Here is a 72,089-nt window from a genome sequence, read left to right as displayed (position 1 = left end):
TTTCTGTTTGGATTTATGTATCTTCTATCATTGAAACTTTGTAGCCTTGAGTGGAGGCCTAGGCCGGCAAGGGCAGGCGGAAAGCTTGGCTTCCTCTATTGCTGGGGAAACCCAAGCCTCCCTCCTGCTCTCTGTGGCCGTAGCCATCTTGTTGGGTTTATTTGCATATTTGCTCCTGATTGGCTTGTGGGCGTGGCTTGTGGGTGTAGCAGAGTGATGGTTAATTTGCATATTACTCTTTTATTAGATAGGATAAAATTAAATTCCTTACACTTTACCTTACAATATTCATAAAATTAAATCATGACAATGACTGACAAACACTAATGTGAACAAAGGCCTTGCATCTCCTTGGAAAGTTTGGGTAAGTCAGGTTTGTATGTTGTTGTTTTTAATTTTAGGCACGATTCCAGGTTCTCATCAATAAGACGACTTCTCAATTTACTCTTGATAAGGTTCATGGTTGAAAATGATTTTCGCATAAATATGTAGACCCAAATAAGGAAAGAACAGCAAACGCTAGTTTTTTCAGTTGATTATATGAGTCAGGAATACTATTCCAGGTGTTAAAAATCAACATATCTTCCTTCTCCAGGTCTTTCAAAGCAGACCACTTGTGCTGTGAACTAAGTTCACATTTGTTTTTTTCCAATATTTTTATATCAGCACAAAGACGTTCAAATTTTGAGCTCCACAATTCTTTGGTTTTTAAATCCAGCAATTGCATTTCAAAGTTGCCAATGTCAATATTAAAGGGAGAAAAATTTAATTCTGTTACAGTAGCATTAAGAGGTTTTTTAACAAAGGCTAACGTCACTTTGCTGTTTCTGAATTCCTGAAACCTGTTGAGAAAAGCTTCCCTCATATTTAAAAGTGTTGTTTTGAAATAGCAAATGTCAATATCAGAATTATTTTCTTGGCGATGTTTCAACAGGCTTGGAAAGTGAATCAAAATTTCTCTTTCAAATTCTTGAGCAAAAAGAGATAATTTGTTTTCGAATGAAATAACTTCTTCTAACATCGCAAAAATTGTTTCCTTTCCCCTGTAGTTTACGATTAAGCTGATTTAGATGAGACGTAACGTCTACCATGCAATAAAATTTTTGGATCTACAGATCGTTTGTTAGTTCTGGATAGTGAACACCCTTCTCAAGGAGAAATGCTTTAATTTCTGTTAATAAGGAAGCAAAACGTTTCAAAACGTTTCCTATTGATAACCAACGTACCTTGTTATGCAGCAGAAGATCTGCGTACTCACTCTCCATTTCAACTAAAAATTCTTTAAATTGGCGATGATTAAGAGCTTTAGCTATAATGGAGTTGATAATGTTAATCACCAATTCCATAACTTTGCAAATTTCTTCTGGAAATGTCTGTGTACAAAGCGCTTCTTGATGAATGATGCAATGGTAAGTATCTCGTGATTAATTTTTTTTTTTTTTTTCAAAATAGCAACAAACCTGTTTCTTACACCGGTCATACTTTTCACCCCGTCTGTTGAAATTGAGACAATTTTATCGAGTGGAATATGATGTTTTTCAATGCACTCAATTACAGCATTTGCTATATCCTCTCCACGTGTTTGACCTTTGAGTGGCAATAATCCTAAAAGTTCTTCTTTAGGGCCTGCAGATGAAATAAATCGTACAAAAAGTGAAACTTGTGCTGTATCATTTATGTCACAAGACTCATCAACTGCTATTGATAAAGCTGAAACCAATTTAAGATCTTCGACTTGCTGGTCGGTTATATTCGAAGACATTTTGACTGTTCTATCTTTCACTGTTTTAGCAGACAATGGTAACTCTTTAATTTTTTTTAGAATATCTGCTTTGTTCTTAAAATCCCAAAATAGCACTTCGGATGCATTTATAAAACAACTTTTTATGTATTCACCGTTTGTATATAGTTTTCCTCTCTTAGCAATCTCTTGACTAACTACAAAACTTGCAATATTAACACTGTTGGAAGATTATATCCAGTAATTAAATACAGAATTTGATTTTTCTTAACTCTTCTGAAGTTCCTCAACTGCTTTCTTCCTTGCATCACCGATAGGATATTTAGTACTAAATGACACGTATTTATTTGTAAAGTGTCTCTCCAAATTTGATTTCTTGTTATGCGCCAATTTTTCCTGACTAATAAGACAGGTCGGAAGGCCATTTCAGTTTTGAATAAACGCGAAAGTCTCAGTCCATTCAACTTTAAATTCACGGTTTTCATCTTCCGTTTTTCTTTGCTTCATCTTTGTAGCCATGTCAAACAGGGCACCTAAAAAAAAGTTTCATTTTATAATAATAAAGACACCAACACAAAATAATTACAATTCTTAAATTGATGACAAAAATACCTGTAGGATTTGCAGCTGGTTTGAAAAATACAGGTAACTTTATGCTTCGAGTAGGTACTTTTGTCACCCGCGCACGATTTGCGGACGTGACTAGCACTAACCACTGCACAATGAGATGCTGACTGACTGGCTCACTCAACTCGTGCGTGAATCGCACGCGCCTTCCCCGCGCTGCATATCCCGCGGCCCGCCTGCGCAGCGTCTCCTGTCGCCCGACCGACAGACACCCCCACTTCTTCTAACGCCACTTCTTCAAAATAGACTCACCCAGGCCGAAAAACGACTTCTGCACATAGGCCACGAAGTTTCAATCGCACTCTACGTGCACGCCCACACGTGGTATTTTGTGGAAGAGCCACACTCAAGGGGCCAAAGAGCCGCATGTGGCTCGCGAGCTGCGGTTTGCTGACCACTGGGCTAGATAATGATTTATTTGGAATACTACATATATTTCTTTAAAAATCAAAACTTTCTCCTAAACTAAAATGTAAACATAGCATCAAGAAAAGGTCAATTATTCAAGAACCCTCCACTGCACCTTTGACTGTGTAAGAGGTAAGATACGTGTAAGGCACAGTGCTGGAGCCTGCCGGCATCAGTCGAACAGTACCTGCAAGTGGGGGAGAGGATGAGAAAAGACAGACAGAAAACAGAATGGGATCGGGAGGACTGTAGCACTTCCCGCTTACAGTCCCGAGTTTATTTCTCACCATACATTTATACAGGGTCAGTTACATTCCACACAATACATCATTCCTGGTATGTGGTAAACATAATTATACCCCTTTGCTTTAGGTTTCCTACTGATCTTTACACAAAGTTCCTTATCTTGGCTAAGATTCCAATGGCTATACCTGTACATACACCTTTGACGCCACCTAAGTTCCTTTCCATGAGATAGTCTAGCTATGCTTCTTGCTTAAGGACAATTACGCTTATAAATCAACTGTGCTAGAAGATTAACTAAGCTCTAGGGGGCAGAATGTGTGATTACTAAACTATTGTGCTAAAGGGTCTCTAAGCCTAAGGGGGGCAGGATGCATGACTAACCTTGGGAACAGGCAGGCCACTTTGTGAAACCTGCCCTCTCAGGACTTTGTCAACTGAGGTCGCTCCCAACAGCACAGGCCTTGACTTCAGAAGGTTTTTCCACCTGGAAAGAATGTAAGCCCAGACTGTGGGCTGAGTTGTGTAGACAGAAATAAAGAAGGAGCCTATCAGGGGAACCCTACCTCTGCATGTGATATATTGGGCAAGTTTCTCAACCTCTCTGTGCCTCAGTTTCCTCATCTATAAAATGGGGATTAACATTGTATACCTCTCTATGGAGCTACTGTGAGGGTTAAGTGAGTTAATATATGTAAAGTACTTAAATCAGTTTTTAGCACATAATAAGTGCTCTATATATTTTTAATATCATTATTATACTTATTATTTACTTTTTAAATAGACTTAGAGACATAATACTTAGTTTTTGTGAAACATACTAAGAATAGGTTGCCTGCAGGGTGGAGTAGCATATTTTTGAACAAAAATTGAAAAATCATGCTCCATGTATTCTTTTAATATTATTACAATTAAAATGGTTATAATATATTGTGTACCAAGCACTGTGATAAGTACTTCACATACTAGTACATGTTCTTATTTCGAGTTAATAATGACTTTTCAAGATGGAAGTGAATATGTGCATTTTTAATTGAGACTTAGAGAAATTAAATACTTGCCCAAAGTCAGTCACACAGTTAGTGATGGAACTGGTATTTGAACCATGCTGTTGCTCTTATAGAAATTGGGAACCACGAGGCTATGTCACCTTCATATATAAGGCAGTTGTGTTTCGCACACAGCCCTCATGTAGCTATCGCTTCTCAAATCCTTTTAAATACATTCAAGTGACAGAGAGATGATCATGAAAATGGAGAGGAGACACAGTCTTCCTTTGAGACTGAGATCTTGGTTAAGGGATGCACATGCTTGAGAAGATGATGTGTTTCTCCCTGGTTACGTAGGGCACAGTGTAGAAGCACTTTAAACTTGACCAAGGTTCCAAATGTGCTTCCGGCTGTCTCTTCCTGGTTCTCAAGGTTGCAACGTCCAGGAAGAGTGCAGTCTGCTAATGACATTTTTATTCTCTGTCTCGTCAGGTGGGGAAGTATTTACTAAGTCACTATTCTGGGAAACTCAGTTGAATGAGCTTTTTCCCCCATAATGCTAACAGTGGGGGTGGGGAGGAAAGTTTATCTATCCAAATAATCCAATGGGATAAAATACATTTTGTCCTGTAAGTTTTGCTCAAAACATTTCTGTTGTTGAAACTAGTGTTTTTCACACTTGTTAACCTCAGGATCTCTTTACTCTTTGTGTTTATGTTATGTTAATATACTGTGAACATTATAAATATTAGCCATATTAGGAATTAAGTTAGAAAATTTAAAAACTACATTTAGTAATTTATTTTAAATGGCATCAATAACCCTATTAAGAGTTAATAAAAATAACATTTTTGTAAAAAATAATCATGCTTTCTAAAACAAAAATTGAGTTACAAGGGTGGCATTGTTTTATATTTTTGCAATATAACCTGTTTTATTTTTGTAATCCTCACCAGAGGTTATGTTTTTGTTGATTTTAAAGAGAGGAAGGGAGGGAGGGAGGGAGAGAGAGAGAGAGAGAGAGAGAGAGAGAGAGAGAGAGAGAGAGAGAGAGAGGATGATCAGTTGCCTCCCACACTCACCCCAATTGAGCATCCAGCCCACAACCTGGGCATGTGCCCTGACCCGGGACCAAACCCACAACCTTTTGGCGTACAGGATGACTTCCAATCAACTGAGCCACCTGTTCAGGATGCAAACCTCTTTATCATCTACAATAGAAGTTTCCTGCATCCTCATAGTCGCTTCTGTATCCATCTGTGCTTCTATTACCCGCCACGCAGCCTTTGGAACGCCTCCTTGTACACAAGAGTGAAAGGGGCAAATTATATTTTAATATTGTTTTGAAAATGGTTTTGCCCTCCTGGGATGCTCTGCGACTCTGATAGCTGGACCATGCTTTGAGAATCTCTGGCTCACTGCGGGTCTTTACATGCTGCTCTCAGGGGTCCTTCTCTGAACCGGTTCTAGTCTATCCTGCCCTGGACTGAATTCCAAGACGGCCGCCATGAGTGCCGCCATGCTGCTAACTCAGGGGATCAGGTTATTTTACACGGAAAACCCTTAAGAAAGAAAGATTTTCTAGTGCACCTAACCTAATGGCACGAGTCCCTTAAAAACAGGGTGTTTTCTTTAGCTGGGAACAGAGGAGAAAGTCAGAGAGATTTGAAAGGCGAGATGGAGGGAGCCCTCCTGCAAGGAACTGAGGTAGCTTTGCGTTACTATGAGTAGACCCTAGACAACAGCCAGCAAGAAAAGAGCAGCTTTTCCTTAGAAGAGCATGAGACTGCATATAGCTGACACCTTGATCTTTTTTTATTAATTTATTAAATTTATTGGGAGACATTGACAACATGAATTATATAGGTTTCAGGTATGGGTTTCTATGTTATAAGATCTATATATACATTTCACTGTGTGCCCACCACCCGAAGTCAAAGCCACCACACTGCTGTTTGTGTTCACAAGTCAGTTTTATATCCCACATGAGTGAAATCATATGCTTCTTAGCTTTTTCTGATTGACTTATTTCACTTAGCATAATATTCTCAAGGTCCATCCATGTCATTGCAAATGGTATATTTTATCCTTTCTTATGACTGAGTAATATTCCATTGTGTATATGTACCCCATCTTCTTTATCCAGTCCTCTATCGCAGGACACTTTGGTTGTTTCCATGTTTTGGCCACCGTGAATAATGCTGCAATGAACATAAGGGTGAATATATCTTTGCAAATACACAATTTTGAGTTTTTTGGGTATATACCCAGGAGAGGGATTGCTGGTTGTATGGTAGCTCTAGTCTTAATTTTTTGAGGAATTGCCAGACTGCTTTCCATAGTGGTTGTGCCAGTCTACATTCCCACCAGCAGTGGATGAGGGTTCCCTTTTTCCCACAACCTCTCCAACACTTGTTTTATTAAAAATGGCCACTATAACAGGTGTGAGGTGGTATCTCATTGTAGTTTTGATTTGCATTTTCCTAACTACCAGTGAGGTTGAACATCTTTTCATATATCTATTGGCTGTTTGTATGTCTTCTTGGGAGAAGTGTATTTTCGGGTCCTCTGCCCACTTTTTGATTGGCTTGTTTGGTGTTGAGTTTTATTAGTTCTTTATATATTTTGGAAATTAAACTTTTGTCAGAACTGCTATTTGCAAATATCGTCTCCCATCTGGTTGGCTGCCTCTTGGTTTTGTTGTCAGTTTCCTTTGTGGTGCAGACGTTTTTCAGTTTGACATAGTCCCATTCTTTATTTTTGCCTTTACTCCCCTTGCCTTTGAGGTCCAGTTCATAAAATGTTCTCTATGACCAAGGTCCATAAGTTTGGTACCTGTATTTTTTACTATGTAACTTATTGTTTCGGGTCTTATATTTAGGTATTTGATCCATTTTGAATTAATTTTTGTACATGGGGACAAACTGTAACCCAGTGTCATTTGTTTGGATGTGGCTTTCCAGTTTTCTAGCACCATTTATTGAAGAGACTACCTTTACTCCATTATGTGTTTCTGGCTCCTTTCTAGCAGTATTATTTGTCCATATACATGTGGTTTTATAGCTGGCTCTCTATTCTGTTCCATTGATCTGTGTATCCATTTCTCTGCCAATACCATGTGTTTTGATTATCATAGCTCTGTAGTATAATGTGAAGTCAGGTGATGCCTCCACCTTCGTTCTATTTTCTCAGGATTGCTTTGGCTATTCTGGGTCTTTTGTGGTTCCATACAAGCCTGATAATTTCTCATTCTATTTCTTTAAAAAATGACATTGGAATTTTGATGGGGATTCCATTAAATCTGTATATTGCTTTGGGTAATATGGCCATTCTAACTATGTTGATTCTTCCTATTCATGAGCACAAGATATTTTTCCATTTTGTTGCTGACACCTTGATCTTGACATCAGCCTGAGCAGAGAACCCTGCCTTGCCAAGCCAGACTTCTGACATTGAGAACTATGAGTTAATAAATGGGTGTTGATTTAAGCTGCTAAATTTGTGGTAATGTGTTATGAAGTTATAGAACACTGATACATATCTCTAGTAATGTATTCCTTATGTGTTTTTCAGAAAGAGGTAAGATATGAACCAATGTACAAAGAGACAATATGTATGTACTTTCCCTAATATAATCCTCTAGAAAAGTCTATATTAGGGCATCTAAAATGAACCATCTTTTTTAAGAATTATGAGATCATTTAGCTTTGTTTAGAATGTTTATTGTTGTTTCTGTTTGCTTGATTTTGTTGTTGTTGTTTGTTTTAGTTTTGGTTTTGCTTTAGTTCAAATCCCAAATTTAAAGGGTAAAAAAAATAGCTGAGTGCCATACAATAAAATATTATAATTAAAGTTTTGGTGCAATTGTAAAAATATAGAATACTAACTTCTTTAAAAAATAAAATGAGAAATGTTAATACTTTCTTTAAATAAATTCAAATTTGGTTTTAAATATAGCTATTTTTTTCACTATAGTAAAGGCAAAAATGAATCCTGAAAGCAGAAATATAGAGAAAAGGAAAAGAAAACTAAAAAATCTAAGAATAAAGAAAAGGAAGGCAGACCTAGATAAGCACAGAGCGAAAATCATTCAAATATTAAGACATGGCAGTAAGGAGACTGGAAAAACAACAACACAAAAAACAAACTAACAAACAAAATCTTTAGTAGGTTTCAAAGTGTTAATCTAAGTAAAGAAAACTTCTTTGTTAAGATCCTATTTCTTTATGTGATTATAGCAACTTTGAAATGCTTATTAACAATTTAGCACTGTTGACAGCTTTCAGCTGCTCTAATCAGTAAAACCTTTGGAGGATCACCTCTCAGTAGGAGCCAGGACCTGGTGCACAGCTTCTGAGCCCAGTGCAAAAGGAAAATTGTCAGCTCCTTACTTAAAGAACTTCAAGACAGTTACAGCAGAGCATTACCAGGTGTACCAGTTAATAATGGCAGATTTTGTAATCAAAGAAAACACGATAATTTTAAGAGAAACATCCAATGTGTTTTTTCAAAGTAATGTCCATCGCTAGCTACACATTTTCCCCATCTTTCAGGTAATTTGTGGATACCATCCCAATAGAACTTTTCTTGTTTTGAGGCAAACCATTCAGAGACCCAATTTTCCACTTCTTTGTATGTTTTGAAGTGCTGCTCAGAAAGTGCATGTGCCATTGATCAGAACAAGTGGTAATCTGAAGGAGCAAGGTCTGGTGAATATGACGGTTGGGTTAATACTTCCCAGGCAAGATCTTTTAATGTATTTTTAACTGGTTTTGAAGTGTGTGATGGTGCATCATCCTGAAGCAAAATTACTGTGCCATGCCTTCTGGCCCATTCTGGTCATTTCACGATCAAAGCGTGGTTCCAATTGATTATTTGTTGTTGGTAGTGATCAGTATTAACGGTTTCACCTGGTTTTAGAAGCTCATAATACACCACACCTTCCTGATCCCACCAAACGCAGAGCATTGTCTTCTTTCTGAAGCAATTTGGCCTTGCAATCGATGTTGATGGTTGACCTGGATCAACCCATGATTTTGTGCATTTGGGATTCTCAAAATAAATCCACTTTTCATTGCCAGTCACAATTTGATGCAAAAAAGACTTTCTTTCGTGCCATTGAAGCAACATTTTACTGATGACTTTTTGGTTTTCCATTTGTCTTTCGTTCAGTTGATGTGGCACCCATTTTCCTTCCTTTAAAATCTTTCCCATTGCTTGTAAACAATCAGAAATTGTTGGCTGAGCAATGTTTAATCTTTCTGCAAGTTGTTTTTGAGTTTGACATGCATCTTCATCCAATAATTCTTGTAATTGTTGGTCTTCAAACTTTTTCGGTTGACCTGGATGTTCTTTATCTTTTACATCAAAATAATCACTTTTAAAGCGTTTAAACCAGTGTTCACAAGTATCTTGAGATGGAGCTTGTTCACCATAAGCTTCCCGAAGTATATGATAACTTTCAGCAGCACTTTTCTTCAAAATAAAGTAATGAATTAAAACTTCCCGCAAATGCTCTTTTTTTGGCATGAAATTCGACATTTTTGGCATGTAAAAATATCTATGATGTTAACACCTTCAGCAAATTTGACATACGAAGTTTTGAAGCTTGCTGTCAATACAACAAAATGGCATACATATCAAATCACATATATATCAACATATGTGTAACTCCATCTATTGAAAAAAATCCACATTATTAACTGGTACACCTAGTACACTGAGCATGGGCTCTTCTGAATGCAGGACCCTGTGCACCTCACAGTGCCCACACCTGTGAAGCTGGCCCAGGTAGGAGCACCCAGAGAGCAGAATTGTCTCCTGGGCTACACTGGCAGTGAGTAGGGCTATATTAGCCTTGAGTGAGGATGAACCAAATTGTTGAAAAGTCACACATCTTTTTCCTGTCCCACACTATGCTTTTGGAAAGTCATACTAGGTCTTTATTTGGGCAATAGCTTCCATCTAGCCATCTATTTGTTATTTAATATAGCATTTTATCAAGTATTCACTATGCTCAAGAGTCTATCCTGGGAGCTGGGGAGCTAGCTGGAAGATTCCATTCAAAGTGTTAATACTCCTCATAGCAAAGTTTTAGAACCAATTTCTTACTATTATTTTTCAGAAGAGAGTCTAGCATTGTTTCAGATTGTGTGTAAGAACAATAAAATCTTCCAATTCTTAGGAATTACCCTTATATTAAGAAGCCTCTGAGCCTACTCTCTGCCCGTATGACATATGATTGGCTTGCTACCTATTTCCTCTGGACATTCTGAAATGTCCAACTTTTAAATTCAGCCTTTTATAGGAGTATCAGCTCCTTCGTGTCCTTTGTGGACTAAGGTTCGATGACATCTAGCTTTATAGAAGACCCAAGAGTCTCACTATCCCCTACCTTGCAGGCCTTTAAGTATCTTGGATGATTTCACTTTTGGTAATGAAATGTACCTGAATGATCCATTTCCTCAAATACTCACCTGTCCAAGATTTCACTCTGTTTAGCACAGATCACTCTCACTGACCTCCAGAAAAATGTATGCCTCCCTGCCTCCATGCATTTGCCTCTTCTCTGTGCCCGCCACCCCCCCCCCCCCCACCAGTAAGGCTCTTCCCTCCCTTCCCTTATCTCATTCAATACACACAAAGGCTTCACATCCTTAAAGCCTGATGTCCAGGCCTTTTAACCCATTAACTCTACTTTTATTAATTTAATAAAAGGAAATGATCAAAGTTACATATACATGTGTATACTACATATTACAATATGATTTACATTATAAAAATTGAAATACTTTGCCTTATTTAATACTAAGAGCCATGCTTTAACACATTTAATCTTTCTAATGCATATTACAAATAATGAACACTGAATGTAATATTTTCTTTATTTTAGAAAATGTTATTTTTATCTTTATTGTTTTATTTTTTAACTAGAGGCCCAGTGCACAAAATTTGTGCTGGGGGTGTCCCCTAAGCCCAGCCTGAACCCTCCCCAATTCTGTGGATCGGGCCTAAACTGGCAGTCGGACATCCCTTTCACAATCCGGGACCACTGGCTCCTAACTGCTTACCTGCCTGCCTGCCTGATCACCCCTAACTGCCCCCCCCTGCTGGCCTGGTCACCCCCAACTGCCCCCCTGTCAGCATAGTCGCCCCCAACTGCCCCCCCCCACCAGCCTGGTCGTTCCTTACTGCACCTACTGCTAACATGATTACCCCCAACTGCCCCCCACCAGCCTGGTCACCCCTCACTGCCCCCCCTGCCAGTCTAGTCACCCCCAACTGCCCCCCCATGGGCCTGGTTAGTTTGGTCACCCCTCACTAAACCCCTGCCAGCCTGGTCACCCCACACAGCCTGCTGCTCAGTCATTTGGTCACCCCCTCACTACCCCCCCTGCCAGCCTGGTTGCCCCACACAGCCTGCTGCTCAGTCATTGGTCACCCCTCACTGCCCCCCAGTGCTGGCCTGGTAGCTCCCAACTGCCCCCCTGCGGGCCTGGTTGCCCCACACAGCCTGCTGCTCAGTCATTTGGTCACCCCTCACTAACCCCCCTGCCAGCCTGGTCGCCCCACGCAGCCTGTTCAGTCATCCGTTAGGTTGTTTTGGTTGCGATGGTCGCTTAGGCTTTTATATATATATAGATAGATAGATTGTTCTTTATTGTTACAAGTATCACAGATGTCTCCCTTTTCCCCCACTGACCCCCTCAATCCTACACCTGCCTCCACACCCACCCCCAGGCCTTTACCACACTATTGTCTGACCATGGGTTATGGGTATATGCATATAAATTCTTTGGCTAATTTCTCCCTACCCACCCACCCACCCCTGCCTTCCCTCTGAGATTCCACAGTCTGTTCCATGCTTCTCTGTCTCTAGATCTATTTTATTCATCACTTTATTTTGTTCATTAGGTTCCACATATGAGTGAGATTATGTGATATTTGTCTTTCTCTGACTGGCTTACCATATTTCGCTTAGCATAATACTCTCCAGGTCCCTCCATGCTGTATTTTTATTATAGGTATTCCCATTTCTCCCCTTTGCTCCCCTCCACGCAGCTCCTGCCCTGCTTCCCTCTGGCCATCACCACGCTGTTGTCTGTGTCTATGGGTTATGCATATATGTTTTGGGCTAATCTCTTCACCTTCTTTTAAAAAAATCATTTACAAATTAGAATAAAGGGAACTTAATTAATGCTCCTATGAAGTTAAGGAGCCCAGTTCATGAAACCAACCTGAATTCTACCACCAGCTGCAGAGTTTGGGGATTCTCAAGGTCACCCTTGGTTTGATAATTCACTAGAAGCACTTGCAGAACTCACTGAAAACTATTATATTTTCAGTTATAGTTTATTAAATGAAAGAACACAAGTAAAATCAGCCAAGGGAAGATGTGCATAGGGCAGAGCCCCAGAAAATTTCAAATGTGGAGCTTCCATTTGTCCTTACCCAATAGAATCATGGATAGCATGAGGTCCTCTGGCAATGATATGTGACAATACGCACAGAATACTGTCAACCTGAGAAGGCCACCTGGTTCTTGGGTGTTCAGAGTGTTATTGGGGTTCAATCACGTAGACATGGTTGACTCCTGTGTGACTGTCATATCCTACCTAGTTATCACCCCTCTGGAAGTAGAGTAGATTCTGCATGCCCCACCCGCCCCCGTCATAAATCTCATTGTTCAATTGTCCAGTGTGGCATGAGATCCTCATATTGGGCAGGACATCCCAAAAGCCAAGAGAAAATCTCCCAGGAGCCAAAGTCAGAAACCAAATCTTTCTTTGAGTAAGATTAATATTTTACTACAGAGCTCCCCTATTGAAACTACAACAGCATGATGAAAGATCATGCAGCTCATTACAATTGTTTTGAAACTTACTTACGCCCTGGGGAATTTTGCAGAGCATAGTTTTATGCCTATCTTTTACATTGTGTGAGTGTACCTGTGTGTGTGAGACGTCTTTTAGCTAACCAATAATACAATTACATTATTCTGCTTTAATGATTTTTTTTAGTTGTCCACATGTAGTTTCCATGAAATGCATTTTTTATTCCCCATTCAGGTTCTGCATTTTCTTACAGAATATCAGAGGCTCCTCCTACCTTCTTATTACCTTTATTCCCAAGCAGGCCTGTGGTAATAATGTTTAATATCGAAGAAGGAAAATTCACCTTGGAAAGTCAGTTGTTGAGAGAATAGAGTTTCTCCCTAAGAATTCTCTCATTTCTCTGCCTATTAAATTTATTCTTTCATTCTTTCGTTCATTGAACAAACCTGATAGAATTTGTGCTAGAAATGCTAGAAATGGGACCAGATAGATGAATGAGCCATGTGGTCTTATACTCAAAGTGCTGGGAATCTGGTGACAGAACAAAACATATAAAGGGTAAGCTACCATATATGATAAAGGTGTCCTCTAACCCCATGAAAACCCAAAGTGCTTCAGCATGTTCCCATCTAGAAACTTAGAAAAGCAATGGAGAGTTCTACTCTAGCTGGAGCCATAGAGGTGGGGCACTTACCACAGACCCTCTCTCCTTCCAGGTCACAGACAGATCCTGGGGTGTGGTATTAGGTTGGGGGCTCAGGCATCTGCCACCTCATGGACTCAGAATCCAATTATCTTTTCTTCTATTTACTTTGGAATTTGACCTCTTTCTCCCCTTTCAGCTCTCATACTCAAAAGGCACATTGCATTGCTATTCAAGACATTAGAATAGCAGGACAGACACCTATGGGAAATGCCTCAAATGATTCCAAGGTTTCCACACTTAATCTTTAGTGATTTCACAGTAATTTACCTGGAACCATTTCTGGCTTTGTCATTTATTATAGAGCAAAATAAACAAAATGAATAAAGATGAAATAAAACATGAGTTATTTTCCATCAAATAAAAGGATTGATTGAGTGAAAGAATCTTACCTAATAATAGAGAAACATGTAAATTAACCGTACCTCTGCCTCGCCCACCACCCATCAGAGTGAGTATGCAAATTAACCCAACAAAGATGGCGGTTAATTTGCATACATACTTGGGTCCTGGGAACCACCTCAGCACCCAGGTCCCTCCCAGCTGGCCATCAGAGGGGCTTTAGGCTTTAGGCTTGGGAAGGGGCCGAGCCTGCGATTTGGAGGGAAGGGGAAAAAAATCAATGGAAACATATCCTCAGGTGAGGATAAAAAGAAAAAGAAAGAAAGAAATGTCATATCCTATGAAAGACACATCTTGAAAATGCCTAAAGAAAGTTGTCATTTTTTCATGGTGAAGGGACTGGAGTCCGTGTTGCTGAAAATACCTTGGCAGCTGCGGTGACTGGCCATGGCTGCAGCAGTGGAGTGATGGGGCTGGCGCCTTCCCCTGATCAGTCTGGTCACTTCCCGCAAAGGGAGGCCAGACTGCAGCTTAGGTCTGCTCCCAGCGAGGAGCGGGCCTAAGCCATCAGTAGGACATCCCCTGAGGACTCCCAGTATGTGAGAGGGGGCAGGCTGGGCTGAGGGACCCCTCCCTAGTGCATGAGTTTCATGCACCAGGCCTCTAGTAAATTATAAATATTTTTAAATACAAGGTGCTCCTCCCCAAAATGTATACACACTTTAATAGCTGGTAACTCAATTTTGAAAATGAAATGTATTTTAATAAACACTGTCTTTATAATTATTCAAAGTGTGTGAATACATTTTTGGGACACCCTCTATATACAGGTGTACATACATACACACAAAGTGGAAAAGACCATGCATCAGGAAAAAAGACTATAGAAATACAGGAACAAAATCAGCACATCTCGCTTAAGAAAAAAAAAATGTCACTTCCCATCCCCTCGCACACTGAATCTGCCTCAAACCCCCCAATGTTATTTGGTCCTAGGACCCATAAAAATTGACTTTGCCCCCATTTTAATGACACTCACAGCCGCTATGTATAACATCTACGTCAGCTGTTTTCAATGCAGCTTTTGGTATTTTCTCAAGCACTCCATTAGTCAGCATTGTTATTACCAAGTCAAAAAACATGCTCACTTTCTGCTCCTTTCAAACCCAGGGCATGGGGAAATCTGTCCACCTGCCAGCCGGGCAGTACACACGCAAGCACACGCACACAGGTCCATAGACCACCAAGAAGTAAATGGATGTTGTGGCTTGTCCTGACGGGCTTGGCAAACGATGGGAAGAACTGAGATGGGGAAATACCAAAAAGCTAATTGATGTGCTTATTTGTCTGTTTAAAAGAAAAACAGGGAGATGCGAGTGGCTCTGGATCATGGTGTGTTGAGGTCGATATAAAGTCATATTAAATGAATGGGCCTTCCCATCCTCATCTCCTCCAACCACATTTTCTCTATCACATCCACAGCTACTTTTTTCTTACACCAGATTTACAAATGAATAATAGAGAAGGCAAAATTGTTTGGAGCAGAGCCATGCCCGTGTTTCAAATTGCACGAAGAGAAAATGTCTGTTAGCAACTGATGAATTAGAACTAGTTCACAAATTAATTGGTAATTGTTGAGAAAATGCAGGTTAATCTTCTGGTGAATTCTCCTCTACATTTCAACATCTGATGGTCAACTGAATCTTTTCTAGCTTTAACTCAATCATCTGGCTCCCCTGTGGACAATTTCAGCATAATATAAAAGTTCTCTGAAATATTGCAAAGCCGACCTTTCCTCTTACAAACCAAATGTGATATACACCACACACACTCCTGGATGCACTTACACACATACATACACACAAGCAATTTATAGTTATTGAAGCCAAGAATTACAGCATGGTGTTATTTTTTATTTCAAAATCGTTGAATTATTTCTTGGCCTTTCTTGGTTCATTTAGAAGAACATGCACACCTCAAGGGCATATATTGTGTTTTCAACTTCCTTCCTATCCACCACAGCACCACATTGTTTTGGACATAATAGGAACTCAGAATGTGTTGAATGAAAATATATAGATATAGATATAGATATAGATATAGATATAGATATAGATATAGATATAGATATAGACATATTCGTATATATAAATATTATTAAATACAAGGTGCCCCCCTTGTATTTATATATATGACTCAGAACATCTCAATGATTAAAAGCATATAAAGTAATATATGAAAAGGTGTATTTCAAATGTACACAATTCATATTCAAATTGAATGTCAATAAGCTAGCTCGACCATCCAAGATTAAAGTACAGTCCTCACTAGCAAGGAATGCATAATCTAGCAGGTGAAACAAGATTGATGGAGATGAAAAACAGCAAATGATAGAAAAAGTAGGCAGTAAATACCCTCCTGTAACATCTTGGTGGCACTTAAGCACCACAAGGTTCAGAGGAGTGGGGGGTTGATGGAAGAGGGAACAGGCAAGAATGTCTTCAATGCAGGACATAAGATGCCCATGGAACCTTGAATAACCAGGGAGATTTGCAAAGGTGGAAAAGTGTGGTGGGCTTTCAAGGTGAGTGAAACAACATGTTGAGTGGTTTCTCTTCTTTCTTTCTTCCTTCCTTCCTTTCTTTCTTTCTTTCTTTCTTTCTTTCTTTCTTTTTTTTGGAACTGGAGCATAAAAGTCGATGAATACCAAGTTATTTATTAACAGGACCTAAGTCCTCTAAAGAAATAAAAATTCCACCTTGTAAGTGCAAGATAGCAGATGTTAGGAGAGAGGAAGAAGAAACCGACCAGGCAAGCTGAAAAGTTGTAGACTTGTGATGGGTATGTAACCATACGCATGATGGGTGAGAGACACATAGGTTCCATATGGGCAGGAACCTCATCTGGCTTGTTCCTCCTGTTCACCACTGTGTCCCCAATACCTAGAATGTGCCTGGACTTTTGTTGAGTGGATGAATGAATCTTGGAAAGGCTCCAAGTGAGACCCAGGTTCACACACTTCCCAGCAGAACCATTTCAGAGACGTGCAGAACTGAGTTTAATGGTGTTTGCTATAAATACAAGTCCGTTTCCCCATTGGAGTAAAGGTGAAAGAACTCCAGGAATGCTCTCTTCCCCTCAGAAGTGTGTGAGGGTCAGGTTCTTTCTAAGCCCAGCTGTTCTCTGCCTAGAAACCTGAAGTGTGCTTGCTCATTCCAAAGTTTGCCTGACTACCAAGGTTAAAGGTCACCGTGTTCAGCCCTTTACAAACAAGCCAGATATTTATTTTTCTTGTCTCATCTGTGCAGGCTGAAGAGTGACTAGGTGTGGTAGAGTTTCTTATGCGTAATGGCTTCAAATCTAGTCAAATCCCCTGATTTAGTTTCAACTACATACAAAGAAAGAACATGCTCCAACTAAGAAAAAAGGAGTGAGTTAAGATGTCATTTCATATGATGAAAATAGAAAGCAGAATACGTTTTATTCTTTATCCTATAAATTGGGGGTAACTGTGATATGTCACTTTTGTCTGAAAATTGCCCTTTCCTCTCATGCTTTCCACCTCTCCCACCTTGACCTTTCCTTCAGACAAATAGAGTAAATTAAAGAGATCCAACTCAGTAGGCATCTCCTTTTTCCTTGCGTGGTCTCAAGCCCTTCAGGAAAATAAGAAGGTCAATGTCCCTCAGACAGTAACCTTTTCTGTCTGCACTTTGTTTGCCTTCTAGGAATATAAAACCCTTTGTAATTTCTCCACAACATGCTTTCAGTAGCAGTAGAAATATAACATATTTCTTTTTCTCTTCCTTTTTACTTTTTTTCCTGCCCCTCATGCCTTCATGCTTTCTAACGTCCAATAAAGTTGTTTGTTTGTTTGTTTGTTTGTTTTTTACTTATTTGTTTGTTCTCTTGCTTGTTTATTAGACAGGTCTTCCCTGCCCCCTGTTCCCCTGAAGATGGGCTGAGAATGAACATGGAGGATTTCTAAGGGGCTTTTCATGTGACGTGACTTTTGACTTCTGCACTGTGGGAGAAAGAACAGTTATCTTCCCATTCAAGAAATTCAGCCTGGAAGCTGGGCTTCCTGAGAGTGTTCTCACTGACACTCCTAGGAAGTCTCCTGGGAGGCCTTTTGACATTCCTGACATTCTCATTGTCCATAGATTGTGGAAGTTATGGCTGGGGAAGCAAAGATTACAGCTTCCGTCTCCTGAAATAGCTACACCACCTGCAAAGGACATAGGTAGACCCAGTAGTAGACCTCTTCCCAGAAACCAAGAGGTCACCAGTTCGATTCCTGGTCAAGGCACATGCCTGGGTTGTGGGCATGATCCTCAGTGGGGGATGTACAGGAGGCAGCCAATCAATGAATTATATCGATGTTTCTATCTCTCCCCCTCACGCTCCCTCTCTCTATAAAAATCAATAAAAACTTATTTAAAAAAGAAAAAAAGACATGTCAATCATGAACTCTATAACCTATATATTAGAGGCTAAGCGATGACATTTCCTGGTAGGACTAAATTAACAGGGGGATAGGAATAAATTAAAGTAAAATAATGTGATAGATATCAAGAGGCATCTTGGTAACTTCCACTCCCTCACCATCACTTCAGTCATTCTGGGGTCTTGAGTAGTTTTTGGAGCAGAAATAATACGGGCTTTGGAGTGAGAGATACTTGGGTTTACTCACTTTTGTCACTTTCTAGGTGAACTTGGCCTGTTTCCATCTCAGTAGACCTGAGAGGGGAATTATAAAGAAGATTGGGTGACATTCTCTGTGTAAAGGACCTGGTGTTGAGACAGTAGCTGGGACACAGAGATCTGTAACAGGCTTGTTCAGCCTAAAAGGCACTGATCCTCAGTAAGATGTGCTTTGAGTGGACTCCGAATCAAGGTGGAGCATTTAGTCAGTGTGACACAAGGAACAGGTACCTGTACCTACACCAATGCTCAACCAGGAGCCAAGGCTGTGTCTTAAAGTGATAAATGTAGACGGACGCTAACTCCCGGACTCCTTGCTACCATTCCTCCTCCTGAGAAAGCTTTAAGATAACTGAGCCTGTGTAGGAACCATATGTTATAATATACTTTTGTTTAGCAGGAAGAAGCATTTGCAAAGGCAAAGCTGGAATTCAATGGTGAAATTTCACCTCTTGGCAATAGAAGTTGCTGGTCCCTACCAAGGGGCAGATAATGCCAGATTCTGAACAGAGTTGCTCATTGCCCGTATTGTGTCTGCTGTGTATCTTTGCACATGAGGGTGGGTGATTGGCTGCACTGTGGGAGAACCCCAGAGTTAACACTGATATATGGGGCATTATAGCACTTCCGAGCTGGCAGGGACATGGGGAGGAGGGTGGTGTGTGCAGACCTAACACTTCCCTTCCAGTTACCTTCAGGGCCAGCATCATAGTCTTTCGCATATCGGGTATGATCACACTATCAGCAGCTTTGGGAGGGTTGTGAAGTTTTTGACAAAATAAAATCCATCCAGACCCACTTCTTGTGTGTGTATAAATAGAAGTAACCATGTGGAATAAGGCAGATTTTATTTTGAAAATTAGGTATAAATGCTCTAAAGTTTTGAGATCTGTTCCCTTTGTATTTCATACACGGTTCAGTCTCAGAGAAAATTTCCAAATTTCTTTTGTGAATTTTTGAAATAGACAGCAAATATAAGTTTACAAGGCAGAATACATACTTGTATAAAGTGGGTCCCATTTATGTGGCAGGATAAACACTTGAAAGATGTATTTCTAATGTTTAATGATGATTATTTGATGGTGGAGGAAAACTAGGGAGGCAAAAATATAATAAGGAAAAGAATTTTTATTTTTATTAATATTTTTTATTGATTTCAGAGAGGAAGAGAGAGGGAGATAGAAACATCAACGATGAGAGAGAATCAGTGACCAGCTGTGTCCTGCACACCCCTTACTGGGATTGAGCCCACAACACGGGCATGTGCCCTTGACCAGAATCAAACCCAGGACCCTTTAGTCCAAAGTCCGATGCTCTATCCACTGAGCCAAACCAGGTAGGACAGGGAAATAATTTTTATTTTCTTTCTTTCTTAAATACTTCTATATTTATAATAAAATAAATGTGAAAAGTAATAGCTAAGATTTATTGAGCAAATACTATGTTCTAGGAATTTTGCTCCATGCACTATTGCATTTAATTTTCATAACAACCCCAAGGGTAGGTTCCACCACTGTCTCAATTTTACCATTGAGGAAATCGAGGCCTTGGAGGGCCAGAGGACGTTAGGCTAAGTGTAAGGCTATAACGCAAATGTGGAGTCTAGATTCTATACTCCTGGCCACTGTTCCACACTTCCTCAATGAATAAAAAAATAAAACTTAAGATTCCTTTTGCGGAAACAAAGAATCAATCTCACCACCTCATAGTCACACCTCCTATACATCTTGTGCTTATACTTGCATGTAAACTTTGGTTCATTTAAACGCTCAATCAAACGAATATTGCTGTACTACACAGCCCCTCCCAACAGCTGCAGGGCCCGGATGAGGCAACGTGTACACACTGGTGGTGGGCGGGGCGGAAGGAAGAGAGGCCGGAAAAGGACATCTCAGGCTGGTGGCTGGTCTTCCTTCAAGTAAAAAACAAAGGGCAGAGGAAGAGAGGGGCCAGAAAGGGGTTGGTGTTCAGGAACCTGGGAGCACTGCACAGTTGGAAATGCCCTCTTTAGAAGCTACAGCAATGCGCTTGGAAATACTTTAAGTTCTATGGTATGTTAATAAGGAAAAAAATAATTAGAAATTTCTTTTGGTTAGTCAGACTTCAGTATTCTTCCTCAAACAAACTTCTTTGCCTGGGCTAATTTTCTTTTTACTTATCAAGGGTCATTAAATTTTCTATAGGATAATGAACAAGAAAGAGCAATATACAAAGGGGTTCCTGCCTCTTTCAAGCCCCCTACAGTCTTTCCCCTCACCTTTTAACGGGTATTTTCTAAGCCATCTGGATAGAATGCCTCAATGTGTTTGCTTGAGTAAATCCCTGGCATGCTGACCTTCATACTCCTAAACATTTGGGTGTATTTTCCCACAGAAAAAGAGGAAGAGAAAAGAAAAAAGTATCGAACGCTTCTAGTATTCAGGCTGCTTTACTTCCTTCTCCACCAAAGCCTCTCAGTGAAACCTGCAAGGTAACTGTCAGCTGTCCATTTTACCAAGTGAGGGAGATCAGGTAGCCCATCCAAGTGTCAGTAGCAGAACTGCGATTTGAACCTTTGCCTATGGTCCCTGAAAACTGGATCTTTCCTCTAAGCTCACTGCTTTGAAACAGTAACAATGTCCTAGAGACTTCATACTTCATTATTAACATTCTGAATATTATTATTGGCCACCATTTGTTAGATGCTTCCCAAATACCAGGCAGTATGCTAGGAATGTTCAGGCTTCTCTCACGTTCTCCCAACAATGACTTCGCTGACAGATGGAGTGACTAAGGTTTGGTCATGTAACCAAGTTGATGCACTTAGTAAGTGTTGGAGCCAGGCCTCAAACACTTTCCTTCCTAACAGTTATAGTACAGCGCCCAGAGCACTGCCATCCAGCTCTAAACACGTCTCTGTTCACACCATTCCATAGACTTGCTTCATTCCTGAGGCTCACGGAAGTGTTGGCAACAGAAAATGAAACTGCAGGAGGTCTTTACTCCCACCCCTCCTCGCCCTCCTGCGTAAGGGGAGGCTAGGAGCCTGTCTCAAAGTTCCCTCTCTGAGTTCTCTAAGTCAGTGGTTTCCAAATTTGAGCAGGCATTAGAGCAGCGATTTTCAAAATTTTTATCTCATGGTACACATAACCTAATTATTAAAATTCTGCCGGACACCAAAAAATATATTATGCACCCAGCTGGCATGGCTCAGTGGTTGAGCGTTGACCTATGAACCAGGAGGTCCTGGTTCGATTCCCCGGGCAGGGCACATGCCCGGATTGCAGGCTCAATCCCCAGTGGGGGGGGTGTGCAGGAGGCAGCCAGTCGATGATTCTCTCTCATTATTGATGTTTCTCTCTCTCTCCCTCCCTCTCCCTTCCTCTCTGAAATCAATAAAAATATATTTAAATATATATATATATTACTAGAAGCCCGATGCACAAAGATTCGTGCTAGAATGGGTTTTCCTTTCCCTGGCTGCCGGCACTGCCTTTTCACTCGGGCCCAGCCCCTTTCTACTCAGGCCCCGGAGCCTCTTCTTTCCTCTCTGGCCCCACCTTCCCACACTGCCCAGAGGCCCTAAGAGACTGGGGGTGGGGCAGAAGCCTGCACGTAAGCATCCCGCGCCCCCTCCGTCACTCTGCACCTGTGTATGCAAATTAACCTCCATCTTTGTTGGGTTAATTTGCATATCACTCCTGATTGGCTGGTGGCATAGCGGAGGTACGGTCAATTTACATGTTTGTCTATTATTAGGTAAGATGCTTTTTGCCAATATTACCAAAGAAAAGGTATAATTTTGATTCATTCACACCAGATGGCTATTGTGTTGGCTGTTGTCATTTTTTTTTTTTTAATTTGACAATCTAAGAAAAAAGAGGTCCATGCCCTTGACTAAATAGTTAGGTATCACATATTTCAAAAATTATTGTGGCACACCAGTTGAAAATTGCTGCGTTAGAATCATCTGGAGGGTTTGTTCAGTTCCCAGTCAGGGCACACACCTAGGTTGAGGGTTCCATCCCCAGTCGTGGCATATGTGTTTTGTTTCTTTCTCACATTGATGTTTCTCTCTCTCAATCCCTTCCTCTATCTAAAATCAATAAAAACATATCCTCAGGTAAGGATTAAAAAAACAAACAAAACAAAAAAACAGGTGACCCTGAACCTCATTCCTGTGTTTCTGATTTAGGAGGTCTGGGGTGGGTCCAAGAATTGGCATTTCTAACAAGTTCCAGGTCAGGCTGATACTGCTGAGGGTGGGGGGTAAGAGGGCACATTAGAGAGTCATTACTTTAATTTAAGAGAAAGCAGGACATGAGCACTTCATGTGGTGCAAACTTTATTGTATAAATATCGTCAACATAAATTCTAGGAGTGATTCCATAAATGCAACTTATTTATTTATTGTTTAATTCACAGAAAGGAGTGGGCTGTGTAATATTTTCCACGATCAGGTGAAATAGAGGACAGGTGGGGCTGGCTTCCCCGCCCAGCTGACTTCAGGGAAACAAAATCACATATCGCCAGCACCAGGCGAAGCTTGCAGGCCACAGCGCGTTGTCCTTGGCAGTGCCCGGCTCGTGTTGTCATGGAATCCATGGCTGCCTTGCCTGTGCCCTGTTGGGGGACATGGCTGAGATCTAACAACCAGGAAATCTTATCCACAAAAGCAGTGTGTCCCTTGGCAACACATCACACTGGGGTGCTCCTTGGCTCTGGTTTCAAGCATCAGGTCAGAATTCCAAAGGGGTGTTGCCTCCCATCTGGTTGGCATAAATGTCACTGTTGGCAATGCTTTATCTGTGATTCCTACCCAGCAAGATAAGGGCTTGCCAAACCTACTTGGGCTGGTACTCTTTAGTGATAAATTTCTCTTCTCCCAGGGTGTTACCTATGAAGAGACACAGAATCAGAGAAAGTCAGGACGGGAAGGATCTCAGAGCTTATCTAACGAATACAGATCTGTGGTTTTACTGATGGGAAACTGGAAAGCATCTGAGGAATGACTGAGGCAAGGTGGAGGCCGGGCCTCACAGGGACTCCACCCTGGAGAGAACCCGCCACACTAGCCCCACAGGAAGCCATTCAGGCACACTGGGTTAGGATCAAGCCAGGTGAAATGCAGACCAATTCCCGGAGAATTCGTGGTAACAGTGACCTATGGGACTCTTCATAGGAAGACGAAGGCTGAGCAACAAATTGCAATCAGCTCTGGTCCTTCCTGACCACCTTGGAGGACCTACTAAATCCCTGCTCTAAATGCAATCACTGGTCTATGTTGGTTTATTCTGTTTTGCTCTCTCCATCCTAGAGACCCTGGGTACAAAATGGAATCTCTAGAGTTTGGGTAACTCAGTCATTGAAATGTGGCTCGTCTCTGACAAAACTATACAATTTGCCAAACTATTTGCTCCCAAATGAAGAGATGAATAAAAAAGAAGGGAGGAAGGAAGGAAGGAAGGAAGGGAGGAAGGAAGGAAGGAAGGAAGGAAGGAAGGAAGGAAGGAAGGAAGGAAGGAAGGGAGGAAGGAAGATTCCCAGAGTGCTCCCAATCTGTTTTGCACCACATACTTGAATTAACTGGTTTCCTAGCAGGTGAAAATTCCACACCAGCCATGGCTAATTCCTGCTTTGCTTAGAAACAGCTTCACTATTTACCAGTATCCCTGGGAATAAACCCAGGAAACAGAGGTATTGTTTGCTGCTCTGAAACAGAGCTATTATGCTCTAACTCCCTAATTTATTTTACTATACAAATCACAGCAGGAACACTGTAAATTGTTCCTAATTAGAGAAGTTGGATTAAAATGTGTTTCAAACCCCCAAATTCCAGAGTGGATCGCAGGTGTGTCTACTCTCCCAACAATTTGTCCAGGATTTATTTCTCGGTCCGAGTTCGCCCCCTGAAGTTTGATAAAGGTAAGTACAGCACAGCCCTTCTGCCATCTTAACAAAAGGCAGTCTTTCCAATTAAGAATTGGCCCTAACTGGTTTGGCTCAGTAGATAGTGTCGGCCTGCGGACTGGAAGTTCCCAGGTTCAATTCCGATCAAGGGCATGTACCTTGGTTGCAGGCACATCCCCAGTGGGAGGTGTGCAGGATGCAGCCGATCAATGTTCCTAACTCCCTATCCCTCTCCCTTCCTCTCTGTAAAAAAATCAATAAAAATAAATTTGGGGAAAAAAAAGAATTGTTCAGAAGGAAATAGGTTTGGGGCTTTTAGAGAAATCTGCATCAGTCTGAAAAACTTTCTAGGTACCATCAAATGACTATTTGTCAGTCCCTTTATTTGTTCTGGAAGCATGAGAAAAACTTGAAATTAATCTTTCTAAAATAGTGAGTTACAGATCTGGGAGAGCTTATCTGATAAAAGTCCAGGCAAAGTCTAAACATGATTCCATTCTATTGTGAAACATCCCAACAGTGAGATTTCTTACTCTAAGTGCCTATTATACTCATATATCCAAGACCTTCACGTTTCAAATTGAGATAGGCAAGTCAGGTGCTTTATCTTCCCATTGTCACCCTGAAATCCTCAAAATGCTCTTCTTAGCTTCTGGGACAGCAGGTTCCCCTGGTTCCCTACCTACTTCACAAGCTGCTCCTTCTCATTCCCCTGTACTGGGTCCTCCTCCTCTCCCTCCCTCCCTCATGATGATGGGGTGCCTTGCTCAGTGCTTGGAGCCTCTTACTTCTCTCCCTGTATCCACTGTGTGATATCTAGTCCCATGGCTTTAAGCACCATCTCTTTTCTGGAAGCCCAACTTACAGCTCATTCGGGTTTGTTGATAGAAATCATTTCATTGCAGTTGTGAAATTAAGAACCTTGGATTTTTGCTGACCTTTGGTGAAAGGCTACCTGAGACCCTCATGGTCACCTACACTTCCCTGTCACATGGGATTCTCCAACATGGCCACTTATGTCATTAAGCCTGAAAGAAGAGTCTCTTACTCCAGCCTGCTTTTAACACAGTGAGTTAATCTATGCAGAGCACTCAGAATAGTGCCTGGCACATAGTGAGTACTCTATAAATGTTGGTTCTTCTTCTTTGACTTCTTACCATCATTGTCATCACCATCACACCATCACCACCACCACCACCACCACCACCATCATCATCATCACAATTATTGTTAAAAGAAATCAACTCTTGCCTTCAAAACTACAGTGCAAATCTCTAGGAAACTCCAGAAACAAGGAGGAATCGAAGGCCTTGGTTCTTCCGGAGCTGGGACTCAGGTGAGCCAATAGGGATGGAAATATGGAAGAAAATGTCACTTCACACAGTGTCTATTTGCCTGCTGTTCTGTATTTCACATACAAGTGACACTGGCTATATGTGTAAATAACTTCCAGAAAGTACCTCCAATGTACTATGAAAGAAATCCAGGATGTTTTAAAGCAGTGGTTCTCAACCTTTCTAATGCTGCGACCCTTTAATACAGTTCCTCATGTTGTGGTGACCCCCAACCATAAAGTTACTTTCGTTGCTACTTCATAACTGTAATTTTGCTACTGTTATGAATCATAATGTAAATATCTGTGTTTTCCAATCATCTTAGGCGACCCTGCCAGCGGTTCTTAACCTGTGGGTCACGACCGACAGGTTGAGAACCGCTGCTGTAGAGTCTAAGACAATCAGAAAACACAGATATTTACATTACGATTCATAACAGTAGCAAAAGTACAGTTATGAAGTAGCCACGAAAATAACTTTATGGTTGGGGGTCACCACAACATGAGGAACTGTATTAAAGGGTCGCGGCATTAGAAAGGTTGAGAACCACTGTTTTAAGGTATCTCCCTGGAAGCTGACAACCAAACTTTCCTACATTTTGCTGCTTACATAGAGAAAATTCTGGGAGTAATGAACCACATGTATAACCTCATAAAGCTTTCTTAGGATGGCACGTAATTTTCAAAGCTATTATGGGACTGTCCAAAAGGACTAGGAAGCAAAAGTCCTAAAAGTCCCCAACAACCTTTCATTGGCTTTATAGTCATTGAGCAGTTATGTCACCTGTCCAAGCTTCCATGTCCTCATCTCTGTACTAGGTCTGCCTGCACACCTCACATCGCTGGAATGGGGACTAGATGAAAGTGCCTTGCAAAATGAAAATACTGCATTAAGTATGAAATGGAAGTTTTCATTTTATTTCTGATTAACTTTCAAAGTTAAGTAACTGAATCTAAAAAGCAAAAATAAGCATAAGATCCAACTGGACAATATGGGAGGGAACTGACTTTTTTTCTTAGGAAATTTATACCAATGACTTTTTGATAAGAATGTGAACATGGCCCATCAATGTATCTAAGGCAATTTCATGATATTTTCCTACTCTGATTCAGAGGATTGGACGTGCCATATGAAAAGTGCTATTTTATGAAAAAGGACAGGCAGCTTGTGGCAGTGAGGGACTGGTACAACTGACACAATTTCTGATAAAACCTACTCTTCTATGTTTATGTAGCAATCCCTTTGACTCAAACCACATGAAAATCAATCTTTCCATTTCATTGAAGATAAAGAGGGCAGTGACGAAGCTACTGGAACCTCCTTCTTTTAGTCCCAGACTTTTCTATCAGAAAATTCCATCTACTATTGAACTAATTTCTTCACTGACATTTAGCTGGAAATGTCAGGTTGCTCCAAAACTTTTTTTTCTTGATTTTATGGTTTCCAGCCTTATTCAGTTGATAAAAACTGAGTTGGCATGATGTCATTTGAGGACTCTCCAGTATGAGAAAATGCGTAAGTGCCTAAGAGAGGAAAAAGATGGTTAGAACTCTGGCTACGAAGTTGGAATCAAGCATGAGACCAAAATGAAAAGACGCCGATGCAATTCCTTACAAGTCTGGACAGTTATAGGAAGACAGTAGGGAAAGATCTAGAATATAGCTGGCCAATAGGAACAGCATTTCGTTAATGCCACAGAAACGGGTTTGTCAGACATCTCTCGTTTGACAATAGAAGCACCATGCTTTTCAGATATTGCTGGGAAATGAGAAAAGGCAGATTTGAGATCACAGAATGTTATTGCTGGGAGGAGCCTTAGCGATCTCTTCGTTTTTTTGTTTTGTTTTGTTTTTCATTTTACTGATGAGGAACAAAATCCAAAAAGTAAAGAAGTTTGTCAAAAGCCCTCAGGCTAGTTGGTGGCAGTAATATTGGGACCCAATGCTCCTGAATGAGCACATTAAACATTTTGGGAGAGAAGTATCTTTACAAATTCAGACACTTGAACTTCATCTGGAGACTGAATTCAAATAATTTTGATTGGAATCTAAAGGAGTTGCCTGTTTCCCTACCTTAATAAGGTACTACTGTAATTTTAACATGAAATGGGACTCTTAAGTATGACTTCAGCTTAACTTGTAACGCGGTCTTTCTCCCTCAGCCTCGATGCTGCATGCTCCCTTCTCCTCCAGAAATACTGCAACTATTTGCAATGCTTAAATACCAGTCTTCTGGGAGCTCAGTGTCATTCACAACAGCCAATATTTGCAACAGCCAATATCTGAGCATAGAAACAAGGCATGTCCTAGGCAAAGGGGACAGTGCTCTCTTCCCCAAAGCAGATGGTGGTTCCTCCTCTTCCAGGAACACTCTAGGGAGGAGGATATGTTCAACACTAGTGCATAAGCACCTGGCACAGAAGGGGAGACTCTCTGGTAAGGTCACAATTGATGTTAGTTTAACCACACTTCACCCCATGGCCTCAGTGATCAATGTCACAGATTTATATATTGTCTAATTGAGAAGATACTAGTATTTTGTGATGAAATTAAATGTGATAGTGGCTGATCTCCAGGAGTGTCAAATCCCCAATATTATTGTGTCAACCCTGAGCACCATTCAGACAGACTCTGGGCACACAGCTGGCTGATACTCTCACACTTCTCACATGAATTTTTAAAAAGTTGCCATTGAGCCCGGTTAGCATAGCTCAGTAGTTGAGCGTCAACCCATGAACCAGGGGATCACAGTTCAATTCCCGATCAGAGCGCATGCCTGGGTTGTGGGCTGGATCCCCAGTGGGGGGTGTGGCGGAGGCAGCCGATCAATGATTCTTTCTCATTATTTATGTTTCTATCTCTCTCTTCCTTCCTCTCTAAAATCAATAAAAAATATATATATTTTAAAAGTTGCCATTGAGTTTTCTTTATTTGATGTATTCATAGTCTCTTCCTACCTTTTATATCCTTTGGTTTATTGTGACTCACCTTTGTGTTGCACTGGGTTGAAAGACTTTGCAAATTTGGGTTTGGCAGATAATTCTGATGAGTTTTGCTGCACAAAAGAAAATGAGTCATTTGGGCATTAATAGTGTCCTTTTGGTGACAATGAACATTTCCTAACTTCTTGATGTCATTAACAATCCTTTATTCTAGCTACACAGTACATTATTATCCTTTTAAGAAATTTGAATACTCACTTCTTTATTCTTTATTCTGTTTTAATAAATTTGAAATGCTTAAGACTTATTTCTAAGTGAATTTTTATTCCTGTATATTTTTGGGACTTCTAACAACAAACAAACAAACAAACAAACAAAAAAACAGCTCTAAAGGATATGTTATCCTTTTTCATGCCCAGGCTTACATTTCTTGGTTCACATATTAATCACTAGAAAAACCTATGGTGGAAAAACAATACCTCTAGTAAAAAATGGTCTCCAGTAAAGCTTTGTTTTATTCTGCTTCCTCTTAGTATTCAAATATCTTTGTGAATAATGCCTTTGTCATTGATGCAGAGGCTAAACAGAATTAAAAATTTTTAAACTAAATTATCAAACTGAAATAAAATATTTAAAAGAAATAGCATGCACTTACTGGGAAAGGTAAAGGTGTTAAGACACATTATGTCCTTTACCCACTCATTAATTAATGTATTCATTAATTTAACATCTCATATTGAGTGCTGTTGTGTGCCACATACTATTTTAGACACCACGAATATCAAAAGGAGTAAGCTCAATTTCTTGCTGCAGTTCATGTCATGAGGAAGCTAAATCAAGATAGGAGAAATAGGTTCTTATAGGTAGTAGATAGCTCAGTGATAGTCTCCTGGTTTTCATTGAAATTTAAAAGTGTCTACCTCACATCAAGCTCTGAAAAAAATATATATATTATAGAGACAAGAATGAGAAATGTCTGAAAGTTCCACAGCAATTTTTCTGGAATTCAGGGTTCATAAACACATACTACTATAACCCTAAAGAAAAATTCTAAGGTCGTGATCATTGCCATTTAAACTACATCCTGCCCCATTTGGAGAGAAGAGTCTTAGGTTGCAATACACTCATGGACTCTACAGAGTCTGGGAAAAAGCAGCCTCTTGGGCATGTACAGTTACATACGTTTCCACTGTTGCTTGAAAGCAGGACCTGAGTCATTGGAAATAGGGATAAATAAACCCCTTCTTTGTGGAGAGGATACCTGTAGAGGTCACTAGAGTCTGACTCTTGGCTCAGAGTTGTAGAATGTGGCTAGGGACAATGGAAGGTCCAAGAAGAGACCCTGAGCCCTCAGCAAGGGAATGATTTTGAGAGAAACCTCATTGTGAGTCCCCACAGAGTTCTGGTGGCTTGAGGGCTGGTATTTGCTGAGAACATCGTTGGTTTCTGCTTCCATTCCCTTCAGCCAACTATTCAAATGTTCACTGCTTTCAGGATTCTCTACTCACCAACCCTTTGCTCATTGCTCAATGGATGGCCTTGTCTCCTACTTAAAAAACAAAACAAAACCCAGGTCTGAATTGTCCCACATCATGTCCCCAATTTGTACATGTTGCCCTGTCTGCACCAGCCTGAAACTTCCTGTGTCAGGGAAGAGCCTGATCCCTCCATCTGCAGTCCAGCCACTCAACCTGACTTCCCAGGAACCTTCTTCTGTCAATTAGCCTTTCTCTCTCATTGTTTTCTCTTTGCTGGCTCCTCCCAACATATGGACATGTTCACATCCTGGCAACTCAGCTCTCCCTGCTCCTCATGGTTCTGTGTCTGCCACCCTCACTCTCTTTTTTCTCTCCCACGAGAGAATCTTGACAGGAGGATTCATTACCAGTGTAATCTCTTCTACTTCTTCTCATCATTCCTCAACCAGTGTAATCAGAGTTGCTGCAGGTTCATTCAAACTCCCTCAGGAAATTACAAATACTCATCTCTTCTGCTCAATGTACTTTTGTTTTAAAGCGAATAAGTGACCTAACCAAAAAACAAAATCCCATTTTATCACTTGGTTTGAAAACACAATTGGAGATAGGGTGCAATCCAGGAGACGAAGACCCCTCACTGACCACTGTGGCCTTCTGAGAAGTGCAACACTATGTTAGAAACAGGCAGAAAAGACACTGCCAGGCATCTCTGCTTTGGTTTTTGTTTTTGTTTTGTTGTGTTTTTCTCCCTTTGCTTTGCAGGGTGAAAGGTGTCCTATCTCACTTTATCAAGGTAAGGTTTTCCTTCAGTGTTCTTTTCTTAAGAGCAGTGAATTATTTATTAGTTTCACATGTATGGCTCAAGGGATTTCAGTTCTTCAAGACATAAACTCAAAATCACAGAACATTAGAACTTCTGCTTTGAGGAACTGGTCCAACACTTAGTTTTAACCGTTGAGAAAATAGAAAACAAAAAGTACTAAGTGACTTTCCTAAGATTGTGCCACCAGTTACAGAAATACAGGGCACACCACCCCAAGTCTAGTCTCCCTCCATCACCATGTATTTGATCCCCTTGGGTGGTGAGCACACAATGCAATACAAAGATGATGCATTATAGAATTGTACACCTGAAACCTATATAATGTTAGTAACCAGTTATTTTAAATTTAAAAATAATAATAAAAATAAAAGTGGGGGGAAGAAATACAGTGGAGGTCTGCCAGCCCATGGGCCCCTGATCCCTAATTTTTAGCAATGCTCTCCATCTACTATGAAATGCATACTTAGGAAAAATGTTCAATGTCAGAAGCTAATTCACTGTTTGTTATTTCAAAGGTTATTTTGTCCCTTGTAAAAATCTCTAAACATCCACATAGGTTTTCATGTACTTAAGTCAGTAGACTTTTGTCAAACACAGAAATCTCTACTTTAGAAACTTTTCTGGAAGCCCTCAGTATTTTGCTGAAAGATGAAAGTCAAAATTAACTGCAAAAATACAAAACATGGGTGCAAGTACTTTTGTTTCTAAGTATGCTCTCCTTATGTGGATGGCACCTTTGTGGTGAACCATGAAACAAGAATCATCTATTTCCACACAAATGTTAGCTTGTAGATGTAAAAGCCAGACCTGCATGGGACAGTTATACCAACTTAAGAGAGAAAATTCAGAGACTGTATTTTATATATTAGAAGTTAGTCAAGACTTCACCCTTTAGTTTCCTAGAGAGTGGGAAATGGTTTATAGGAAAGCTAAACAGACAGAGAAAAGGGCCTTACCGACTTGCAGTTGGGAGACAAGTCAGACTGAAGCAAATGACATTGTTCAAAGGTATTTGTCCACAATAGCACCACAGACCTGGATCCTTGAATGTCCCGAAGCTTTCCATGTCTTCTCATTCATTCATTCACTCATTCATTCATTCATTCATTCATTTCCTTTCTCACTCAACTCTATAATGAGTATTGACCATGCGCTGGGCACCGTGACAGATAACCAGAATATAATGGTGACAGAAACTCAAGGGGTTTACACAAAAGCGGTCTTTCTGTGGGGCTGTAGAAAAAGGAAAATGGAAAAGTGGAACTTCTTGCCTTGAATGCGTGGCAGTGTGAGATAATTACCTTTGATGGTTGCTTCAAAGAGCTTAAAGGAGACAACTTGTTGAACAGCAGTTGTCGCAGCTGTAAGGGCAACAGAGAAATACTAAGATGCACATATACAACCATACATAGGCAATGCAACAACAAAACTGCAGATTGAAACTGTAGTTTAGCAGTAGTATTTCTTGGAAGCTAACAGACTATAAGCATGAGTATCTGATGAAATGATTTATCTTCTTTTACTTCCTTTATTTGTTTTATTTATCTGTCAATAAATCTAGAATTAAACAAAGAACAACAGAAGCAAAAGCCATAATAATTCAGATTCTAGACATTAGTAACTGGAAATAATTGCTAAACTGAAGTCTACCTTTGAAGTTGAAAAGTTTACTAACCATGTGATTTGTACAAATGAGAGAATTATTTAGGCCAATCAAGAACAGCAAATTGCTTTTTTGTAATTAGCAGTTTTGTGCATGTGCTAATTATAAAATATTCTTTAGTTCTTATTAAAACAAAGCCTATATCTATTAGCTTATTGCCTTTACTGCTCTCAAAAGAATTGCTCAATGCCTGGGAAAAATAATAAAATGAGATTATTAAGTTTTTTCTATTATCATTTACTTACATTGGTCATCCTTTCTCGGTTATTAAATTTTAGAAGTTATTTACTATTTAAAACTCTGGAAATATAGAAGTAGATATGTCTTTCAGTATATTCTAAGTAAATGGATAAATTAAAGGAACAAAAGGCAATTTCACCCTAAGGAAAGTACTTTTGCTCTTTAATGATTGCCAAACCATAATGTAAGTTACAAAAATTTAAAGTAAAAATACTTTTCTGTTTCTTTCTATAATGTTACATTATAGGTTGTGATTAGTTCCATATAGCTTATCATCAGCAGTGAGTGTTTAGTTCCTTTGTCACCTGACCGAGCCCACCTTTTGTAAAATTACAGAATTTTGTTACAAAAGTACCCGTAATCTGGCCTCTGTTACGGTATATGAATAAGGGCCTCAGAACTGAAGAGAAAAGGTTAGCTGCCTCAGTTAGGGGATAAAGAGAGAAATGAATACACATACCTTACTATCCAAGAGTATTCCAAAGCATAAGATGAAAAAACCCTAAAAAAAATCAAATGTTTTATTTTTTCCAGAAAAGAAAGTATATGTAATACTATATTCTATTCTATCACCCAACATTGGAGTTGTCTGCCCACTAGACTGAGGGCTCCTCAAAGGCAAGGATACCCTGTGACCTCCACAATGCCAGGCATACCACAAAGTACTCAAAAAATTTTAATCAAATGTATAAATAAATAAATTGAGTGAAAAAAAAATGTTTTAAATGCATGCAGAGCTTCATTTTCCGCTTTGTGTCATCCTAAACCCAAAGCAAATAAATTCCGTTTGCTTCTATATCTTAGCCTTTCTTTAGGACAGGCATTAAGTGAACATTTGCTGAGCATCTCTGATGGCAGAGGCACTGTGGTCCAACCCTAAGGCCAAGTGGAGGGAGTTGACCTCTATCAGCACCCTTTCCATCAAGTCCAGCCCTTGGGAAACACTTGGCAGAGGCTTTCTTGGACTTTGAAAGTTCCTCCTCCCAGTCAGAGCACCCTCAGTGCAGGCAGTGCATCACTAAGATTCTGAGTCATTGTGCAGAGGTGGCCCAGCAAACCATCATTGAACCAGGATTGAAGGCTCTCTTCCAGATTCATCAAAACCTAGGAATTGCTCTGTCCACCTACTCCCCAAACACTCTCTGACTGGGGTATGTAAAACCCATTCTTTGCAGCAGGAGTTGGCAAACATTTTCTGTAAAGAGCCAGATAGTAAATATTTAGGTTTTAAAGGTCACACGGTCTCTGTTACAACTGCTGAACTCTGCTGGCATAAGGAAAGCAGCCACAGATCATATGTAAACAAAGAGGTGTGGCTCTGTTCCAATAAAACTTTATTTATTTATTTATTTATTTTTACAGAGAGGAAGGGAGAGGGATAGAGAGTTAGAAACATCGATGAGAGAGAAACATCCATCAGCTGCCTCCTGCGCACACCCCACTGGGTATGTGCCCGCAACCAAGGTACATGCCCTTGACCGGAATCGAACCTGGGACCCTTGAGTCTGCAGGCCAATGCTCTATCCACCGAGCCAAACTGGTCAGGGCCAATAAAACTTCATTTACAAAACAGCACTAGCTGCAGTTTGCCAGCTTCTGCTCTATCTCACTCGGGGGACTACCTTTGCACCATTCAGAGTCAACAAGGGCTCTTGATTTAGTTCCCTCTCCCTGTGTGCTTTCACACAGGTCGCCCTAGGGAAAGAGGACTGAGTCAGCAGCAAGAGACATTAATGTTAGCTCATGAAGCCTAGCAGATTTAAAGCGCTGGAATGGGCTACTGAAGAAGTTTAATATTCTGCTTCAGTATAAGAGTAACTGTTGGGGAAATGGAACTTTTGTTTTATTCACTGTTGCCAGGCAGTTTGGGTTACAGTTCTGCTGGAGGCAGGGAGATAAGATAGCTTCAAGAGTTGTCTTGCCAAACTCAGTTCTCTACAACTATTCCAGTTACCTGATGGCATGATAGGTTGTTCTCACCTGGAAGGCATTGAGCAATGCAAAAATAACATGCCATGCCAGATTCTGGCTGTCCACCATTACTCCTATGCCAAAGCCCCAGGTGAGCCCCAGCAGAGGGGTCAGAATGAGGATGCTCTTCCCCATGCGGACGATAGTGGCCTTGTTGTCCTGACTCAGCCTCTCTCCAACCGCGGGCCTCCAGAGCTTCGTGAGAACTAAGAACACCACCACTAGATTCACAGCCACAATAGTCAGCACGGGAACAGCGAGGGCCAAGAGGGGTTTGCTTCCACCGGACCAGTTCAACCAACACACGTCTTTCCTTTCGTAGCCATTGCTAGGTTGTGTGACCGCAATGGTGATGACAGATATAATGAGAGGACATCCGTAGCCGAGGCAGAACCCGACAGCCAGCATTAAAGGCATGGCCAGGTGATGGAACACGAGGACGATCCGATAAGCCAGCAGGAGGCCGAGCAGGAGCATCCAAAAGAACAAGGAGAGGTAGAAAAAGTGTGTAAAGAACACTGCAGCTACGCAGACCCCAGAAGGGTTGACCGTGGCATTCATAGTGGCGGCAACAATAAACCAAACATCAGCAATCAGGAGGCATAGGGATATGTTGACCATGCAAATATGTCGTGTGTGCGAGGTTTGGTTTTTCTTGACCTGCTTCCAATACAGAGCCTCGATGATCAGGCATAAGATGAGACTTCCAATGGAGACACCCAGCCCCACAAAGGTGATCCATTTCACAACCGGAATGATGGCAGGGGGGACAAAGGGTGACATCAGCATGGAGAACGAGGTCAGGTGAGTACACCGGCACATCACTGTGTCTGGAGTTTCATTCACTAGGTGGCAGCCTGCCTCATTCCACTGCAAATGACTAAAATCCCAAAACACACAATGTGGCTGGCTCAGGTTTGACTCTATCTTGGAAAAAAACAGGAAGACTTCATTTATGGAATAGTTTTGGATAACTGTGGATATCACGGGCCCATTGACCTGAGCATTTCCAATTTGGGTAATGGGTAGAATGGTCCCCAAGGTCAATGAGGCCATGCTGATAATAGTTTCTGGAAGGGTCCCCTGGAATTGGTCTGACCCAATTAACACACGGCCTCTGATGGGAATGGAGGTATTTGGGGAGAACATTTCAGGTTGATAGTTATAACCTGTCTTATGTTGGCTTTCGGACACTGGAATCCCTTTCCAGTTAATGAATTCCCGAGAAAAATTCAGAGGCAGAGCTGTTGGAGGTACCAGAACGCTGATGTTTTCCAATGTCTCTAGTAACTGGGAGCTGGCATTCTTTTCTTCCTGCAGTAATACTGTCCAGTTGGTTACTGATGTTGAATTAAGGATGTGGTCAGCTATACTGATGACATCCTGAAATGCAAGGAAGCGAGTCAGTTTGTATTTTGAATAAACGGGCAAGGGGACTAACAGTGGATAGTCATGAGTACTAAATATAGGAAAATTGCCCTGAGAATTGGCTCAGTTGATGATCACATTAAAACTCATCAGTGAAATTCAGCTCATTTGTTCTGCAAGTGGAAGGTTTGGGTTAAAAAAACGTGGCTCAACAGGATCATGTCAGTTGCAGGGTGATTGCCCCAGGGCACTCAGGGGCATGCCAAGGTTTCGGCATGGATGAGAACGAATCCTGCAATTGGGCTGCTGTGGGGTGCTCTTCCTTCCCCTGAGGCGGCAAACATGACTGCATTACTCCTCAGCTCAAAGAGTGTGACATGACTGTTAACTGCTTTCCCGTGCTATGCTTGTTTTGCTAACATCAGTTCTAAATTCATGCCATGAATGTTCATGTTTTAATTCATGTGTATTTATTATTTTTGTTTGATAGAAGAGAGAAAAATAAAGTAAAAATCCTTAAAAACTGGAGGCAAGCACAAGGAAGTATTGAATTGCCATCGGTTTTAATGGTCAGTCTTAGTTTGAGAGATACCTTTTCCAAACCAGTGCTTGAAAATGGCCACTTTGTCCCTCGTCATCCTCTGTCTTTCTTAGGACTCCAGTTCCCAGTGTCTATCACTCTGGGCCAGTACTTACCCTAACCGAGCCCTCTGTGGCTTCTGGCCCAGGATCCCATAGCTCGTTTCTTCTGCTGCCTCCAGGATCCTCTGCCTTTGTTTGCCTGCTCTATTTTTCCCTTTAATTAATTTTTATCCTTTTTATGTCATTTGGTTTTAGTTTGTCTCTTGCAAACAACACGTGGTCAAACTTTAAAAATCTGAGCATCTTTTCTTTGATTCAGGAAGTTTAATTTATTCATATTTAGTGTCATTTCTGACACAATGGTCACCTTATATGAGGTTAAGTATAATTGTGTGATCATGTGACATTATACATTATATAATACAATTCTGCAAAATATTACATACTTAACATAAAATGCATACATCCAAGGATATTTATTTAATAAATATTTATTGAGTACCTGCTTCATGTCACTTGTCAGGCACTGACAGGATACCTAAAATGTAAGTTGTGTCTATTCTAGTGTGACAAGATTACAGATTTTTTTTCCTTTTCCTTATTTGAACTTTTTTTAGTGACGAAGTCTTATTTCTATAATTTTAAGTTAATTTTTATTTATTTTTATTTATTATTTTAGAATATATTTTTATTGATTGCAGAGAGGAAGGGAAAGGGAGAGAGAGAGAAACATCAATGATGACAGAGAATCATTGATCGACTGCCTCCTGCATGCCCCACACTGGGGATCAAGCCCACAAACCAGGCATGTGCCCTTGACCAGAATCAAACCTGGGACTCTTCAGTTGCAAGCCGATGCTCTCTCCACTGAGCCAAACCAGTAGGGCTTAAGTTAATTTTCAAAAATCCAAACCAAAGAATGGATTTCCCAGTCAAAAAAAGAGGCAGTTCTTAAAGTATAAATGACTAAAGCCAGAGTTCCTGCCCACAGGAAAGAATGACTGCAGACTGCAAGCAGGTATTGAAGCTTTGGCACCTGTGTCAACACAGTGGCATCGGGTGCAAAGGCTCTTCCCTTCCTGTAAGCCGCACGCTGCCCAGACAACCTGCCTAGAGGATGCTCCCTGTTACTTTGAACTCACACAGTTGATCCCAGAGGTCCTTGCACATGGCAGAGGAAGCAGTAAAAATCACACAAAGGCTGTTACATGCCTCTTCAGTCTTTCCAACAGTACCCCTCCAACTCAGGCTTTTGTCATTCCTCCTTATGAAGTAGTTTTAAAGTGGGCCCTTCAAAACCCTTGTGCATTGTTGGTGGGGTTGCAAATTGGTGCAACCATTATGAAAAACAGTATGGAGTTTCCTCAAAAACTTAACAACAGAACTACCATATGACCCAACAATCCCACTTATGGATATATATCTGAAGAAATCCAAAACACTCATTTAAAAGATATATGCATCCCCATGATCACTGCAGCATTATTTACAATAGTCAAGATATGGAAGCAGCCTGTCCAGTGTTGTTTAGTGGTTGTAGTGGACTGAAGGGTCACAGGTTCTATCCCTGGCCTAGGTCTAGGCACCTGCAAGAGGCAACCAATTGATGTATCTCTCTCACATTGATGTTTCTCTCTCTGTCTCCCTCTCTCTCCCCCTCCTCCCTCCTCTCCATTCTTTCTAAAACTCAATGGAAAAATATACTTGAGTGAGGATTTTTAAAAATAAATAATTAATAAATAAAAAGATATGAAAGCAACCTAAGTGTCCATTGATAGACAGTTGGATACAGAAGATGTGGTACATATATAAAATTGAATATTAATTGACTATAAAAAGAATGAAATCTTACCATTTACAACAACATGGAAGGGCCTAGAGAGGGTACTATGCTAAGTGAAATAAGTCAGACAGAGAAAGACAAATACCATATGATTTCACTTAGAGTGGAATCTAAAAAACAAAACAAATAAAGAAACAAAATAGAAACAAACTCATAGATACAGAAAACAAACTGATGACTGCCAGATGGGAGGGAGATAGGGGCTGGGTGAATAAGGTGAAAGGATTAAGAAGTACAGTTGGCAGTTACAAAATAGTCACAGGAATGTAAAGTACATTATAGGGAATATAGTTAGTAATCCTATCTAATAAAAGAGTAATATGCAAATTGACCATACCTCTGCTACACCCACAAGCCACGCCCACCAGCCAATCAGGAGCAAGTATGCAAATTAACCTAACCAAGATGGTTGTGGCCACGGAGAGAGAGGAGGCTTGGGTTGCCCCTGGCAATGGAGGAAGCCAAGCTTTCTGCCTGCCCTGGCAGGCCCAGGCCTCGGCTCAAGGCTACAAAGTTTCAATTATAAAAGATAAATAAATCCCAACAAAAATGGCTGCGGCCAAAGAGAGAGCAGGAGGCTCCGCTCCGCTCAAGGCTACAAAGTTTCAATTATAAAAGATAAATAAATCCCAGATACCAGGGCCTCCGCTTGGGTCACCGGGGGGCGTGGCCAGCCTGCAAACCACCACAGCCCCCTTGCCCAGGCCGCCCCATGCCCAAGGGAACCCCCACCCTGATCCGGGACACCCTTCAGGGCAAACCACCTGGCCCCCACCCATGCAGCAGGCCTCTATCCTATCTAATAAAAGAGTAATATGCAGATTGACCATCACTCCAACACATAAGATGGCTGCCTTCATGTAGTCAAAGATGACTGTCCCCATGTGGACACCAGATGGCCGCCACAAGATGGCCAGCAGGGGAGGGCAGTTGGGAGGGACCAGGCCTGCAAGGGAGGGCAGTTGGGGGTGATCAAGCCTGCAGGGGAGGGCAGTTAGGGGTGACCAGGCCAGCAGAGGAGGGTAGTTGGGGGGGACCAGGGCAGCAGGGGAGGGCATTTAGGAGTGACCAGGACTGCAGGGGAGGGAAGTTAGGGGCAAATGGGCTGGCAGGGGAGTGGTTAGGGGGTGATCAGGCTGGTAGGCAGAAGCGGTTAGGGGCAATCAGGAAGGCAGGCAGGCGAGCAGTTGGGAGCCAGCAGTCCTGGATTGTGAGAGGGATGTCCGACTGCCTGTTTAGGCCCGATCCAGGTAGGGCAGTCGGACATCCCTCGAGGGGTCCCAGATTGGAGAGGGTGCAGGCTGGGCTGAGAGACACACACCCCGTGCATGAATTTCGTGCACCGGGCCTCTAGTCTATAATAATAAAAGGGTAATATGCTAATTAGACCAGACATCTTCCAGATGTCATTCCGGACGTCTTTCCTGATGAAGCCAGGGCCAGAGGGAAGCCAGCCTGGGTCCGGGTGCTGGAGGGAAGTCGGTGTCAGCAGTCAGGGGAAGGAAGGCCTACACTTGCACAAATTTTCGTCAGGCCTCTAGTATTATAATAACTATGTATGGTATTGGGGGTTACTTTGTAAGTTATATAAATATCAAACCACTATGCTATACACCTGAGAATAATATGTTAAATATCAACTGTAATTGAATAATTAAAACAAATTTTTAAATAATAATAATCAATAAAGTGGCCCTTCAAGCACAGGCAGAACATACCTCCATTGTTGAATTGGACACACTGAAATGGCTCGCCAGTGACAGAGATGAGACGTTGCCCAGAATTGAAACCACCGAAGCCAGATTCCCAGCTGTGGTTGATGGGTTTTGCTGAATGAGGACTGAAAGATTTCGCACCAAGGATGACATGGCTGCCTCAGTGGCATTGCTTGCAATCACACTGAAATTCTAGAAATAAAAATGGTTAAGTTCTGCAAAAAAAACAACAACATATGCTTGTGTATCATTCAATTTAAATCAGAATTCTGGGCTATATCACTAACGTGTATGCTGCATTATAATGTAGGATATTATATATTATATAACAATGATAACACGATGGCTTTCACTCAGTGCTTTCTGTATTTCAGAGTTGTTATTCTGCGCTAAATGCTTTACCAGGGATTCGTTGATTTAATTCTTATACCATCCTTTGAGCTAGGTACCATTAAGAACATAGAAACTTGAAGAGATTTATTAAAATGCATTTTCAGATGAATTATTATCCTAATTATACAGACACTGATGTTCAGTGAGATTCAGTGACTTTCCAAACTGTACCCAGCCAGGAAGCAGCACTAAATCCTATTAGAATCACTGTACTATACTGAGACATTCTTGTAGGGTGGGAAGACAGAGGGACATATAGGGAAATTTGACCACACTTTGCCACTGCATTTGGAATTTTACTTCTTCCTTAAAACTTCCAGATGCTTCCAGTACTCTGGGCTAGCTTGGAAGGCAGCCAAGAAGGGATATTCCCTTTCAGTCAAAACAAGTCAATCAAGGAATTCAGATCCTATATGGTTTCCTTTTAACTCTTTTTGGCTGACAGTGCTGTTCTCTGCCCAAGGTACCTGGGATCTGCCTGCCCTCACCCTCGCACCCTCACATAGACATGGTCCATGTCCATATCTGAGGCAAAGAAGGCAAGAGCAAGGATAGATCCCCAGAGGCCATCTGGTCCAATCTCCCTCCCCAGTTTACAGATGAGGAAACTGAGGTCCAAAGAGGGAGAAGTGAACATTCCACAGTCCTTTAAGATATACCTTTCTGAGTTTCCTTACTGCACTAGCAGAATCTTGGGCTAGGACAGAAATTCTGCTCACTATGGAGATCTATCTGCAGAACAGTGTCTGTGAACTAGTCTTGGAGTCACTCTTTCCTGTGACTTGACTTCTAATTCCTCACATTTGCTTCTATATATCTGCCTTGTCTTAAGTACTTGAACTTTCCAAAGACAGCATCATGTGAAGGTCACAGTCCTGGACTGGGAATCAAAGGACCAAGTTTCTAATTCAACACTATTGCTACCAAAGGGACCAACTGTTAGTCCCTTAGTCTTTCATTTACTAATCTATAAAAGGAGTTTGATAAACCAGATGACCCTTAGTATCTATTACAGTTCTATTGCTCTATATGGCTCACCTTTGGCCAATCCCATCCCCTGCCCTGGTTTCTGACATTCTCACTTGTACTAAGTCTATAACTTTGGACTCACACCTTCACTTGGGTCTTTGATTCCCAGGCTTTCTGGACTTCCGAGTCCAGCTTACTTGCTGTTCTGCCATCTATTGCAGACTCCTTCAGCATTTATTCACTCTATTGCAGCACTCCTCCACATCAAAACCATCAACTCTGACACTTTCTGGCCTTCTCAGCTGCCACCTAGACTGCTACTCATGCCCAAACTCTGTGGGTTTACCAGGGTCTGATGTCACCCTCATGTTCTGCATATTGACAAAGGAGACAATTTGATAAATATTTACCCTCCACTTAGCCATGCTCAGTGGTAGGTGCCCACTGTGAAACTCAAAACCAGGGCAAGTCTACAAGGTGGAAATGTTTTACCTTCTTCAGTTCTTCCAGCTGAGAAAGCACACATGTCTCCCTGATGACCTGCCACCCAGAGGGCTGGCACTTGGCTGTGATGTTCCCGGTGTAGCCACTGCTACAGGGAAGAGTATACTCATCGTTCTTAAACCCAAATCCAAAGGCAATGCTATTACACTGAACTGGAAGAGAATGGAAACAGAGAGGGAAAATGTCTCTGAATATCCTGGCACTCTCTATGCACCATATAGCTGTGCATTAGAAATCATATTCTTAGAGACAATACCCGGAAGTATTCAGGAGTAGGAGAAGCTTGTCTTTGATGCCCAGTTTCAGCCCTATCAGCTCCCTTTTCTCCTTCTCCATGCCCTACCCTCTCTGAGTCTGGCCCTTCTCCCTCCAGGTGTCTGACCTTTGCCAATGATCTTACTTTTAGTGGGCTATCAACTAATATGTGTTAGGTGAAAATAAGACAGGGTATGACCATTCCCAGGAAATATTTTTACTCTTTAAGGGAGTGCTAGAAAACCAGAAAAATCTTCAAAATGCTATGTAACAAAGCAGTAACAATATGGTTAAAAGATGGGCAGTTGCCATTTTGGGGTGACATATCCTACTTTATACCCTGTAAAAAGCTTCTCACATTGTGACTAGACACTAGTTATTCTTGCAGCTGACCCTTAATAATACAGTCTTCCCATGATTGGGACTGGGAAAAGGAGTCTTTGAATGGACGATCAACAAGAGCTGTGTTTTTGGTTTGTTTTCCCCGTTGCTGTGTCCTAAGTGCCTAGACACTTTAAACACTTAGTAAATATTTATTGAATGAGTGTTGCTGAAAGTGGAACACATTTTGATGGCAAAGATTTAAGATTGGATGTAAAGAAGTAAACGGGGAAAAAATATCTGAAGGAAAGAAGTAGTGTGTGTGTGTGTGTGTGTTTGTGTTTCTGTTTGTTTGTGTGAATGTCTGTGTGAGTGTTAAAGACCTAGATATATTCATTCTTTCCTTGGCTCCTTGAATTATTACTCAGGAATTTCCAACTCCAGAGATATTTCAACATGAATACCAGTAAACTATTGCTGAATCATTCCATCAGAGCCTGCAGTGAAATCAGTCTTCCACAGCATTTACAGTGGAGATCAGATCGCCGATTAGCAAGGATCTGAACTAGTCAGACTGAAATTTTGTTTCATCATAAACAGTTGCCTGTTTCTACTGAAAGTCAGTCTTAGAATAATTCTGTATCAGAAACCTCTCCAATCTACCTCCTAGAGACACGAATGAGCAACTAATTACTGGACTCACCTAGGCAGAGGGTGGGAATTTAGTGTTACCTTTTCCAAATACTCTCAAAGAGTCATCTTCCAGTGGAAACAGCTTCTGAAGGCCTTCCTCAGCCTTCTCAGCCACCTGTTCCATGGCTGACAGCAGCTCAGATGCACTGCTGGAGCCAACAACTTCATACCCAGCAATGATGCTTCCACTTCTTTAATGATTATGTGGAAAGAAAAATGAGATTAATTTATTCAGTCATTCAGGGCCTAGCATTGGGTCCATGGGAATAAATCAAACAGATGTGGTCCCTGCTTTCATGGAGCTTACATTCTGGCAAAGAAGACAAGACAAATAACCTCTCTATATAAGCATTTATTTAATTTATGTAATATACACTGAGTGGCCAGATTATTATGATCTCTGAACGCATAATAATCTGGCCACTCAGTGTATTTGTGTATCTGTGTGTGTGTGTGTGTGTGTGTGTGTGTGTGTGTGTGTGTGTATATATATATATATATATATATATATATATATATATATATATATATATTTTAGAGGCCCGGTGCATGAATTCGTGCATAGGTGGGGTCTGGCCAGCCTGGCCAGGGGGAGGGGACATGGGCGGTTAGCTGGCCTGCCTGCTGGTCGAACTCCTGGTCGAGGGGACAATTTGCATATTAGCCTTTTATTATATAGGATATACACTGAGTGGCCAGATTATTATGCGTTCAGAGATCATAATAATCTGGCCACTCAGTGTATATTGTTTTTTGTTAAGTGTTATGTGAGATAGGTACAGTGATAAGAATAGCAGATAGATATGGGGCCCATTTCAATAAGACTGGTCAGGAAAGCTTTCTCTGTGTGGAGGGTCTTTGAAGCTAAGGTCTGAATAATGAGAAGAAAAGACCAGTGATGCAAAGACTACTGGTGTGGTATGCCAGCACATGCAAAGGGCCTGAGACAGGAAAATTTCTATGAGTGTGACAAATTAAAGACTAGGTTTCAGCTCAACAATTGGGAGTGTTTTTCAATGCTTAAAGGTTTCAATGTGAGTTTAAGAACCTCAGGTGAGAGTAAGTTAAGAGCTGAATAAAATCAATTTAAGTTAGAAGACAAAATAAAAAAGGAAAGGAAGGAAGAAAGACTAGCATAACTAATGTTCAATGTGTGAGAAGGAGATGAGTAGGAGATGATGTTGGAGAAGTAGCCAGGAACCAGATCACAGAGGTCCTTCGAGTTTGAATGCTATTTTTTTATTAGAAGGTTTTATTCTTTATTAAAAGTCAGTGACATGATCAGATATATTGTTTAAGATGATCACTCTGGCTGCTGTAGAAAATAGAAGGGAGGGAAGCAGAAAGGCTGATTAGGAAAGAGGAGATGATAGCAAGAACTAGTTGGGTAGCAGCATGTGGGAGAAGTGGTCAGATTCATGTTGTACTTGAAGACTGAGCCACAGGAATTGCTAATGGAGCAGATTTCAGGTTCTGGAGAAAAAAACCAGTCAAGCATAATTGCAAGAATGGACCAATTGTAGTATATGCATACAATGGAGGATTACTGGGCAATAAAAAGAAAGAAAGCACTGATACTCAAAAAAACAAGGATGAATCTCAAAGATATTATGCTGAGCAAAAGAAACCAGACACACAAATATTACACACTGAGTGATTCCATTTATGTGCAGTTCTAGAATAGGCAAAACTAGCCTATGCTGACTGAAATAAGATCAGTGGTTATTTCTGGTGCGGGTAGAGGTGAGCATGGAGCTTAGTTGGAAGGAGGCACAAGGGAACTTTGAGGGTGATGGAAATGTTTTGTGTTGATAGGTGGTAGCTTGTACAAGCATTTGTCAGAGTTTATTTTCTTTCTTTTTTACAGTGACAAATCATTTCATTTTATTTTTTCCCATTACCATTTATCCTCCCCCCCATACCCTAATCCACTCCACCATTTGTCAGAGTTTGTTAATCTGTATATTTAAAGTCAGAGCATATCACTGAATGTAAGTTATACCTCAATACAAAGTTAAAGGATGACTCCAGGGTTTGGGTCTGTCCAACTGGGAAAATGGCATCGCTGTAATTGAGATGGGAGAAGTAGGTTTAAGGTTATGAGGAGCAGAGCTGGAGGACTCCTGTTTTCAACATATTCCGTTTGACATGCCTACTAGAAAATCAAGTGGAGATGGTAATAGGCAATTGGATATTTAGGTCAGACATTTAGGAGAGAGGCTAAAGCTCAAGACACTTAGAAACCATCAGCTTACAGATTGTGTTTAAAATTATGAAAACAAGTGAGATTACATGTACTAATTAAGTTAATTCTGCAATAATTTTATGAGGTGAACACTATATTATTGTCATTTTGTAAATAAGGGAGCTGCGTCCCAAGGAGAATTTGAGTCAGGTAATTATTAATTTATTAATTGATGTATTAGAATCTCTGACATACCAAAGCTCAAATACATTGAATTACCACTCACAATGTATAAATAAATCCAAATACCCTTTTATGTAATGTTGGGCATAATATCCTTGCATTGATATGGCCCTTTTAATTCTTTACAAAGTATTTTTCTGCCTATTATTTCATTTGATTTAATTAGGTTAAATCAGTTTCCACAAATATTAACAATCCTGTTCAACAAATAATTAAATGGAGACAGTGAGAAATTAACTCATATAGTAAAGAGAAAAAAAACATTGTATTTTATAGACTTGTGTCTATCTTAACTGTGATTTTGTCTACAAATTATTGGAGACAGCTTATAAGATATATGTGATGGAATATGTGTTAGAAATATAAATGGAAAACCAGGACAACAGAAAATAAAAATATGAATATTGAATACAAAAATTGTTATGATCAGGTTTCAGTTTTGTTTATGAGTTTAATGACAGCAAAGTCAAACAGGAAAATGATTAATTATATAAATATAGATTTAAGAAAAAAAATGGTGTTTTTCCCTAGCATTGGATATAAAGACATTACAAAGTCATAAGTAACTAAAAGACAATGCCCAGTGCAACATATTTATAGCAAATGAAAATTTCCTCTAGCTGTTGTTCAAGTTAACTGTGAAAAAATCATATAAGAAGTCAAGGTTTCTGACCTCTAAGCCACTTCCTCCAGTAAGTAGACTACAAATAGCTGGTAATCAATGCACACATGGCTAACTAACCAAATAACTTTGGAATTAAAATATAAACAAAAGAATGATTTACTAAATATCTCTTTATTTGCTGTAGACAATGACTACGGGGTTTTGAGCTATGGCATATGCATGATATCTACACAAAAATATACGATTTTACCTAAGGCTCCCTTCTGGCTCCCAATGAAACACCATACCCTGCTGTGGTTATAAAAGAAAATCCATCCCTCTACAACCCTCATCCCTACCCCTCACTCCTTCCCATACACACACACACAAGATCTGCTTCCTTCTAAATTCTAATTTGGGGTTTCCAATTCTATTCTCTGCTCCATAGCTTTGAGAATACCATTTAATATTTACGTTCCTAAGCTCACTTACATAAGAATATAGGCTTTCCCCTTCAGACTTTTGTCCAGTTTTGGTAAGAATCAGACTATAAAGAGCAGGTCTGACCTATATTCTGTCAAAGACAGTTGGCAAACAGCACTAGGCATTCTTTGGGACTGATGCGTAAAACTAGGGATGGCCTTGATTTGGGCGTTGTGGTACTTACCGAAATTGAGAGACACGAACTGACTCAAAACCTTGAATTCTTTTGTATGCTTCTTTAAGCTTACAAAAAAAAAATACACAAACAAACAAAGGTAGATATGTTGATTTTTGTCCCCACACAAGGAAAACATTTGAGCAAAACATGGATGCAGACACTAAATAAACTAACAGAAACACTGAGCAAAGGAAAAAGATACAGCAGGAGGTAGTTGCATGTTATAAAAAAATATGGTTAAAATGACAATTGAGAATGTACACACGTGTACATAATTTATTTTTGAGATTGCTCATAAATAATGAAGAATCAACTGCTTAGACTCAAGGATGAATTGGATGCCAGATAATATTATCAATTCAACCAGAATCTATTTTATCCTTCCCCCAAATGAGCCATTTTTATAGATCCTTAAACTGAGCCAAGGATTTGTGCATGTCTTCAGTGAAACCCACACCCGCACCTCATCCTCGCGGAGGCACACTAATCTAGTTTTATGTGACTTCATTATAAAGTTCAGAATTTTTGCTCAGTAACTCTGTCTAGCCTCTAACAAGAAAGGCTTCTTTATGGAATAAATCCCAGATGCTGACAATTGAGCTTAGATCATGAAAAAAATTTTTGACAGATAAAAAAACAGAAAATAACCAAGAAGCTTTGGCATAATATTACCCAAGTAAATGAACAAAACTGAACACAAAAGAGGTGAAAAGTATTCAATTGCTAAACTCTCCTAGAAAGAAAATGTTCAAAGTATGTCAGCTGTGGGCAGAGTGATTAACTACTATGTAATAATCTGTTGAAAATGAGTGATTAAGAATAGGTATTAAATAAACATGTTGAATTGGGAACATCTGAACTTATGTTTAGCCAACAATTTCTTATGCCATAAGTAGAAGGTACTTACTTGAATTTCGATTTCAGTGGTATATTTGGAGTATATAGCAGAAGATGAATTCAGAAGGTCTTTTGTAAATCTTTCATTAATTTTGAAAGTGCCCCAAACTTCTATGAGAAACAGAAAAACATATAGATATAAAAATTATTCACTTGATTTTATTATAGCATAAAATTACAAAAGTACAACTTGGAGACCATTTTTTCAACATTAATCGTTCAGTGTATTTTTATGATGAATGTTCACCTAAAGTAATATAGGAAGCACACAACCAGAATTTTCAGTCGTGGATTTGGAACATTATGGGGAAAGTACTGATAATCCAGGCAACCTTATAAGTAGGAAAACCTGTGGCCACTCATATGTGATTTAAAAGGCAGTCAGCCCAGCCAGAGTAGGTCAGTTGGTTGAATGACCTCCCGTGCACCAAAAGGTTGCTGGTTCAATTCTTGGTCAGGGCACATATCTGGGTTGCAGGTTTGATCTCCAGTCAGAGAGCATATGGAAGGCAACTAACCAATGTTTCCCTCTCACATTGTTTCTCTCTCTCTCTCTCTCTCTCTCCTCCTCCTCCTCCTCCTCCCCCCCCCTCCTCTCTTACCATGTCCTTGGGTGATGATTAAAATAATAATAATAGCCTGCTGGTGTGGCTGGTTGAGTGTCAAACTATGAACCAGGAAATCATGATTTGATTCCCAGTCAGGGCACATTCCTGGGTTGTGGGCTCTATCCCCAGTGGGGGGCGGGGCGTATACAGGAGGCAGCTAATCAATGATTCTCTCTCATCATTGATGTTTCTATCTCTCTCTCCCTCTCCCTCTCCCTTCCTCTCTGAAATCAATAAAAATATATTTTAAGAAAATAATAATGATAAATAAGTAGGAAGTCACTTCACACTGAAATATATCCCCATCTAGCTTAAAGACTGCCCTATTAAAAAAATTTTTTTTTTAAATCACTATTTGCTAACTCCAACATACCCCTTGCTTACCTATCTTTTTTTTTACCTTGCTTTTCTGCCCTGGGACAGCTTGCTTCCCATCTCTGTCGGGACATATCTTGTTTATCCTTCATTCAGGGCCTAGTCAAAGCATCTCCTCTCCAAGGCCTTCCCTGCTGCCCAGATACAGAGAGTCTTTCCCTCCTCTAAATTCCTACAGGACTTTATCCATAGCTCCCTACACCTCTTGCACCAGCACATATATTTGTGAACATGTCTCATGTATGTGTGCCCCAGCTCTACTCTGGGAAGCTCCTTATGAGTGTGATTCCTGTCTGATGATGGATCAGACATGGACCAAAATGTAGGTTTTCATCAACATTGCTGAAGAAATGACATTGTCTTTCTTGCATCAACATCCTGGCCTCCCCACGTAGCCTGCGAGTTCAATGATCGCAAGAGAAATGCTTCATTGTGACCTGCCAGATTTTCCACCAATCTGGGCATAAAGACGGTGCTTAATAAATACATGTCGCCTTAACCTGAATTGCTGCAGTCCTGGGAAAGGGAGCCAAGGATACCCAGGAAACTGGGCTATGTCATGTCCTCTCTCACTCTTTGCTCAGCTCTACCAAAAGCTGGAGCTTCAGGAGAACTGGACTAGACTTTGGGAAAACTTCTGAAAGCCTTTCAAGCCCCGGAGCCCACATCATTTAGCTCACCTCATCATCCACTGAACATACACCTAAGCCAACTGAAGCTCCCTCAGCTTCCACTGATTTCCAAAGCTAGACTTTTAAATTTTGTTTTGTTTTGGTATTGCATTCAGTACACATATTCATTGGCAATTTCGAGCATTACTTTCAGTATAATCACTATGTATTCCTCTTTGCTCTCATACTTCTCTTTTCTGAAAATTGATCAACATCATTTGATCAACATTTCGCCAACGCGAAAGAGGTGAAAAGAAGGTAGGGAGAAAAATTGTATTTACTCAAGCAGTTCCCCAACTTGGGATTTCAGTAAACCTTGTTAAATCTCCAAAGAAGCATATATTTGCTGAGCTGAGCTGGAGCAAGGTTGAAGTGGTGCCCAAATATCAATTTGCATTCCTGAATTTTCTGCACCAAAGCAGCTCTCCCTGTGTCCAGCCAAACCTAGTGGGGATGTCATCAGTGTCCTTCAATCTCCCTGCAAACACTAGCTCTGCTCAGGGAGACAGAGAAACATGTGGGCAAAGAGCTAGATAGAGTTCCTCTCTTTCACATGCGGGAGTGGGAGAGATCCCAGCCCAGAGCTCCCTCCTGGTATCCTTATGTGCTTACTTGTTCTCTCACAGAAATTGACACTCCTGGTGAGGTTCTTGAGATGACAGTCACAAGTCTGGAGTGGTCCAGCCGTGTGAAGGTAGCATTTCTGGGGATCAAGGCATGCAGGAGGAAACCAGGTATAGCCATCTTCACAGGCACACTGTAGGACCCCATTCTGGTGGCCACAATCTGCACACACAAAAAACAGAGCTTGGTTTCACAGGGCCTGGTTAATGAATTAACTACTGCTGAATTCTGATCCTCAGCTCTGACTTAGAATCTGAAGCAAGTATTTCTCATCCAAAGGCAGAAAGATGGAGCCCTGGTGCTGCTGCTACTGCCGGACAAGGCAGCACACTTTGAGAACTCTTGCTTTCGACAAAGCATTTAACTTCTCTGAGCCCCACCATTGTGGTCATTACTGCTGTTTGCCAGATATTGCTTGCTGTCTTCCATGATTGCATAACCTGGCCCGTGAGGTTGGGTGGAGGCATGGAACCAGCTCTGACCAATAAGTCATGAACAGAATTAATGTGTGTCATTCCTGAGTTAGAAAATTTAACTGGCAATGTCAAACCCTCTAGTGCTCCATTTATTTATTTATTTATTTATTTATTTATTTATTTATTTATTGCTCAGAATGGGTGTATTTGAGGTAGTGTTTGATTCATCATCCTAGGTCCCCAAGTGACCACCACAGTCTCAACCCCTTTGCAACCTGCAATGGACATGTTAGTATAGAGAAGCAATGACACTCTTGTAAACCACAGATGCTGCAGGGATGATCATTTCCATAGCATAACCTAACGCAGTGGTCGGCAAACTTATTAGTCAACAGAGCCAAATATCAACAGTACAATGATTAAAATATCTTTTGAGAGCCAAATTTTTTAAACTTAAACTTCTTCTAACGCCACTTCTTCAAAATAGACTCGCCCAGGCCTTGGTATTTTGTGGAAGAGCCACACTCAAGGGGCCAAAGAGCCACATGTGGCTCGCGAGACGCAGTTTGCTGACCACTGACCTAACCTATCCCAACTGATACGCCCACCTTCCCCACTTCCAATCTCTGTCCCCAGAGAGCTGGCTTACATGTGGTTGCCTTCGCTCTGATGATCTTCATTGGCCCATGGAGCCATAATGATGGATGCTTCAGAAGCTTCAGCAATTTCTTCAAGTCTCTTTTCTCCTTGGAATCTCTATAGGGCACCTGAAGCAACAGCTCATATTCCTGCACTGGGTGTAAAGACAGGAAGACCGTCAGACCCCTCCTATCTCAGTCTGGGAGGGAAATACTGCAGAAGCAGTGACCAAGGGACTATCAGCAGATTCAGCCTGAAGCCACACTGCCTGTCATTGACTTCTGCCCACTCAGACAAAAAAGAGCATCCAGGACAAGCACACATGTGCCTGACCATGTCCACCCTCTCACTGCTGCCAAGCCAGCTGCTCCCACACTCTCTGACCCACGCCTGTACTGCCCTCCTGACTGGACGCACTTCCTCTGGACACATCTGGAGACAAGGCATCAAGACTGAAGGGAGAAGAGGTAAGAAAATCCTAGCCACTCTTCTCTTCACCTCCCCCAGCTCTGGTCTCCTTGAAGTATCTTCTGTATAAAACGCCAGTCTCACACTTTCTCCTCCAAAGAGCCCTTCCTTCTCCTATAAAAATGTATTTACATCAAATTCAAAAACAAACCAAACTTTTCTTGAGCCCTTACATATCCTCATTTGTACCTTATCATTTTTGTAGTTCTTTTTCCATTTAAAAAAAGTTTTCAACTAGAGTTGGCATTTAATATTATATTAGTTGCAGTTGTGCAGCATAGTAATTAGATTTTTGTATGACTTACATAATGACCCCCCCCCCCAGTAAGTCTTGCATGCAGGTGACACTATATACATAGTTATTACATTGACTATATTTTCTGTTCTGTACTTCACATCCCCAGACTATTTTGTAACTACCAATTTGTATTTCTTAATCCCTTCACCTTTTCACCCAGCCATTCAACCCCCTTCCCATCAGGCAACCATCAGTTTGTTCTCTGTATCTTTGAATCTGTTTCTATTTTGTTTGTTCATTCATTTTGTTTTTCAGATTCTACAAAAAAGTGAAATCACATGGTGTTTGTCTTTCTTTGTTTGACTTATTTCATTCATTATCATACCCTCTAGGTCCACCTTATCATTTCTGAACAGCACCTTTCGTTTCCATAAGGAAAGGCTGTTAAGTGTTTTTGGCTGTGAGAAGAGTCCTATGAGTCTTCTCCCACCAGAAGTGATTTAGGTACAGTCACATGAAATTAACACGAAGTACCATGGTATTTCAAGATCCTCTATGGACCCAAGATTAAGGATGTGAAGGACCTTAGAGAAAGAGAGGCAAAAGGTGAACATCCTTTTATCCTGGTCTCATTTTATTGCCATTGGCAGTAAAATTTATTATAAATCTAATAGATTCTCAGGACACCACTGTGCTTTTGCAGGGACAGATGACAATGAGGAGCTTTTATGAGACTGTCCCATTTCTTAGGGGGTAAGCAGAAAGGAGATTTATAGCGAAGAAAAGCTGCTGACTCGATTCAAGCTTCTCATAAGGCAATCAAGAGGGTAACAGGAGGCTAGCTGAGGCTGAGGCATGTCCCAGGACATTTACAAGAGACCCTTGTCTGCTGTAACTCCCACATCTCACACCATAGAGCCCCAGCTCTCTGCAGACCGGAACCTCAGCCCAGGCCTTGGGAGTCACCCCATGTAGGGGGAGCTAATAGGATTCCATTCCCACAGCCCAAACAGGTAAGAAGTATGGAATGAGAAAGCGGTTGACCTTGGTCACATTGTCAGGGGTTCATTGCACTGGTTCTGGGGCCAGATTCAATGACATAGGGGATCACTATGTAAATCATACAACTACTGTGCTGTACACCTGAAACCAAGGGAATATTAAATGTCAATCTGGAGCCAGATTGCCTGGGCCTGAATCATGCCCCCTGCTCCTTAGCACTATACCTTAATTTCACCAAGTGATTTAAGTACAGTCACATGAAATTAACACGAAGTACCATGGTATTTCAAGATCCTCTATGGACCATTGCACCTAAGGTCAGTATGAGGACTGAATTCATCTCATGCATTTAAAATGATGCCTGGCACATAGTAACAGGTTGATAAATACTACCTGTATTATTACTGTCAGGGAAAATGTATCCATGGCAGTCCAACTTAAATTTGTATTTCACTTTTTCTGAAGAATCTTAGCTTCACATGGTGGCAAGTTCTGTGGCACTGTAGCATGTCATTGTTTGGCAAATTTACCAAAGAAAGGCTTGTGAACTGACCCAGGAACTTAACAACCATCTGTGTGCATCACTGTTTTCATGAAGAAACACGTTCAGTGCTTAAAACATCAGACTCACAAGTTAAATTTCAGACCACAGACTGAGGGCTCTGCCCATTAATTGCATTGTTGGGATCAAGACAAGGAAGGAAAGGAAGCATATGGAGCAGCAACTTGCCAGGTATGGTTCAGGATACTCTGCTTCTGTTATACTGTTTAATCCTCACAAATATTTTGCCAGAAGGGATTACTGTTATTTTCATTTTATAGATTTGGGGTGTTTAATAATGTGCCAATGATCATACAACCAGTCAGAAAGACTATTGGGGTTAGAACCCCATTCTCTTGGCAGCAGTGTCTCACCTGGGTGCTTTTTCTTATTCACTGTGAGTTCTCTTTTTGTTTTGATGCCATCATTTCTCTGTTAAAAAGGAAAAAAGAAGAATTATGGCAAGGCTTTTTAACATTGTACTTCATAAAGCCTTGTTGGATTTCCCCAATAAACTGAAATCCTGCACCTAAAATCCAAGTCAGGGACAGTGGGGAGATGGCAAGAAAAGATTTCACTGAGGCAGGTTTTTAGTACAAACCTGAAGGGCATAGGGAATTGAGGATCCCTGGAGAAAGAATTTTCCAGGCAGAGGGAACAGCACATGCAAAGGCCCTGAGATAAGAACATGCCCAGCAAGTGAAGACAGAGCTAGGAGGCCAGATAGCTAAAGGGAGGGGGTGAGGGGAAGAGGGCAGAAAGTGAGGTCAGAGAGCATCTCTGGGGAGGCAGGTTGTGTAGATCTTTATAGGCTATGGCAAGGGCTTGGCTTTTACTTCAGTGAGATCAGAACCCACTGGAGAGTTCTGAACAGGGGAAAGACATGCTCTACTTTATTTCCAGAAGGCTCAGTCCTGCAGCCATATTGTGAATAGTCAAGCACAGAAGCAAGGAGAGCATTCCAGGAGTTACTAAAATAATACCAGTGAGATATAGGGAAAGTGTGGATCAACATAGTAGCCAAGGAGGTGGTGAGAAGTGTTTAAATTCTGGATATATTTTAAGGATAGAACCAAAACAAACAAAAAAGAGCCAATGGTTTAGATATGGATTATGAGAAGAATCAAGCATAAAAATAAATTTTGTGCCTAAGCAGCTGGAGAGATGGTGATACCACTTGCTGAGATAGAAAATGAGGAATAAGTTTGGTGAGAAAAAAAAAAAAGTCAAGAGTTTAATAGGAGACATATTAAGTTAAGGGGCCTATTGGGCACCCAATTGGAGATATCAAGTAGGTAGTATGTATATGAATGTGGAGTTCAAGGGAGAGGCCTGAGATGGAAATATAAATTTGGGAGTCACTAGAGTATAGAGAATATTAAAACTGTAACCCTAGATAAAAGCTTCAAGAAAGTATGTATAGACAGGAATGAGATAGTCCAAGGTTAGCAAATGCCAATCTCTATGCTTGTTCTCTATCAAAGAGGCCATAGGAGTGGATGAGTTGAGCTGGAAGAGATTTCCAATGGTTTAGTCCAAGATCCTCATTTTGCAGTTAAGTCATCTAAACTCCAAGGCCACACAGCTAATGTTGCTAATGTTGAGATAAGAACCCAGAACTTCTGATTCCAAGTCTATTACATTTCATGGGTTCAGTTACCTAGAGAGGGATGGATTCTAGAAGTGCCAGAGGAAAGAGGGGAGGTGGTAGGGTGGAAAAACAGGACATAAGCCAACTCACCCCAAAGAAGCCATCACTGCCCTCAGTGATTGTGAAGAGGGAGATGAGCCACAAGACCAGGACTCTCATCGTCAGCAGGTACCTGGTCTGGACATAAACAGCTGGGTCACAGTCTGTGACTAGACAAGGTGTATTAGACAAGGCTGAAGCACAAAAACAAGTAATTCTAACTAAAAATTTAATGCACACAATAGTAGGGCCTAAATGGACTGATCAAAAGCCCTAAGTGTTTAATAATTTTTCCACTTCACGGACCCAGCCTGAGATACTGTGATTTCCATTGAAAAGTAGTAAATTTTTGTCTTTACAAACTTACTAGAAAATTCCTCAAGAGCTTTCTTTTAGGTGATCAAATTTGACTAAACACGGTTTTGTTTTGTTTTTCTGGGTCAACTTGTATTTTTTCCCTTACAGCAAAAAAATAATTTTGTTGTTTATTGCAAAGTAATACTCAGTGTAAAAAAGAAAAATAGAAAATAGGGATAAATGAAAATAAGAATAAAACTCAATTCATAATTCTAAAACCCATAAAAATTACTATTTATGTGTGCTACATCTTTACAAATCTGAGATTTCTATAAATATTATTTATAATAATTTTTTTTTACTATAGTTTGTATCCAACACTTTTCTGTATTAGCTTCAGGGGTACAGCACAGCAGGTAGACATTCATATAGGTTACACTATTTTAAAATCATAACTTGTTAACTTTACAATCAGGTGTTTTTAACATCCAGCCTTTTATATTTTACTGAGGTTTCCTTTTCATTTCAGTAAAAAAATAAATAAACAAATTAATAAAATCATTAAAATAACCAAGGACTCTTAGAACCATTAATACAAGGATAGAATCTAAGTGTCTAAGCATAAAAAATAATCATGAACCAATCCAGCCAATTTCCTTATTTATAATTAATGTAATTTGCAACAAACTGTCCTCAAGTTTATGGTTATCACACAATAATTTAGACAGAACTTGGAATATAATCATGGTCACAAAATTAATCACTTATACCCAACTTATTTCATGTGAATGAAAAAAGTCACAGTAAGTTGGAACTGTTGTGTCCAATATGGTAACCACTAGGCATGTATGGCAATCTAAATTTTAATTTTAATTATAATAAAGTGAAATTAAAAATTTAATGTCTTAGTCACACTAGCCACATTTCAAGTGTTCAGTAGCCACATGTGACAAATGGCTTCCATGTTAGGCAGCATAGACACAAAACTCTTCCGTCATTGCCAAATGTTTTATTAGGCATGAATTATTATTCAGTTTTCAAAGATTAGGAAGTGCTATCACATGTTGCAACATGGATGAATCTTGAGGACATTCTGTTAAGTAAAATAATTCAATAACAAAAAAGACAAATACTGTTATAATCCCACTGTACAAAGTATCTCAAAAGAGTCAAACTCATAGAAACAAAAAGTAGAATTTTGGTTGCCAGGGCCTTGGAGAAGGGGTAACAGGGAGCTGTGATTCAATGGGTATGAGTTTCAGTTTTGACAGATGAAAAAGTTCTAGAAATCTGTTGCACAAAATGTGAATGTACTTAATGCCACTGAACTTGTACACTTAAAAATGGTTACGTTGGTATATTTTATGTTATGTGAGTTATTTAGCTTGATTTTTTTTTTTTAAGTTTTACTGGACATGAAAAATCACTTTCTCGTGGCCTCTCAGCATTTCTTTCCCATCTCCACAGGAAAAGACAAAAAATTGTGATTGCCAAACTCAATAACCCATCCTTAGAATAAGTACCTTTTATTGGCAGCGCTAAACACAGAGTTGGGCTCTCCCTTCCAGCCCTCATCTTGCTTCCTGGATGCACTTTATTTTTTTAAATATATTTTTATTAATCTCAAAGAGAAAGGGAGAAGGATAGAGAGATAGAAACATCAATGATGAGAGAGAATCATTGATCGGCTGCCTCTCACATGCCCCACACTAGAGATCAAGCTCACAACCCTGCATGTACCCTGACCAGTAATTGAGCCATGACCTCCTGGTTCATAGGTCAACACTCAACCACTGAGCCATGCCGGCCAGGCCCTTAGTGCACTTTAAATGTCATACAAACCCTGCCATCCCTGACAGCGCTGCCTCACACCTAGCTCTCTGACCTACAAGACAAGAGAAAAACATGAGGGGCAGGGTACTGACTTCCAGAGACATGGCCCCCATGTCAGCACAGACCTTTTCTGGGGCTTTCTAGGGAAGCAGGAGAAGAAGCGGTGGGGCACGTACCACTTTCGTATTTACCTTCCTCCACTAAGGTGAGCAGTCCTCTCATGCCCCCACTCCTGCTTGCCAAGACTCCTCCTAAATCTATTGCTTTAACTTCCTTTGGGCAGCAGCCTGTGCTCCAGACCTCATTCTTCCAGATCTGCATCCCAAAATCTACCTGCACTGTGCCCTATTGCCTCTGGTTGTGCTCTCTGCTCTCCAAAAGTGGTGCTATTGGTCTCTAGAGCAGTGTTTTTCCAATATTTTTTACCAGGCCTCATAGAAAGAAGTATATATCTATACACACACATAATAAAACATGTGTGTGTATATATGTACTAGTTGTTCCAGTTAATAATGCGGATTTTTTTTCAATAGATGAGTTACACATATGTTAATATATATGTGACTTGTTATGTATGCTATTTTGTTGTATTGACAGCAAGCTTCAAAACTTCATATGTCAGATTTTCTGTAAGTGTTAACATCATAGATATTTTTACTCTTAAAAATGTCGAATTTTGTGCCAAAAGAAAAAAAAGAGCATTTGCGGGAAGTTTTAATTCATTACTTTATTTTGAAGAAAAGTGCTGCTGAAAGTTATCGTATACTTCAAGAAGCTTATGGTGAACATGCTCCATCTCAAGATACTTGTGAACACTGGTTTAAACACTTTAAGAGTGATGATTTCTATGTGAAAGACAAAGAACATCCAGATCAACCGAAAAAGTTTGAAAACCAACCATTACAAACATTATTGGATGAAATGCGTGTCAAACTCAAAAATAACTTGCAGAAAGATTAAACATTGCTCAGCAAACAATTTCCAATCATTTACAAGCAATGGGAAAGATTTTAAAGGAAGGAAAATGGGTGCCACATCAACTGAACAAAAGACCAATGGAAAACTGAAAAGTCATCAGTAAAATGTTGCTTCAATGGCATGAAAGAAAGTCTTTTTTGCATCGAAGTATGACTGGCTATGAAAAGTGGATTTATTTTGAGAATACCAAATGCACAAAATCATGGGTTGATCCAGGTCAACCATCAACATTGACTGCAAGGCCAAATCACTTTGGAAAGAAGACAATACTCTGTGTTTGGTGGGATCAGGAAGGTGTGGTGTATTATAAGCTTCTAAAACCAGGTGAAACCATTAATACTGATCACTACTGACAACAAATAATCAATTGGAACCACGCTTTGATCATGAAATGACCAGAATGGGCCAGAAGACATGAATTTTGCTTCACACACTTCAAAACCAGTTAAAGACACATTAAAAGATCTTGCCTGGGAAGTATTAACCCACCCTCCATATTCACCAGACCTTGCTCCTTCAGATTACCACTTGTTCTGATCAATGGCATACGCACTTTCTGAGCAGCACTTCAAACCATATGAAGAAGTGGAAAATTGGGTCTCTGAATGGTTTGCCTCAAAACAAGAAAAGTTCTATAGGGACAGTATCCACAAATTACCTGAAAGATGGGGAAATGGGTAGCTAGTGATGGACATTGCTTTGAATAAAGCACTTTTGATGTTTCTCTTAAAATTATCGTGTTTTCTTTGATTACAAAATCTCCTATTATTAATCAGTACACCTAGTATGTGTGTGTGTATATAAAATAAAATGTGTGTATATCTATAATAATCTACACTAATAAAAGAGAAACATGCAAATTGACCATACCTCCACTACGCCCACCAGCCACGCCCACCAGCCAATCAGGAGTGAGTATGCAAATAAACCCAACCAAGATGGCAGCGGCCACAGAGCTTGAGCGAGCAGGAGGCTTGGGTTGCCCTGGCGATGGAGGAAGCCAAGCTTCCCACCCGCCCTGGCTGGCCCTGGCCTCCGCTCAAGGCTACAATAAGTTTCAATTATAGAAGATAAATAAATCCCAGATACCTGCTTCCAGCCAGCCCTGGCCTCCGCTCAAGGAGGCGCTAAAAAAAAAAAAAGAAAAAGAAAAGAAAAAAAGGAGGGGCTGGGAGCTTGGGTCTCCAGGGGGGTGATCAGGCTGATGGGGGCAGAGCCATTGGGGTTAAGCAGACCAGCAGGGGGGCCAGTTGGGGATGAGCAGGCCATCAGTGGGGGTCAGATGGAGGTGATCAGGACAGCGGGGGAGGGCAGTTTGGAGTGAGCAGGCCAGCAGGGGGGCAGCTGATGATGAGCAGGCCAGTAGGGAGGGAAGGTGGGGGCAAACAGGCCAGCAGGGGGGACAGTTGGGGGTGAGCAGGCTGGCAGCAGGGGGCAGTTGGGGGTGAGCATGCCAGCAGGCAGAGTGGTTAGGGGCAATCAGGCAGGCAGGCAGGCAGGTGAGTGGCTGGAGCCAGCAGTCCCAGATTGTGAGAGGGATGTCTGACTGCCGGTTTAGGGCCAATCCCTGTAAACCGGTAGTAGGACATTCTTCGAGGGGTCCCAGATTGGAGAGGGTACAGGCGGGCTGAGGAACACCCCCCCCCCCACGAATTTCATGCACCGGGCCACTAGTCTATAATAATAAAAGCATAATATTCTAATTAGACCAGATGTCCTTCTGGATGTCCTTCCAGACGACCTTCTGGACGAAGCCAGGGCTGTGAAGGAAGCCCGGGTCCCAGGTGCCAGAGGGAAGCCAGTGCTGACAGCCAGGGGAAGGAAGGCCTACTCTTGCATGAATTTTGTGCATTGGGCCTCTAGTATTTATATAAAATAACTGAACAGTTTTATGAAATAAAACTTAATTCTTTCTCTGAAACATGCCCTTCTTTTCTTTTTCTTTTTTTACTCAATTGATTTCCCAATACCTTTTTGGAGTGCAGCCACATTGGAAAGGGAGTGGTGCTCTTTCCAGCCCCTCTTCCAGGTTTCCTCCACTCCCAGGGAAAACGTTTACTGTGAATTCCTGGGTACCGTTTGGGCCATGGTCTTAGTACTGGAGCTTTCAAAGAAGGTAACCGTCTCGGTGTGTGTAGGTGTGATCTGTCCCCTTTCTGTGCCAGGGCCTGCTTCCAAATTGGAGGCCTGGACCTCTGATGACTCTTTCTCTCTGAACAATCTTCTTTCTCCCACATGCAGTCCAGGCCTGAGGCTGCAAACCCAACTCCAGAAGGCCTGATGACAGTGCTGGGCACTGTGAGGAAATTCTCATACTCTCCACCTCTGTCCCCCTTCCTTCCACACTGGAGGGTGTATTCTGGGCTGTCTCTTCAGACTGGGTAGAAATGGTAAACTTTAATTTACAATCAGGGTTTCAGACCAGCGACTTCCAGGCACTGCTCTGTAGGCCTATCATGAAGAGCTAAACTATTTATTGATATGCACATGTTTTATTATGTGTGTGCATGTAAATATATATTTATTCCTATGGAGCCTGGTCAAAACTATTTTTAAAGTACTGCTCTAGAGACAAATATCCACCACTTTTGGAAAGCAAAAAGCATAGGTCATAAGGAGGTGTGTGTGTCGGGGGGCAGGGGGGAGGTAGAGGATGGGGAGGAAGAGGAGGGAGGGAAGGAACAGGGGGAGAAGAAAAGAAGGCATTTAGAAGCTCATTAGAAAATACAGGTGCCCCCATCTCACCCTAAACATACTAAATCCTAGACAGCCCAGTCCCAACCTTATGCATTATTAAAGCTACCCAGGTGATGCTGACCTCTGATAGCTTTGAGAGTTGATTCTAGACTGGTTCTTAAATAGGAGAGAAAAAAAAGGGTTCTACACCTAAGTTAACACTGTGATTTGAATTCTCTTTGGGGGGTTGGGATCTAAGCTTAAACTAATAAAAACTTTTCTTCAATTCCTTGGTATATACAACTCCCTCTGGGATAGGGTTGGAAGACTAATTTTCAGATAAACAACAAGTAAGTTTTTAGTGTTACACTATTTATGGTCCAGAATTATTTGTTGTTTTTCTGAAATTCATATAAAGTATTCAGAACAGCATCTAACAGGTGCTAAGCCCCAACTATTAGCCATTAATATTAGCATTATTAGCATTTCAATCTTACCACTAATATTTTTACAGTTTCTTGTTGGATTGGGTCAGAATTTGGCTTCAATTCGGAGTCAAGTGAACTTATCAAATAAAAGCTGCTCTGGTATGATGCAAACCCCATGGCATTTTCAGCACTTCCCTTTCAAGCCAGAAGAGTCTTAATTATTAAAAACTAGAGACCTGGTGCACGAATTCATGCACGGGTGGAGTCCCTTGGCCTGGCTGGTGATTGGGACCAATTGGGCCGATCGGGGCCGGCTGGCTGTGGGGAGGGACCGCAGGCGGTTGGCTGTGGGAGTGCACTGATCACCAGTGAGTAGCTCCTACATTGAGCATCTGCCCCCTGGTGGTCAGTGCATCGTCATAGCGACCTATCATTCTGTTGATCTGTCATAACGGTTGCTTAGGCTTTTATAGCCTATATAATAAAAGGCCAGAGGCATCACAACCAAAATGATCAGAGACCAGACCACCACGGCCCCTCACAGGCTGGCCCTGCACCCAAGCAAGTGGTTAGGAGCAATCAGGCAGGCAGGCAAGTGGTTAGGGGTGATCAGGTAGGCAGGCCAGAGGTCAGGGGATATCAGGTAGGCAGATGGCCCCTTGCTGGGCTGGCCCCACCCCCCAGCAAAGAAAGAGGGAGGCCCAGGCCAGCCAAGCCATCGCACCCACCCTGTCACCTGCAGAGGGAGGCCACCAGTGGCAGGGGAGGGAGGTTAGTGCTGCACAGATGGCAAGCAGTGACAGTGGCAGGGGTGGAGCCAGCTGCCTGCAGCTGGGGGAAGAAAAGCCCTGATCTCAGGCCAGGCCCAGGGACCCTACCCAAGGGGTCCCGGATTGTGAGAGGGTACAGGCTGGGCTGAGGGACACCCCATCCCCGCAAGTGCAATAATTTTTGTGCACCGGGCCTCTAGTATATAGATAACTCTCAAAATCTGTGTGTCCTTGCCACAGGTGAGGAGCTGTTGTCATCAGAGTAAGCATGTTTATATCATACCTCACTCTGAGGCAGCCCCTCCCCCAGGGCCAGTGGAGCCTGTGTTGACACTGGCTTCCTGGGAAGGCTTGGTCATGGTAGGACACCCCACATACACACACTGCCTACTTCCTTGAATTCATTCAAGTAAATTTACTCCTGATAATCCCTGTCCTTCAGTTTACAGAAAACAATCATTAGAATTCGCTATTAAGCCCCTGGAGACGGCTGACCATTGTCTTTCCATTCTTCCAGTTATATATTTATGGACTCCAAATATCACTTATTTTCGTCAACAGCAGTCTCCTTATCAACAGTGGTGCTTGGTTGGAACTGCCCACACCTACACTTTCCAGCACTTTTAGCAACAATCTAATCTTAGGCACAGTTGAACTCTTGTGTTGCTTCCCTGGCATCAATATTGATGGGATTATGTGTGTGTTTTTTTCTATAAATAGAATTTCCAGTAGAGTTGTCTCTCTCCTCTCAGTCACAGGCTAATGGAAAGAGCAGGTCTCCAGCTGGGATCTGAACGAAATCATGACTCAAATAGAGCTGATTGTTTTCGAGGCAAGGGACCTGTAAAACCTTGGTTTTATTTTACCTCTTATTTTATGTTTTTGGTAACCTTTGCATTGGGATCTGTCTTTGCATAGAAATCGTTGGGCCATTTGCCTTTAAGAGTGACTTTATGTGTTTTTAAGTAGGCAGATACAGTAGAGAAGACAGGTGGAAATATAGATGGGGAACAGAAAAGATAACCAATTTTATATCCGAAAAAAAAAAATTGGAAGTTTAGTTAATTTTATGAGCTAGACAAACTTCTTCTGGAAGGACTTTAATGTAAAGCTATTTACAACCTTATTGAGTGTCTGCATAAACATTTGGCACCGTAAAATTATAAATACATATTTTATGTTTTAGCATGTGTTAGTACGTTTATATAGTATAAACATAGTAGAAAGAGACCAAAATGAATTTGACCCTAACCCCAAGTCTGTCCCTCATCTGTTAGAACTTGTGAAAGTCAGCTTCCTCCTCTATAAATTAAGGGGAGTTCAGATCCATTCACATTCAGATTCTATTATTACATGCCTGTTTCTCTTTACACATTATTTATTTCATTGTTCTTTTAATTAGTGTTCATCAGACATAAAATTTAAACCAGGAAAGATTAAAAATTTTTACTGGGCTTTACTCTGTTTTCTTCTCAAGCTGGTTATTATAATTCTTTTTCTGGAGTATTTTTTTAAAAATTTTTATTGAATATATTGGGGTAACATCCTATGTAATAAAAGAGTGATATGCAAATTGACAATCACTCCAACACACAAGATGGCTGCCCACATGTGGTCAAAGATGGCTGCCCCCATGTGGACACAAGATGGCCACCACAAGATGGGGAGGGCAGTTGTGGGTGATCAGGCCAGCAGGGGAGGGCAATTCAAGGTAACCAGGCCAGCAGAGGAGGGCAGTTGGGGGTGACCAGGCCAGCACAGGAGGGCAATTAGGGGCGACCAGGCTAGCAGAGGAAGGCAGTTGGGGGTGACCAAGCTGGCAGAGGAGGGCAGTTGGTGGGGACCAGGCCTGCAGGGGAGGGCAGTTGTGGGCGATCAGGCCAGCAGAGGAGGGCAGCTGGGGACAACCAGGCCTGCAGGGAAGGATAGTTGGGGGTGACCAGGCCTGCAGGGGAGGGCAGTTGGGGGCAACCAGGCTGGCAAGGGAGAGCAGTTAGGGGTTACCGGGCCAGCAGGGGAGGGCAGTTGGGGGCAACCAGGCCAGCAGAGGAGGGCAGTTGGGGGGGACCAGGCCAGCAGGGGAGATTAGTTGGGAGGGACCAGGCTGGCAGGGGAGGGCAGTTGGGGGCGACCAGGCCTGCAGGGGAGGGCAGTTGTGGATGATCAGTCCAGCAGAGGAGGGCAGTTGGGGGTGAACAGGCCAGCAGAGAAGGGCAGTTGGGGGTGAACAGGCCAGCAGGGGAGAGTAGTTGGGAGGGACCAGGCTGGCAGGGGAGGGCAATTGTGGGCGATCAGGCCAGCAGAGGAGGGCAGTTGGGGGGAACCCAGGCCTGCAGTGGAGGGCAGTTGGCAGGGGGGACCAGGCCTGCAGGGGAGGACAGTTGGGGGGGACCAGGCCTGCATGGGAGGGCAGTTGGGGGGAACCCAGGCCTGCAGGGGAGGGCAGTTGGCAGGGGGGGGGAACCTGGCCTGCAGGGGAGGGCAGTTGTGGGTGATCAGGCCAGCAGAGGAGGGCAGTTGGGGACAACCAGGCTGGCAAGGGAGAACAGTTAGGGGTTACCAGGCCTGCAGGGGAGGGCAGTTAGGGGTGACCAAGCTGGCAGGGGAGGACATTTGGGAGGGATCAGGCCTGCAGGGGAGGACAGTTGGGGGGGACCCAGGCCTGCAGGGGAGGGCAGTTGCGGGGGGACCCAGGCCTGCAGGGGAGGGCAGTTAGGGGTGACCAAACTGGCAGAGGAGGACATTAGGGGGGATCAGGCCTGCAGGGGAGGGCTGTTAGGGGCAATCTGGCTGGCAGGGGAGCAGTTAGGCTTCGATCAGGCTGGCAGGGGAGTGGTTAGGGGGTGATCAGGCTGGAAGGCAGAAGCAGTTAGGGGCAATTAGGCAGGCAGGCAGGCGAGCGGTTGGGAGCCAGCAATCCTGGATTGTGAGAGGGATGTCCGACGGGCAGTTGGACATCCTTCAAGGAGTCCCAGATTGGAGAGGGTGCAGGCTGGGCTGAGGGACACACAGCCCTCCCCCACCCCCCGTGCACGAATTTTGTGCACCGGGCCTCTAGTTGGTTAATAAAATTATATAGATTTTAGGTGTACAATTCAAAATGATGATCTGTATATTGTATTATGTATTCACTGCCCAAAGTCAAGTCTCCTTCCATCACCCCTCTACCCTCTCCTACCTCTCCACACCCCTTCCCCTCTGGTAATCACCAATTACCTGTGTAAATGAGTTGTTTTGTTTTGTTCTGTTTTTGCTTAATGCCTTCACCTTTTTCACCCAGCCTCTGACAACTGTCAGTTCGTTCTCTGTATTTATGAGTCTGTGGTTATATAATTCTTAAACATCTTTCGAGATAGGCTAAGAATCTACCAAGAATTAAGTCCTTGGGTTGAGAATAGAGGTATAATTTTTAAGAGTTCTAGAATTATAAGGCTGGAAAAGACCAAAGGAATTACTTAGCTCAGTCCCTTCCCTGTGACACTTTACTCATCTTTAATTTGGTCAGCCACTATACAGTGAGAACTTCCAAATTCCCAGGCACTGTGCCAGGCACATCCTCCTGCAGGGTGTTCCTTCACTGTAGCTCCACCCACTAAGAGAAACCCCAAAGCAGGGACCCAGACCTACTTTTGAAAACAAGTGCTGGTTGCTGGAGTCCTTTCTGTTCCAGGGTCCCTATTTAAACTTTGATGTTTCATTGAATGGCTCTCCCTCAGAGTCCAGTTTGTGATCCTACTACCCGCCCCCCCTCAACTGACCTCTTTTGATCCAAAAATTGCGGTACATATTTTAGAAGTCTGTGTGTCCTTCGCCACTTATTGAAACTTCAGGTTGAGAGAATTTCTGGGTTAGCCGGCAGCCTAAGCCAGCTGTCTGTTCCCTCCTAACAAGGATTTGGGTTGTTTGTTTGGTTTTTTAATCTATTTAGACTGCGCTTTGTAGCTTAGAAGAGACCCAGGATGCTACTTTGTTCTTAGCTCATTACCTCGTACTTCTTCTCTTGTCCTAGTAGCTAGTCCATGTCTCACAGACGACGACCAGTCACAACAAGTCCAGCTCAATTCCTTTCTAAACAGCTTGCCAGCCTCAAGGGCTGGCTCTAGTCCAACTCCTTGTAACTGAAGATTTTCTCCTGTCACTCACAGTTCAGTAGAGCACAAGTTACCACCAAGCCCTAAAAGATAATAAATGGCCTCCAGAGAAGGTGCCAAGCTCTTTCTTCCAGCCACGCCTCCAGCTCAGCACCTGGGGCCCAGCCTCCAGGGAACTCCCAGGTCAGGCTCATTTCTCACCTTCCCCACTCCACTTTGCTTACAGTAGAGAGTGGGTAGAGCCCAGAGAATGTGGGCTTCCTTTTGGATTGTTTGCTTGAAAAAGTATCTGAACAGCAACTCAAGGGTGGTGATATTTTTATAATAAGAACAAATAAGAATAATTCTTTCTAATTTATAAAATGCTTTCCTATACCTTGGTTCTATTGTTTGGCAATCTTGAAAATTACATGGGAGTTATTTCCTTTTCACACTTGCAGAAAATGAGAAGGATAAACTTAAATTCTATTTCCCTAAATTTCTTTCTCCAAAAAATCTAGTATTTCTCTTAGACTATGGGTCAGTTCATTTTGTTGCTCAGGGAATAATGTTAATAAAGTCATGATTGTTAATGTAATTTTCATTAAGTTCTTTAAAAATAAGCTCTCTGCTAAAAGAAGGAGGAGGAGAAATGTTTCAAAGCTGGTCTCCTAATAAATTTGAGTGTTATTGTGTGTCTAAGAATACTCAGCTCTTTTAAGGTAAAAACACAATTCATCAGGCCTACTGGAAAGAACCAACAGAACAGGCTTTATGGGGTCTTCATATTTGAGCACTCAGATAAATATATTACAAACTCTTCTTGGGTGGTCTGTTTTAAATAAGAGTAAACCAAATATCTGACTTTTTTTTAATCCTCTCCTGAGGATATGCTTATTCATTTTAGAGAGAGAGGAAGGGAGTGAGAGAAACATGGATGTGAGAGAGAAACATCAATTGGTTGCCTCTGGTATGCACCCCAGCCAGGGATCAAACCCAAAACCTAGATGTGTAAACTGACCGGGAATCGAACCCATGACCTTTCGGTGTATGAGATGATGCTCCAACCAACTGAGCACCCGGCCAAGGCCAAATACCTGACTTTTCATGCAGTGCTTATACTGATTAAACTTTAATTATTTCAAGTCTACAAAAAACATTCTTTAAGTTTTTCTATGCATATTAACAGTATTTCCATCATACTTTCCTACTGTGTAGAGCCAGTTTTTCATTCCTAAATGATTCTATAAGTAGAATGAGTTGTCCGGCATTCCCACCTATCCTGCAAACATTATGCCAATCTATACACAAAACCTTCCAGGCTCACACTATGTACAGATGAAGAGCAAACATGCTATTAAGGCAAATTCATCTTTTGGACTCCTTGAATCCGCCCTCAAATGTTCCTTCCATGCAGCTTCTTCTTGTGCATCCTTAATTCCAGGCAAACTGGTATCTTTCTAGGTTAGAATGAAAGTGCAGCTTTAAAAGGTTTATAAATTTTGAGTTGTTTTTTAAAAATATTTTTTGGTAATCCTCACCTGGAGATTTTCCCCCATTGATTTTTAGTGAGAGTGTAAGGGATGGGGAAGGAGGGGACAGAGAGAGAGAGAGAGAGAGAGAGAGAGAGAGAGAGAGAGAGAGAGAGAGAGAGAGAGAGAGAGATATGCAAGAGACACACACTGATTGGTTGCCTCCCACAAATGGCCCGACTGAGACCAGGGATGGAGCCTGCAACCCTTGATGAGAAATCGAACTCTCAAACCTTCGGTGCTCAGAATCGATGGTCTAACCATACCAGCAGGGCTACATTTTGGCTTTTTATAGACATGTCCAAATTGCCCTCCTAATTTGTACCTGTTTATGCTCCCTGGTAAGGTACAGAAATGCCTATTTAAGTCATTCTAAGTTTTTCTATTAGAATGTTCATTTTTTCTTAAGAACTGTTTCTTAGGAGCTTTTTATATAGTGTGAATATTAGCTCTCTGTCACGGGTTATAAATACTTAGTCATCATTGGTCTTTGGTTTTTTAAGTTTTTATGTTTGTTCTGCACAAAAGTTTAAAATATTTATGAAATCAAATCTGTCTATATGGATTTAAATTTTTTCTATAAAAAGATTATAACAATGTCATCCTATATTTTCTTCTTTAAATTTTTTAATACATTTAAATTTTCATTCCCTCTAGAGTTATTTCAGGTTTTAGTATGAACTAAGGGTTTACTTTCATTTTCCTACAAATGAATAACCAGTTTTTCCAATTATGTTTCTTGACTAAATATTCTTTATCAAGATCATCCTGATAAATTTTATCAATTTTAAAGGCCACTTTGTCATATAATAAAATTCTGACAAATAATTTTTTTAATTCTATTGCTTTCTGTACCATTTCTCTTGCCAGTTACTAGCTTAGTTGGTATTTTGGCCAAAAACATGTCTAAGAGGTTTATTACTAATTTTCTTATTAGAAAGGATTATGGGGGGAAGAGGGGAATGGGGGACATATGTAATACTGTCAACAATAAAAATAAAAATAAAGAAAATTCAACATTAAAAAAAAGAGAAAGAATTAGCCTGATTCTCTAAGAGATTGAGCATAGAGAAGTCTTCAAGCAAAATTTGGCTAAAGTACAAACACTAGTGCAAAAGGTTTTCATAGAAAATAAAATCTGCTTAATACAAACAGACCCAAAGTTTTGGGTCTCTTTACCCAAAACTTTGAAGGCATGAATCTGTTCCATTATGACAAGCTGTCCTAACACCACAAATTTATAGTTAATGCCTACTTATCCTTAAACAATAAAGGAACTCAGATTTTTATAAGAAAAATAAACTATCTTAAAGATTTCATTTAAAGTGTTTATTTTAAATGCTTTATTTAAACCGAAACCAAAAATCTAGAGTTTCTAAGTCGCATGGGCCTTTGGAGATTAAAAACTAACATTTGCACTGGAGGCCCACGAGGACCTAATAACCCCCACCAGCAAGATTTAGCTCAATTTTGCACAGTTTGAGGGCTACATATCTCATTGCCACTGCTCATCGCTTTGCACTATATTTATTCAACTGACTATGCACAGGGAAGTTACTATACTTTTATGAAATGCCAGGGCACTTTCACACATATTAATTCTTAAGGATTTTTCCTTCTTAGCATGACAGCGCCCAGCTTTCCATCTACCACTGGATAGGAGCCTTTATGAAGTTACCAGTGGCTTGCTGGGAGCGGGTTTGGTAATATGGCCCCGGCTCCGCACTGGTTTAGTGCACTACAGTGGTGGAACTCAGCAAGGTTAGAACCAGCTGTGCATATTCTACATTATAGAGTCCAAGCATGTCAAACTCGTGACCCGCGGGCCACATGCCTCATCTATTTGGCCCATGTTAGGCTCTGAGTTTGACATGCTTGCTATAGACCTTTTGCACTACCCCTCCAGTTCTCTCAATTATTTTCACAGCTATTACAACTGTGTAGCTATCCAGTCCAGAACTGTGAAGACCTTGACATCCCATGAGCACTTTGCTACTCAAGCTCAATCTAAGAGAACACCATGATATGTCTGGGAATAGGGTTTCCCCTTCTCTGTAGCTATGGGTATTTCCTGCCAAAGAACTAAAAGGGAACAAGGCAAGATATGTTGAAAGTAGCAAACACATGTGTTTAGATTGGATGGAACATGGTTTTATAAGAAGTGGCCTTCGGCAAAACTGGGAACGCAGTGACAGTTTTCCAGAGGAGGCCACCCTCCACTTCCGGGGCCATTTACCCCTGTGACATGCACCCACCCACTGCTAATGGCCTTGGGTACCCAGCACCCTCTCACTTCTTCCCATTTACACTGGCTCACACCAAAGTGCTAAAATCAGTCACTGATACACGGGTTTTCATGAATGAATCCACTTATTTTTTCTAGGAGGATATTTGCATCTATTTAATTGTGAAATGAATTACATCAGAGGGTATATGGGTGCAAAAGCATGGTGTTTCCCTTACCCTCACTCAGCACGGCAAGAGACACCCTGTAATGTAGACCCTGTCCCTGATTTTTAAAACATTTGCCATTTTTTTTAGAGAAGCAAGACATACATAATCTATGAAGCATGTCAGTAACAATTTATATCAACTTGTGGTTGTACATAAAATGGAAGTGTTTGCAAGTCAAGCTTCCAAGACTCAACATGTATACACGCCCATTTTAAATCTCCATGCTTGTTGCAAATTAATCAACCGAAACAAGAAAAGTGAAATAATTTGCCCAAAGTTATATTATTTGTTAATAGTTGAGTCAAGTATTATGAGGCTATTATTGTAAAGCTGTTTTTAATTTTAGTTACGGTTATAAATAACTAGTAGTGGTTTTATTATAGCAAAAAAAGAGCATAACAAAAGGCTGTGTTAATATTCTGACAAATCATTGGATATATTTTTATCTATTTTTTGTTCTCTGATGTCTGTGATCTCCAGCCTATTTGTGTTGTTATCAGGTTTAGTTTAATTAATGGATATCACTATGGAAAAGCCAAAGTCATCATTTCTCCATACCTCTTCCACCTTGACCTTCTTTCTATACCTCCTTAAGTAACTTCCCATCATTTAGTTTCTAGCACGGGTAAATTACATAGGACATCAGGTTTACATAAATAGATTTTTCATGAAAAAAAAGAAAAGAAAAATTATGAATTTTCAAGGCCTGTCAGTTAAAAAATACAGTGTGCTACTTCATATTTACTTGGGGGTAATAGCAGGGGAAGTGGTTGTAAAGATCAATTTTGGGATTTTTTAGAGTCCAGGAAGGGAGTTAAATTGAGAAATACTTCCCAGATGTATACTGATTCAGTCAAAGCTTAAATAAATCCATCCTAAAGTGCAAATAAACTTAAATCTCTCAAGTGTATTTTTAAACACATTGCTAAGATTAATATATTTCTAACTAGTGAAATCCTTAAGATTAATATTTTTAACAATTATCTTTAATGGAGCCTTCTTTATTCCAGTTGATCTACCTCCCAGCACATCCAAAGAATAGGGGTGCTATGTTATAATTGAGAAGGCTGCACCTTGAGTTTGAAAACGTGGAGTTTGAGTCTCAAGCCAATACCTCAATTTATGTAGTCACCAAGACACGGAACTCTGTTATCGCTGCTCATTGCTCCTTCCACTCTATGTTCCTTTATTTCACCTCTCTCCAGGAAATGAGATATTGAGAGTCTTCCCCAGAAGGAAAAAATAATCTCGAATTAACAGGAAGTACCTGTGATAGTAATACAAGTTCTAAGGAATCAAATCATTGCTATTGGGCTTACCTGGTGATTCTCTCCTCACATCACAGCCCGAGGGAGCCCTTCCTCCAGTGTACTTGTGGCTCAATCACTTCTTAAGCTGTTTGGAAAGACGATCTTAATATCTGAATTACAGCAGCTCTCTGGCATGCATACAGGTCACGGATTCATGACCAACTCCTAGTGCACCAAGGAGCCCAGGACACACCCCCTTCAAGAAGGGAAAGAGAAATACTTTTCTGCTGACTCTCCCTCCCCCTTTGAGTCCATATCAGCCAGGTAAGAGGAAGCAGCTCAGAGCCAAAGACTTGATGATTCCCC

At 41.2% G+C, this 72,089-nt stretch overlaps 1 protein-coding gene across 1 annotated transcript; it reads right to left on the bottom strand.

Moving 5' to 3' along the window:
- Positions 1-27,263: 27,263 nt before the first annotated feature.
- Positions 27,264-55,555, bottom strand: ADGRF1 (adhesion G protein-coupled receptor F1; the record flags this gene model as incomplete). The annotated part of the gene is made up of 14 exons (XM_080666373.1): positions 27,264-27,337; positions 28,802-28,868; positions 32,358-32,417; positions 33,420-33,461; positions 34,940-36,313; positions 40,442-40,630; positions 42,293-42,456; positions 43,613-43,764; positions 47,273-47,331; positions 48,174-48,274; positions 50,430-50,603; positions 51,507-51,650; positions 54,120-54,177; positions 55,487-55,555. The coding sequence occupies 14 exons, from the start codon at positions 55,553-55,555 to the stop codon at positions 27,264-27,266; spliced, it is 2,727 nt and encodes a 908-aa protein (XP_080522499.1).
- Between the last annotated feature and the right edge of the window lie 16,534 nt (positions 55,556-72,089).

The sequence above is a fragment of the Plecotus auritus genome (assembly GCF_963455305.1).
Source record: "Plecotus auritus genome assembly, chromosome: 4".
In the NCBI taxonomy this organism is placed as follows: domain Eukaryota; kingdom Metazoa; phylum Chordata; class Mammalia; order Chiroptera; family Vespertilionidae; genus Plecotus; species Plecotus auritus.
Note: the sequence above shows the minus strand (reverse complement) of the source record. Positions and strands in the feature narration are given on the sequence as shown.